We start from the raw sequence: 72,089 nt of genomic DNA, 5'->3' as shown, positions 1-72,089 counted from the left end.
CCGGATCCGGTTACTTAAAATGGCGTCCCGTCAACCCTCGCCCCTTTTCCAGTTAACTGCCACGTGGTGAGCTTGTGCACCATGGCGAAATAGGCTTTCGCCCGCTCCTTTCGTAGGAGTTATTTTATCAACAACGTGTTCCACACTTAGACCCTTTTCCGAATTTCCACATAATTCTTTAAGTTTAAGCAAGTTGCTAGTTTTCTCTTCAGGACCCTTCACGCTATTAGTTCTCAATTTAAGATCTGAAAGTGATCCCTCTTTGTTCAAACAGCATTTCGAATTCTGCTTTTTCACACCACATTCTTGAATAACAATAGTGTGTGGGGCACCTTTACATTCCAACTCAACCTGTAATTGATTCACAGGCAACCTGTTAACAAGCCATTGTCTCTGTAGCCTGGTTGCTGCTTCTGACATCAATCCAGACTAAATTTTCTTCATTCAATTTAGGAACTACACTTTTCCCTTTTCCTTCAATAATAATATTCACCTCACCACCTCTTATTTCCTCACTAACTTTTAACACACCTTTGAACACAAACAACTGGGAATTCTCACTTCCCACTATTACCAAGGTTAAACTTTTTTTCACTGAACCAAGTCCATCTGACCCACAAGGACTTTTCAACTGAATCAAATACCTCAGACTGTTTCTGAGCTCCATTACTAGGTTCAGTACCATGTGCATCCACATCTTGAACACACTCAAATGGGACATTTGCCTCTTCCAGGCTTTCAATACCCGTACCCTTCTCAAATTCTAAATTCCCCTGATCCTCCCAGCTACTCTCTGGGCAACTCCCTTCTGGAGTAAACTCGACCCCGCGGGCTGAAACAACCTCATCTGCCAACCCAGCAGACTTCTTCAAAGTAATGGCATCCTTTTCATCTAGGGCTGCCCTCATTTCATTATTGGGAACACCTTTAGAATTTTCAACTTCTTCAAACAGTTCTGCCAAACCAGACAGATCATCCATGTCCAACTCTGGACCTTTTAACAGCCTTATCTGTCTCTCATCTTTACTACATGCCTCTATAAATTTCCTCCTGGCTAAGGGCAGGACTACCTCCTCTCCCTTACTCTTGTTCACTTTCCTGTTCTCCGTTTTACCACCCTCTTGGTACAGAGTCGGTAAAAACATCTCGGCCAAATCGATACTGGCCTGATTTAAAGTGCTCTCGTTCTCATCTGCCTTTCTCGACATGCTGCGAGTGATCGCGCATGCGGGATAGATCTTGGAACCTAGGGGCAGGACCTCAACACTCACAGGCTGGCTCATCAGCTTCATTGCTGACCAAACCTTACCACCGGCTAAATCGTTACCAAGAAGGACGTCCATATCAGTTCTCGGGAATTCTGATCTCACCCTATTTCAACTGGTCCAGATACCAGATCACAATTTATAATGATCCTATGCGAGGGCACCGTTTCTGTCCCTTTTCCTATTCCTCTCAAAGCTACCATTCCCTTCTTGCGACCAAAATCCAGTACCTTACTGCTAATCAATGACAGTTCAGCTCCTGTGTCTCTCCAGATCCGCACTGGAACTGGCGTGTCTCCCTCTCTCACAGACACGGTTCCTTCTGAAATACATTTCTCAGACCCTTCTCCTACTCTGTCTACCTTGGGCTCTCTCATCGATTTACTGATTACCACAGCACATCCGATAGGGACTGCTGCTTTCCATTTTGCTGTCTCCTTCCTTGGAGCAAGGCACCTAGATGCAATATGTCCCCCCTTTCCACAATTAAAACAGGTCAAGCCAGGACCTTTCCTGCCGTCTTGTCTCTCTTCCTCAATCTTACCACTAGCTCCCGGCAGGACCTCTACCTCAGCCGGCGGGCTTTCTCGATCGTTCCCACGGTCTCTCTGGTAACTTTTATTCGAGGAAAACTTTGTCTTGTGGGTTAGGGCATATTCATCTGTGAACCTAGCAAATTCGGAGATGGACTTATTTGGCTTCTCATTCAAATACATCTGGATATCATCCAAAACACAACCTTTAAATTCCTCAATCAGAATTAACTCCCTGAGATGTCAAAAATCTTCTTCCACTATTTCTGCTGCACACCAATGTTCCAAGAGCACACCCTTCTCATAGGCAAGCTCAATATACATCTGATTCCACCCTTTCTTTAAATTTCTGATCTTTTGTCTATAGGCTTCAGGTACCAATTCATAGATCCAAAGAATGGCCTCCTTTACGTTCTCATAATTCTCCGACTCTTCCTCCTCCATGGACAACGCCGCATATACCCGTTGTGCCTTCCCTTTTAACACACTTTGTAACAATGCCACCCACTGATCTCTGGGCCACTTCTGATTCACTGCCACCTTTTCAAAATGCAAGAAATAACTATCAACATCCGTTTCCTCAAATAGAGGTACTAACCTCAACTCCCGACTAACATTAAACCGCTCCTCTCGGTCTGACCCTTGAACTCTTCGCTCTTGCCTTAACTTCTCCATATCCAAGTCATGTTGCCTCTGTTTCTCTTTCTCCTCATACTCTCTCTCCTTCTCGGCTCTCTCCTTCTCTTTCTCGGCCTTTTCTCTCTCCTTTTCAGCTGCTTCCAGCTGTTTTAACTGAATTTCATGCTCCCTTTGTTACTCAGCTCTTTCCTGCTCCCTCTTCACCTCTAACTCCTTTAGCTGGAGCGCATGCTCCCGTTGCTTTTCGGCTCTTTCTTTCTCTTTTTCAGCAGCTTCCAGCTGTTTTAATTTAATTTCATGTTCCAACCTTAATTTCTCCAACTCTAACTGAGCCATCCCACTGGCTGGTGCCTTTTCAGGAATATTTTCCAATATCTCGGCAGAAAACACATTCTTCACAATATAATACTGAGTTATGGCCCTTCGCACCTCCCGCTTTTTCATTGACAACCTCACCTCTGCGAGGTTTAGTTCTTTCGCAATATTTATCAAGTCCAACTTTGTGGCCGCCTCTAGCACCTCTAGAGTCGGGTTTTCTATAAATTCATCCATGTCCATCTTTGCTGGTTTCCTGTCTGGCTACCCGCACAACCAGATCCAAGTTTGGACTTACAAGCCCAATTCACTGGCCCTCCAATTTGATATCAAATCTCGAGACGAGATCCCCACATTGTTACGAACCCCATAACTGGGTCACTTACCAGCAAAGATAGAGAGGTCCGTTGAAGTCTGATGGTACTATTTTTAACAGTATTTATTAGTAAAAATACACAAAAATAATATCAATACAAACATACAGATAATATACGTCATCAATACTAAATCTAAAAGTGCGGGTATAATAATAATCAATAAGAAATAAGCTCTATCGTTGTCTAGGGGATAATGTATTGTCCGATGAAAATATAAAAGTCACTCAGTTCATTCAGGCTGCAGCCTTTGGTTGGAGAGAGACAGATTTTAGAAACTTGCCGGCTTTCCTTTATCCGATCTTGATCTTGATCCGTATTTGTCCTATAGCGAGGCCGTTCCGTGGAAGACTTGTCATCCGGGCAAGGATGGACACACACACAAGTCCCCACCGGTCTCATACATTTCTCCTGGTGTGTCTAAAGGGGTTGTTCCCCAAACCCTCTTTTATCCTCACTCACGGGGTCTCAGATGTCAATCAGGTTGGGATGATGCAATCCCTCAACCAGCCCACTCTGGTCATTCCCTGAGGACTTCAATGAACAGTACAGCACTCAATACACAATTCCGTCTCCAAGAGACAATAGCCGTTATCAAGGGTTCTGCCTCGCTGAGGCCAGGACACATTCCAAACCTGTGTATTCTGGATGTCTCTCTCTCATTTCCTGGGCCCCAGGCCCAAATTAATAGCGATCTTGCGATTCTCGAAAAGGAGGGAGCTACTTTGTACCCTTCGGCCTCTCAGAGTTGTGGCACATTCGTAACAAGTATCACTGGCCAAATCTGGATACTTTAAACTTTGTTTTGTACTCAAGTCATTAATATAGATAGTAAATAGTTGAGGTCAAAGAACTAATCCTCGGGACACTGCACTAGTTACATCCTTCCAGTTTGAAAAAAAAACACCTTTTATACTATAATTTAATTTAGAGGAAAATGGGCCAAACATAGGCAAATGGGACTAGCTCAGATGGGTACCTTGGTTAGTATAGACAAGCTCAGCTGTTACCTTACACTAAGAAGTTTGTGGATAGGCTTAGCATGGTAGAAAGACATAAATCCCAATTATCTACTTAGAACTACAAGAAGTTCCTTTCATAGGACAAAATAGCAAGTATTAAAACACTTATGTAGGTGTTGCAACACACTCTGCCTGTCTGTGGCACCTTCATGTTCAGGCTATCAGTGAAGCCCTGAGAAACTACTACCTGACCACTCTACTTTTATACCCTTTCCACTGATGAAATACTGCAGCAAGTGGACTAATACATTAGCACCAGCTGAAACCACTGAACCAGAATCAACTATTACCTGTCACCGCTCTTCACGGGTCCCACCCCTGTACTTACCTGACTTTCATGTTCCCAATGCTGTACCTTCACAGCACATTGCATTTTCATGGCCACTGTACTGTATTCCCACAATAGTAATCAAAGCTTCAGCAGCCGTGTTCTGTTATGTTCAAGGCCTAGGTGGCAATGAAGACATTTGACAAGCATGAAGATTAATGCTTCACAATACATGCCACCCCTTAAATGTCACAACATATTCCATTACATCAACCTTTAATACAATCCCTACGATGCCCCACCATATTACAAACAAATTGCAAAGCTACTAAGCATAAAAGCAAAATAGTAACACCACAGTACACAATGGTAGCCCTCCTTCCTGGTGCTCAAAAGGGCAAGCAACTCCCCCCCAGGGTATAATAGGGTCTTATCTACTGACCATTGGATATGGTCAGCCAAATCGGCTATACTTTCTGACTCATCAGGAATGTATGCACAACACTCCTGGCCTATTATGGCACAGGTGCCTCCTTCCTTTGCTAGGATAGAATCCAATGCCATTCTATTCTGTAGGGTCACTCTTGGTGACTACCATCTCAGCTGAAAGCCATGTCAGTTCCTGCTTGGTTTGTTCCAAAGCCAGCATGGTCTCGTTGGCTAATGCCTCCATGGCTGAGGCCGTCAGGATGACCTCCCTTGATAAACAGGCAGTACCGTACGGGGGGCGGGGGAGTGGGGGAGCTATCACGCAGAACAGATTAGCCTTTATGATACATCTTTTCAACTTGTGGGTCAGGTGATCAGCCAGATCATCAAGTTGATACACATACTTCACAACATACCTAGGTAGCAGCAGTCAGACCATGGGGAGCCAAGGGTAGGCCCAGGAGCTGCACACCCAGTACTTGCCTTTCAACATGGGAAACAAACCTGCCCCAAAAACAGTATATTCCCACTGCAGTAGTACCACACTTTTCTGTACCATTAAGGAGCACAAGCTATTCCCCATTGGAACCTGCCCGTCATTACAGCAATGACAATTTTTCCCAGATCATGGCATTGTACTTAACATTGGTACACTGATCTTAGTCTGCTCATGTGCATCCCTTAAGCTGACCCCGGTTTACAGTCTCATTAGCAGTAATGGTTATAGCTGACAAGTTTGTGACAGATTTATTCCATTCCCAGGACTCAGTATCATTCAGCGGGACAGGGGCGAGGAATCAGTGCTCCCATGCCTGATGAGTTGGAAACCGAAAGCACGCACAACACTTTGATATGTTCAGGTGATAAGCATATTTGTACTACTGTGGTGAACTACATATACCTGTCTGGACACCCCGCCTCTGCTGACTGCTCCTGTGGCTCCTCCCACAGACCCCCATATAAAGGCGATTGGGGCACTGCTCCTCCCTCAGTCTTCAACATGGTCATGCTCCATTTTCACTGTTAATAAAAGCCTATTGTTCACTTCCAGTCTCTTAGAGTTATTGATGGTGCATCAATTTTATTAACTGTGTTTTTAAAACATGGAGAGCATTTTACAGATTGGACAGTAATCTCGACCCTCAATCCCAGGAAGCCGGCAACGCTTTCGAACTCTGGCTGGCATGCTTTGAATCGTACCTGGAGGAGATTCATGTGATCGATCCCATGATGCACAGGGTTCTCCTCTCCAGGGTCAGTCCAAGGGTCTACTCCATGATCAGAGACCAAACCGACTACCAGGGTGCGATGGATGCCCTCAAAAGACAATACCAGTGGCCGGTGAACACCAGCTACACAAGACATCGCTTAGCGACATGGTGGCAGCGGGCCGGAGAGTTGAGTGCTAAGTTTGTCCGGGCCCTACAGACACTCATGCGGGCCTGTGACTGCAGGGGACTGACGGCGGAACAGCATGCAGAGCTGACAGTAAGAGACGCCTTCGTTACGGGGATCAGGTCAGTGTACGTGCGCCAGCGGCTGCTGGATCACGCTGATCTTACCTTACATTCAGCGATCAAGCTGGCTGACACGTTGGAGGCCGCTCTGCACGATGCTGATGCTTTCCAGGCACGCAATCTCCCGCTGGCCCCGTGGACGCTGCAGACCCCGCAACCCGCCGGCGGATCGACCTCGGCTGCTGCCAGTCGCGAGTCCGTGAAGTCCCCGGAACCCAGCGTTTCAACCTCGGCTGCTGCCAGTCGCAAGTCCATGTAGTGTTACTTCTGTGGACTCAAAAAGCACCCCTGAAAATGCTGCCCAGTCCGAGAAGCTACCTGCTCCAGCTGTGGAAAGAAGGGCCATTTCGCCAAGGTCTGTAAGTCCAAACCACGAGCGAGGTCGAGCAGCACCTTGTGCGAGGCATGGGGGCGGCCATCTTGGTCGCTGCCATCTTGCCTGCCCGCCGCGTGCAAAGCATAGGGGTGGCCATCTTTGTCAGCGCCACCTCGCCCCACCTCCGACCCATGGGTACTTACCAGGCACCAAGACGGCGATTCAACTCTGGCCTCTGTGACCCTCGACCAAAGCGCCCCACACCAGCTTGCAAGATCAATGATGGACATCCTGGTGGAGGGGCACAGGACTAGCTGCCTGTTTGACACGGGCAGCACTGAGAGTTTTATTCACCTGGACACGGTGCAACGCTGCGGACTCATGACACGGCTGATAAGCCAGAGGGTCACCATGGCTTCTGGATCGCATTCCACAGACATCCGGGTGGGTTGTGTAACGACATTGGTGGTGCAGGGCTGCAGGGCACAGAATATCGGGACTTTGCGCTACTGGTCATGCCTCAACTGTGTGCCCCTGTGCTACTGGGGCTTGACTTCCAGAGCCACCTGAAAAGTGTGACAATGGAGTATGATGGGCCCCTCCCACCAATCACTGTCAGGAATCCTCGGTTTGGTGGGACTTCGTCACATACCCCGCTACTGATCACACACACACACCGACCCACACATCCCACCCAGAACCAGGCCGACAGCTGCGCTACTGACACCACTTGCAGCCTCTCCACCCTCAAGATCCCTCCCCCACTGTTGTTCGCCAACCTGACCCCCGACTGTAAACCTGTGGCAACTAAAAGCGCGGGGGACAGGGCCTTCATTCAGTCAGAGGTGCAGCGGCTGGTCAGGGAGGGGATCATTGAGCCAAGCACAAGTCCTTGGAGGGCCCAGGTGGTCGTTGTTCGGACCGGGCAGAAAAATAGGATGGTCGTGGACTATAGCCAGACCATCAATAGGTTCACGCAGCTTGACCTGTACCCCCTACCCTACATCGTAGATATGGTCAATCAGATAGCTCAATACAAGGTGTACTTGCCCATAGACCTGAAATCTGCTTACCATCAGCTCCCCATCCGCCCAGAGGACCGCCCCTACACCGCCTTCGAGGAGGGTGGCAGGCTCTATCACTTCCTGCACGTCCCCTTCGGTGACACGAATGGTGTCTCTGTTTTCCAGAGGGAAATGGACCGGATGGTGGACCAGTGCCAACTGAAGGCCACGTTCCCATATCTGGATAACATCACCATCTGCGGTCACGACTGGCAGGATCACGTCACCAACCTCCAACGATTTTTCCAAGCAGCTAAAGCTCTTAACCTTACCTATAACAGGGACAAGTGTGTGTTTGGAACCACCCAACTTGCTATCCTTGGGTATGTCGTGGAGAATGGGGTCATTGGCCCTGACCCTGACCATATGGAACTCCCTCTTCCCATCACCCTCAGAGCCCTCAAACGGTGCCTGGGCTTCTTTTCCTATTACGCCCAAAGGGTTCCTCACTACGCAGACAAGGCCCGCCCCCTGGTCAAGTCTATCACATTTCCCCTCTCAGCCGAGGCCCGCGTGGCCTTCAGCTGCATTAAAGGGGACATTGCCAAAGCAACGATGCATGCGGTGGACGAGACCATTCCCTTCCAAGTAGAGAGTGACGCCTCCGACTTCGCGTTGGCTGCTACCCTCAACCAGGCAGGAAGGCCAGTAGCATTCTTCTCTCATACCCTTCAATGCCCTGAAATTCGGCACTCCGCAGTGGAGAAAGAAGCCCAGGCCATAGTGGAAGCTATTAGGCACTGGAGGCACTATCTCGCCGGTAAAAGGTTCACCTTGCTGACCGACCAGCGCTCAGTTGCGTTCATGTTCAGCAACCAACAGCGGGGCAAAATCAAAAATGATAAAATTTTGAGGTAGAGAATAGAACTCTCCACCTACAACTATGACATCCTGTACTGGCCTGGAAGGCTCAATGAGCCCCTGATGCCCTATCCCAGGGAGCGTGTGCCAGCGCACAGCTCGACCAGCTATACGCCCTCCATGCACAACTTTGCCATCCGGGGGTCACCCGATTTTACCATTTCGTGAAAGCCTGGAACCTGCCTTACTCCCTTGAGGAAATCAGGACGATGACCAGGGACTGCCAAGTCTGCACTGAGTGCAAACCGCACTTTTACCGTCCTGAAAAGGCATAACTTATCAAGGCCTTTGAGCGACTGAGTGTCAAGTTTAAGGGCCCCCTTCCCTCCACCGACTGCAATGTCTACTTTCTCAACATAATCGACGAGTACTCGCGGTTCCCCTTTGCCATCCTCTGCCCCGATACCACTGCCACGTCCGTCATAAAAGCCCTGCGCCAGCTCTTCACTCTGTTCGGATATCCCTGCTATATCCACAGTGATAAAGGGTCCTACTTTATGAGTGACGAGCTGCGCCGGTACCTGCTAGCTAGGGGCATTGCTACTAGTAGGACCATGAGCTATAATCCCTGAAGAAATGGACAGGTGGAGAGGGAGAATGTCACAGTGTGGAAGGCCACACTTTTAGCCCTTAAGTCAAAGGGATTGCTGGTCTCTCGCTGTCAGGAGGTCCTCCCCGAGGCACTCCACTCCATCTGCTCCCTGTTATGCACGTCCATCAATGCCGCCCCTCATGAGCGACTGTTTTCTTTTCCCAGAAAGTCTGTCACTGGGACCACCCTCCCAGTTTGGCTGACATCCCCAGCACCAGTACTGCTCCGGAAACATGTGAGGAGCAATAAATACTCCCCGATGGTCAAGAGGGTTCACTTACTTCATGCGAACCCCCAGTATGCCTACGTGGTCTTACCTGATGGGCGGGAGGACACGGTCTCCATCCGCGACCTGGCGCCTGCAGGAGCAGCAGACCACTACCCCGAACACCCCACGGTGACTATGAACCCCATACCCACCGATGTATATACCCACGAGACACCGCACACACCGAGCCCTACACAGACTCCTCACGACACTCCCATACCGGGCGCCTCGCACACACATGAGGGATTACTGACGCCTAACGGGCTGGCACCTCAAGTCAGGCCAGAGCCAGCACAACCACCGTCACCAGTGCAATCACCACTGAGGTTACATAGATCGCAGCGACAGACTCAACTGCCTGATCGACTTAACCTGTAAATATACTTGTAAGAAACTTCGCCCCATGGGGACTCTCTTTTAAAACAAAAGGGGGGTGAATGTGGTGAACTACATATACCTGTCTGGACACACCCCCCTGCTGACTGCTCCTGTGGCTCCTCCCACAGACCCCTGTATAAAGGCGATTGGAGGCACTGCTCCCCCCTCAGTCTCTGAGATGCTGTGCTCCATTTTGCTGCTAATAAAAGCCTATCATTCACCTCCCATCTCCGAGAGTTATTGATGGTACATCAATGACATTTGTGATGAGGGTCAGCAGCAATGTCATGGCCATTTCTGTAATGTTGGGATGCACACTATCACTCCCTATTAGTTAATCCATGGGTGTTCAGACATACCATTTCTGTTCTCCCAAAAGTACGACAAAAGCATATTGCCCAGTCCCCATGCCACAGTTTCCCCCCTCTCCATTAGCCTGGTTGGTTGTTGTACCTATACCTTTGCAAACTTCTCTTCCAATTTCCCCTCCTCTACTTTTGGGGGAAGGGTGAGACACTGTGAATAGTCAGGAGATCAGTGACCCCCCCCCCTGACTTGGAGATCTGTAATTCAAGTTGTCCACAGCCTCTTGGAGGACAGCCAATCACTCCTGCAGGGTGCTTGTCGCTGTTAACAATTTAATCTGCTGCTTCAGAGCCCATTCATCCACCCGATCATTCCTGCAGCCTGTGAATACCCGTTGTGTCCCGGATTCTGCAGCCCATTCTTGGACCTTGGTTTCCGTAAGTGTGGACTGTTATCCAACTGTTCTTCCCTGGGTTTTCCATACGTGAAGTGTTGCACTCCCTTAATTGTATACTCCTGATTAGTATGGCTGCAGGGTACTGGCACCAGTAACCTGGAGTAAGTATCTACCATAGTCAACACCTATCACTTCGTATCTGGCCTGCCCCCTGCACCCCCCACCAGTACCTCTCTGGATTTGCTGCTGCAGTTCTGGCTTTGTCACATGTCAACAGCACTCCTCAGGCCTCAGCTTGTTACATTATTCCTTCCACCCCTCGATGCCCACCCTTCTGATGTGCCTACATGACCAAATAACCCCAAACTTCCTCCCCTGGGATCTTTGTGGCTGTCATTATCTGAGCAGCTCTGTCAACAGCAGTGTTGAGTGCCACCTCCTCCATGTCCTGAGAAGTGTGGCCATCTACATGGTAGACAGAGATCTGTTCCCTCGTGTGTCACCCCATATATTTTCCGGAGGGGTTGTCCATGTATCTCCCAATTTTGCCCATGCCAGTGAGTCATCCACATGGCCATCCCAATCTCCACAGCCTGGGCGTCTGTGCATATCAGTACCAGCCCTCTGACCTTGCATACCAGCAGGGGCTATAGTCACCAGTTCTGCCATATGGATGGATCCTCCTTTCCCCTTGGCTATTCCCACTTCTCCTGCTGCAGTGGCCTCCCACCACTGTTCGCCACTCTGCCAATGGCTGGAATCAGCGGTATACCACACACCTCTGGGGTTAGGTCATCATATGGTTGGCTCCATCGTAAAGGAGAAGGATAGAAGATTGCTACCTCATCAGAGGTGCTATGATCACTGGCAGGTAGAGTCATAACCTGCTCCACCCATCAGGGCCTTTCTCCCCCCTGACCTGCTACGTACCATTTTCAATTGACCACAGAAGAGTGCTGAGCTTGGCCTCCTTTGTGCATCGCTTTATCGGATTTCACCCACTGCATAATAGGTAGGTGGGGTCTCAAGACTCTGCCTCTGAGCTCGTCTGATATTTGGTGGCTAAAAGGGCCCAGTTACAGGCTAAGAGCTGTCTCTCAAAAGGGGTGTGTCTGGTTGCAGCCTCAGGAAGGGTCTTAGTACAAAACCTAAAGGGGACTCAATGCCCTTTCATTGCTACAGAATCCGTTCAACTATTCGAGAGGTGGCAGAGACCTGAAGTTCAAAAGGTATCCCACGTTGTCTTGGGGCCATGAAGGGAGCATGTTTGGCAGTCTCAAAGATGGCTTGCTATTGGGATCCTACTGAAAGGGGTATATTTCTAAGATAACTGATGAAATGGTCTAGGTATCATCATTCGGTGATGAATGTTGTCATCAGTACCCTAGTAGCGAACAAAATGTGACTCTTCTCTTTCAAGGTGGGGTCCACAACTCCCAGTATTTTTTTGTTTTGGCTTTTCTGGTATTTCCTGACATCCAGAGTGCCACTGTACTCCCAGAAATAACACACTCTGGCTGAAGCCCTGGATCTTGTCAGGAATAATGAACCATCCTCTCTCTCTCAGGGGGGTTACCACCTTGTCTAGTGCCTCCCTCACTGTCTCCTCTGAGGGCCTGTGCAATAATGTATCATCTATGTAGTGGGACACTCAGATGGTTAGCTCGAGCAAGATCCCAGAATGTCTCGAGCTGTAATGCCATGGCATGTCAGGCTGTGCATTTATCCCCAGGAAAGATAACAATAGGTATACCATCTGCCTTCCATTGTAAAGGCAAAATGGTCTTGGGACTCGAGCCTCAGGGAAATGGAAAAGAAAGCATTGGTTAAATCCAGTACAGTATGTCATTGCTTCCCCTCTGTGAGGTTCTTATTCAATTGCTTAAAGCCTATCGTCATTTGCCATGTGCCATCCCACTTCTGCACTGGTTACATCGGGTTGTTATAGGGGGATGTTGCCGGCTGATTAGCCCCCTCTCTCAACAGTGCCACTGTTGATGTTCAGCACCTTGATTGGAGGTGGGATGATGAGGAGCTCACACTTGGAATCTCCCCATTACCGTTGCTCAAGCCAATCCAATAGTAAAATGGCCCCTTTGGTCAGCAGGGACTGACCTTTTGGCACATTCATGCCCTAAGTGCATTCATGGATGCCACAACCAGCACTGACATAGGTTCTGCTTGTCTGAGCTGATAGCTGCCCTTACTGTAATTGGCTGGGCCAGGATGTGACCCTCCCAATCCTTCTAACATCACCTGGTGACCTCTTCACCTGTTGGAGTCACCTGGGATAATAGTGTGCTTGACCATGGCATCAACTAGTGCCATCCATCTTTGTAAACTCCCCTTTCCCCAATGTACCGCAATGGGTACGTTAGGCCCCAGGTGCCCTGTTTGGAAAAGGTATTGCTGGGCAGTGCTGAGAGCCTTGCTACAGACCTATGGGAGCAGGGTAGGAGGGCACGAGCTGCTCATGCAGGTCTCAGAGAACTTTCTGCAATGCTTCAAGGGAGGGATATAAAGAGGGATCCTTTTCCCTGTTGGTAGGGGAATCAACAAAGACCCCGTTCTGCTTGTCTATGTTCCTTACCCAGCTACAAGCCCCACCTACATATTCCAACCTCACCAAGAGCCCAATAACCAATTCTACTGTCCTCCGTTTCACTGGCCCTAAAAGGGGCAGTGTTATTTCTTTCGGACAGGGGACTGCCATTTTTAGCAGGTGCCCTACCATGATCAAGGTGAACTCTCAATTTGCCAGCAGGTCATCCCAACCCTCAAAAATCCAGTGACCAGGGTCCACTAAGGAAGAGCTTATGTCTCCTCCTTCGCTTCTCAAGGTTGTAAATCCCAAACGAACAGGGAGGGGTGTTTAACTTTCACTGTCACCGTTATTCTCTCCTACAAAGAGCTTTCCTTCCTGACCTTTCCCTGCAGAGCATTATTCATCCCATGGCTTGATGACAAACTTTCCAGTGCGCCCAATTCCTGGTCAGATAAGATCGCTCTACCTTCTCCCACATCCCATAGCCTTAACAACCACCCCAATAATGGTTCCCCTGATTTCTGACTCTGCCAATCCCCCAGCTCCACCAATTCTTTGGAGTAGTCTTTAGTCACCACCAAGGTGGTCAACATTTGGGTCTCAACTCCTACTCTCCCTCTAGCTGGATGCCATGTTGTCCCAGGATGTGAAATTGGTAAGATCACATTTCTGTGGACATAGTAACCCTAGTTGGTTGTGCTTTCAAGGGCTGGGGCACAGGGAGGAGGGCAACTTTCCACTATGACCTCCCAATCCTCACATCAAACCAAATATCCCCATCCCAGTCAACTGATGTGTCAGGAGACCCTGCAAGTTGGTGCTTGGAGAGGGAGACTGGTCAGACCACATTTCTATGGATGTAGTAACCCTGGTTGGTTGTGCTTTCAAGGGCTGGGGTACATAGGGAGGAGGGCAGCTCTCCACCCTTTACTCCTGATCCTCATCATTAAACCAAATATTCCCATCCCAGGTATCTGGGTCCTCTCTAGCTTTCCTTCGGACCTCAGAACCCTATCCCCTTTGGTACGGACACAAGATGTCCCATCTTTATCCCTTGGGGGTCCAGCTTGTCTGCCCAATCCACTGGTGCACCATGGTCTGCTAGCAAATTGGCCTGGCTGCCAAACCCCAGAGTTATCAGTCTACCCTGGTCTTCACATGGGTGTGGGCAGGGGGTGCAGGTGGAATCTTTCTTCTTACTCATACTTCTAAATATTTTTGCTTTCTACTGCACCTGCCAGTAGCATTTTGGGGCTTCACCAATGGGCAGGTTGCAAACAGTGCCATGGACAGGCAGAGTGGGAGGTGGGCTGCAGTGACAGGGGCCCATGCACGCCTAGATAAGTGTTTTAGTGCTTGTCATAACAAACAAACATTTGTTGTTTTAAATAGATGATTGAGGCTTGTGTCTTTCTGCCTTACTGAGCTGGGTCCATTAAAATTTTGGTGTGGTTAGCAAGGGATCTGGTGGAGGTTTTCAGATTTGGAATTTCTGCCATAGCTTTCTGCAACTGCTTCCCTCCAAACTCTTGACTGTAGACCACTGAGTCCTGGAGACTGATCTATCTCTGGTCCAATGCCTTGCCCATGTGATAAGCTATTCCATGTTATTTAAAACTGGCTCATCTGTTAGGATATTTTCAGCATCATCCACAGTTAACACTGATTGGCTGAACTTTTCCGCCATTTCCATGTTTCTCATTATTAATTACCTAGCCTCACCCCCTAGGGATCTCACACTTACCCTCACCACCTTCTTCAATTTTATTGCACCACAGAAGTTGTTGTTTGTCTTGACATTAGTTTCCTCTCACAATCAATTTTCTTTTGAGTCCTGAAACAGCCCAGTCCTGTGGTCTACCACTAGCCCTTGCCAAACTATATACCCTACTTTTCAATTTACCTTTATCCTTGACTTCCATTGTTAACTCTTTCTCATAGAATGCAATTGAGGTAAATTTCTGCTGATCATTGTGGATTAACCACGTAAATATCTGTCACTGATCATCCACTATCCTTTGGCCTATTTGCCCATTCCAGACAACTCTATCTTAATAATGACTTGGATTGGTGTACTTGTTTCAAATTCTACCATGTTGTGGTCACTACTTCCTAACCTACAAGATCCATTAGTAATCCTTCACATGACCAGATCTACAATGCCCTGTTCCTGAGTAGATTCTGTAATGCGCTATTCTAAGAAACAATCAGCTGGATTCCACAAATTCTGCACCTTGTTACCTTACCAGTCTAATCAATAAACAGATTAGAACTGCAGTTTCTCTCTTACTTACCTTTGACATTCTCCCATTTATACTGTGTCCTATTCCTTAAGGTTGTTATAGCTGGGGGTGGTAATGGGAACAAGTTTCCATTACCTTTTAGATGCTTCCAATGCTTCAAATAGCCTCTGAAAACCAAGTCCAGCTCTTGGCCTTCATGTGCGGCTTAGATACTAATTCCAGTGGAACTACTTCTACTGACAGCAGAAGAGGCAAAGGCAGGTTACTGGCACCTTAAAACCAGTTGTGTTGGGTTTGTCCGAGGTGGTTGGCAGCTCATTTAGGAGAAGTAGAACTCTGATCTCAAACCTCTGCTACCTTCCGGCTATACTCATTCATGGAGAAGGCATTGGGAATAAACCCCGAGGGAAAAATCCAGAGCTGGAATCGCTAAGGCAATCCTACATTGAGTTCAATTCTGACTAGCAAATCCTGTGATGTTGCTAACCTAAGCTGTTATCAGTCTCTGCCGTTCCTTTAGGTTCATCGGATGCATGGAGAGTGGGAGCTTGCTACATGGGCAACAGCTTGCTCTCTATATTGTACTGACCAGGCTTGCATATCTAGACAGCCAGAACACAATATCCATGGTCAACTCTGACTGATGGAAGTCCTCACCTACCTCACATTCCTCCAAGAGGGCCACAACCATGCCACAGGGTTTAGAGGTTTGGGTGCCTCAATGACCTGGAGAGCTATGTTGGCTGGAGTCAGGGCTTCGTGTTTTGGCTCTTGGTAAGGTCACCCATGCCTGACTAAGAGTGGTCCACCAGTTTATCAGGATCAGGGGTTCAGCTTAGAGCTAACAACTCTGACTGGTAAATCAAAAAAGTTATGGAAACATCAATGAAGAATTTTTCTACATGTGAGTGCGACGGTATTCCTGAATCTCCACCCGGGAACTGCATGACTGACAGTAGTGAAAATTGAGCTACTGAGGTGATGAAGGAAGCCTTGAACATTGCCAGAAATAAAGAATCTTCATTGCTACCCTAAATGCCAACAGCATAATGGGAAGTAGAACTATGTCCTATTGGGAGATATCATCTCTCTCACCATAAACCGCTCCTACCTGTGATCCTTCCCATTATTCTCATTATTTCTCCTCGTTATTCTTCCAGTCAAGATGGCGCCAAACTGTGGTCTCCATCAAGGTTGTGGCTCAGTTGTTTGAAAGGTTTATAAGGATATTTTTGGGGACAGAGAGGGGAGTTAAAAACAAGATTCGGGTAAGAGATAAAATGCCAGCATCCAACATGCCACCCTTCACCCATCATTGCAGAATACATTCACCAAGTAGCAGCATTCCCCATTAGATGCTAGAAATATAAAAGGTGAACTCTCAACCACGTTCTTATGGTTAAAGAGAAGATCATAGTCACTGTCAGTTTCCATTGATTTATATTACGTGTCACAGTTTGACGTTTGTTGGTGCATGGTGAGCTCACCCAAGCTCTATATTTGAGGAAGCAGAATTTCAACTACGTTTCTATCTGTCCACAGGAAAAGCTCTGACTAGTCTGAGATCTTTGCTAGCAGGATTACCAAAGTGCAAGCACTTAGAGAATGGACCTAGGTAGTTACTCTTTATAGAGACTTTCCTAGCTTGGCTGTCACTCAGGAGACCCCCAGAGCATATTCTCAAAGAGAGCAGCTCTCTGACATGTAAGCCTGTTCATGCCGCTTCCTCAACACTTTCCCTTGCCTTTGCCAAGTCTAGAGTGGTGATTCCTTACTGAGTAATGCCCTTGTGAGGCTGGCTCCCTTAGATCATGGCTGTGAGGCTATGCTTGACAGTTGTGTGATCTTTCAACTCACCAATGCAAAGGTGCACAGTGACACTGACATAGCATTTAATTATACAAGGAAACGCACAGCAACAGTTTGCAAATGCTGCAGCCAAGACTGCAATGTTTTTGGCAATGATGAAAACAGTGTTAGCACAAGTTAAAAAGTAGGAAAGGGATTATTTTAGGCTGTTCCTTTGCTGCATGCAGTTAACAAATTGTGCTCTGTTTTTAAGATGGTAAACAGATTCTGTCTTATTTTTACACAGATCCTGTTCTATTTTCTTGCAGTAAAGAGATCATGTTGTCTCCAAACAAACTAAAGAGATTCTCTCCCTTCTCTGTAAACAGATAATGCTCTTTATCAACACACTGTGAACAGAGAAGTCTATTAGAAGAAAATGTCTGAACATTTTGAAAACAATATTGATTCTAGAAAGGAAGATTAGGTGCTGTTCCTCAAGTTACAGCAGAGCTATACTAAAAATGTACAGGTGTAAAAGTAAGAGGTTAGAGAAGAAGTGGAATGGACCATTAAAATGACTAACGCCTAGTAGCTTGAAGCCACGATTACACAATGAGTAAAGAGGTTCTACAGTTAGCCAATCTACATTTGCTTTCTCTATTGTAGAGGTGACCACAACAGAATTTAGCACAGTACCTTGGAAAAAGCTCATGTGAACCACTGCTTCAAAGGCAAAATACATCTGGATGCAGGAAGGGAAGACTTAAAATGCCAGATGTTATTTCTATGGGCAGGTGTTGGGTACTGGTAAAGATGAAAGAGTGAAAGACTTATCCATAAGCTAAGGATGCATAAAGATGGGGGTGATGTATTAGCATGGTTAGAGGATTGGTTAACTAATAGAAAGCAGAAAGTTGGGAGACATGGGTGTTTCTCTGGTTGGCAATCAGTGGTGTGTGGTGTGCCACAGGGGTCAATGCTGGGCCTGCAACTGTTCACGATATACATTAATGATCTGGAAGAGGGGTCTGAGTGTAGTGTACCTGAATTTGCTGATGATACTAAATGGAGTGAAAAAGCAAATTGTGCAGAGGATACAGATAGTCTGCATAGAGATATAGACAGGTTAAGTCAGTAGGCAAGGGTCTGGCAGATGGAATACAATGTTGGTAAATGCGAAGTCATCCACTTTGGAAGGGAAAATGAAAGAGCAGATTATTAATTAAATGGTAAAAAAAAAATTCAGGATGCTGCTGTGCAGAGGGTACTTGGGAGGGATTATGCATAAATCACAAAAGGTTGGTTCACAGGTGCAGCAGGCTATCAAGAAGGCAAATGGAATGTTGGTCTTCATTGCTAGAGGGATTGAATTTAAGAGCAGGAGGTTATGCTGCAACTGTACAGCGTACTGGTGAGGCCATATCTGGAGTACTGCATACTGTTCTGGTCTTCTGACTTGAGGAAGTGTATACTGGCTTTGGAGGTGGTACAGAGGAGGTTCACCAGGTTGATTCCAGAGATGAGGTTGTTAGATTATGAGGAGAGATTGAATCACCTGGGACTGTACTCACTGGAATTCAGAAAAATGAGAGAAGATCTTATAAAATTATGAAAGACATAGATAAGATAGAGGCAGGAAAGTTGTTTCCACTGGTAGATGAGACTAGACTAGAATTAGGGGACATAGCCTCAAGATTCAGTGGACCAGATTTAGGATGGAAATGAGGAGGAACTGCAGAATGGTGAATCTGTGGAATTCTCTGTCCAATGAAGCAGTGGAGGCTACCTCAGTAAATATATTGACAAGGTTGGATAGATTTTTGCAGAGTAGGGGAATTAAGGGTTATGGGGAAAAGGCAGGTAGGAAGGAGATGAGTCCATGGCCAGATCAGCCATGACCTTATTGAATGATGGAGCAGGCTTGACAAGCCAGATGGCCAACTCCTGTTTCTATTTCTTATGTTCTTAATAAAAACAGAGAATCCCAGAAGGAATGGTCACTTTAGAATAAAATAGGTGCAATTTAGCGTCCTATTCCTTCCAAATGCCCTATGTTTGCTTCCATATTCCTTCCATGTCTGCTTAGTTTTCCTTCTATATTTGTCTGTACCTCCCTCACAACTGTACACTTACATTACACAGAAACATAGAAAACCTACAGCACAATACAGGCCCTTTGGCCCACAAAGTCGTGCCGAACATGTCCCTACCTTAGAAATTACTAGGCTTACCTATAATTTTAAAAGATCTTCTCTCATTCTTTTGAATTCCAGTGAGTACAGTCCCAGGTGATTCAATCTCTCCTCATAGTCTAACCACCTCTGCTCTGGAATCAACCTGGTGAACCTATAACCCTATACCTATAGCCATCTATTTTTCTATTTTCCATGTACCTATCTAACAGTCTCTTAAAAGACCCTATTGTATCAGCCTCCACAACCGTTGCTGGCAGCCCATTCCACGCACTCATCACTCTCTGCATAAAAAACTTACTGCTGACATCTCCTCTGTATCTACTCCAAAGCACTTTAAACCTGTGTCCTCTTGTGGCAGCCATTTCAGCCCTGGGAAAAAGCCCCTGACTATCCACACGATCAACGTCTCTCATCATCTTATACACCTCTATCAGGTCACCTCTCATCCTCTGTCGCTCCAAGGAGAAAAGGCTGAGTTCACTCAACCTATTCTCATAAGGCAACACTCTTGTTCCTTATTTCCTTCTTAAGCTCCTTCCTGTTAGCCTCATAATCTTCTAGATCTCTACCATTACCTAGCTCTCTGAAGCTTTCATAAGCTTGTGACCCATTCCCTTGCCAAAGTAGTTTAAACCTTTTCTATATCACTAGCAAACCACCCAACGATAGTATTTGTCCTGCTTCAATTTAGGTGCAATCCTTTCAGCTGCCATATAGTCCTCAGAAATAATTCCAGTGCTCCAGAAACCTAAAGACCTCTCCCCTACACCATCCCTTCATCTAACCTCTCTGCCTATTCCTATATTCACTAACATGAGCATCAGATGTAATCCTGAGATTACAACCTTAAAGAACCAGCTCTGTCATCTTCATGTAGCTCCCATTACAGACTTCATTCCTTTTTATAACTTTGACATTAGTACCAAAGTGAATCATAACCTATGGTTATTTATCCTTCCCATTTAGAAAACCCAACAATGTTCTTCCATTAATGGAGAAGTGAAATGGAGATAATCTGGGAAACTACAGACTAGTGAGTCTCATGCCAGTGGTAGCAAAATTACCGGAGAGGATTCCTAGGGATAGGATTTATGAGTATTTATAAAGCCATGTCCATATTAGGGAGCGTTAACTTGTCTTGTGCAGAGCAAGTTGTCTTACTAAGTGGATTGAGCTTTATGAGGACATGATGAAAGTGATTGATGACGGTAGGTCTCTGGATGTTGTCTTCATGAATTTTATCTAGTGTTCGACAAGGTCCCTCATGAGTAGCTCATCCAGAAGATTAAGACGCATGTAATCTACTTTCAAGGAAAATGATGGATGAATGTAGTCCTCTGAATGTTGCCTTAATGAATTTTAGTCAGGTGTTTGACAAGGAAGCTCATCCAGAAGATTAAGCGGCATGCAATCCACTGAGAAATGGCTATTTGTATTAAGCAGTAGTCAATGGGATTTATTTTGGCTGAAGGTCTATGACTAGAGGTGTTCCACGGGATCCATGGTGTGTGTGTGTGTGTGAGTGTGTGTGTGTGTGTGTGTGTGTGTGTGTGTGTGTGTGTGTGTGTGTGTGTGTGTGTGTGTGTGTGTGTGTGTGTGTGTGTGTGTGTGTGTGTGTGTGTGTGTGTGTGTGTGTGTGTGTATATGTAAAACATAGCCAAACAATATAAAAAGTGGTGATGTTGTGGATAGTGTAAAAGACTGGCAAGGATACAGGGGGACATAGATCAGTTGCAGATATGGGTGGAAAAATGGCAGATGAAATTTAATCCGGCTAAATGTTAAGTGTTACAGTTTGGGAGATCAAACGCAAATGGATAATACATGGCTAATGGTAAAGTACCAAGAGATGCTGAATCCAAATCCATAGTGCCCTCCCTGAAAATGGCTACACAGGTTGATAGGGTAGTAAAGAGGCTTATGGCATGCTTGCCTATATTAGTTGAAGAACTGAGTTCAATAAATTATGTTGCAGCTTTATAATACTCAAATTAGGCTGCAACTGGTATATTCCATTCAATTCTGGTCACCCAATTATAGGAAGGATGTCAAAGCTCTGGAAAGAGTACACAAGAGGTTGGACAAAGGGTAAGGGGAGATCTGATGAGGCACAGATAAAGTTGACTGCCAGTGTCATTTTCCGAGGGTTGAAATATCTAATACCAGACAGCATGAGAGGTGGGAAGTTCAAAGATGAAGTGCAGGGCAAGTTTTATACTCCGAGAGGAGTGTGGCTGAAATGCGGTGCCAGGAGTAGTGGCAGAGACAAATATGGTCGAGGTGTTCAGGGTCTTAGATGAGTACAAGAAGGGCAGAATGAGTTAGTCTTGTTGGTGATTACTTATTTAATTAGATCAGCACAGCATCATGAGCTAAAAGGCCTGTTCCTGTGCTGTACTCTTCTATGTTCTAATTGTTCTGTGATTATACTTGACCCTAGTACCTGGGAGGCAATACACCATCCCAGATTTGCAAAGGATCATCTATTCCCCTTCCTAATGACTCTTATGCCATTATTGCCCTTGAACTCCCGCTCCTTCCCCTTGCCATCCATACTGCTGTGATATTTGTTTGAACTGGACTTCAAAGAGATAAATTTATCCCTACCATTTTCCAACCCAGAGAAATAGTTTTGGATTGAGGTACATAGCAAGATTTCCCTAACAAGCTGTCTTCCTATATTGTCCTCCCTGATGATCACCCAATTCCCTTTCTCAAACACAAGAGATTCTACAGGTGCTGAAAACCTTGAGCTACTCACACAAAATGCTGGAGGAACTCAGTAGGTCAGGCAACATCTATGGAGTGGAAAAATCAGCTGATGTTTTGGACTGAGACTCTTTATCAGGACTTTGTTATTCCTTTCCACGGAGCTTTCCCTTAAGCTGCAGTTTAACAATCACCAAAAATGTGCTGCCAACTTAACTCTCCGCATTGCAGATACACCATAGTGCCCAGCACCCAGTCTGGCCAAACTGGAAGCATCTCTCACATTTATGGTTTTTTAGAGCACAAAGACATCTCAGAATTCACACATCTGCATACCCTACAATGCATGGGTCTCAGCTCTCCTGCATTACATTTATTTATGAAGGGTCCCTTATATATGACTCAGTCTCAGTTCCTACTCTATAATTGGACTACGAAAGTGAAAATATTCTCCAACCACCTACCTGATTAGATGAACAACATAACATTGATACCCAAGGCCAGTGTTGAGAAAAAGCCATAAGCACTCCTTGCTGAAGCCCCTGCTCACAAAGCCTCATTCTGAGCACTGCAATGGAAAAACCCTGGAGTAAAATGTTGGTGCCTGTGTCTGTCATAATACTATTATCCATCAAGGAAATCTGACTTTTTCCTCTGTCTGGCACTTAATTGCCTTCCCAGTTCATACAAATAGGATGAACAATTTTCACTAACCTCTTACCAGTAGCAATTGCTCCTACAGATTTACTGTTTAAAAAAATAATGAACTAAATTCTCTGGATGCCATAATGGGATATAAATTTCGATTATATGTACTACTGAAATGTAGTCATAGCACAGTGCCTATAAAAACCTAAGCTACACAGGAATGACTTGAGAATTTGTGGTTGTACTTGAAAGGGGCCGTTCACTCACAATCCCCATGCAATCTGACAGAGCGTGAGCAGTTTTGTACAGAAGAATGGGGAAAAATTAAAGTGTCCAGATGTGGAAAGCTGGTGGAGACCAATCCACGCAGACTCAAGGCTGTAATTGCTGCCAAAGGTGCATCTACTAAATACTGACTTGAAGGGGCTCAATACTTATGCAATTAATTATTTTGTGTTTTATGTCTGTAATTAGTTTAGATCACTTTGTCAAGATCTGTTTTCATTTTGATACAAAAGTCTTTTTCTGTTGATTAGAGTCAAAAAAGCCAAATTAAATTCACTGTGATTCAATGTTGTAAAATATTAAAACATGAAAACTTCCAAGGGGGTGAATACTTTTTAGAGGTACTGTATATATCAGCGACATTTACTCTGCTCTGATCTGAACTGAGGTGGTGGCCTGCTCTGGCTGGAGTGTTTTCTGGTTTTGTGTCTGTAGACTTATTTTCATTCTGGGTGCTGTTTTCTTGCTTTTGTTGCTGTGCAATTTGTTTTTTTTTCTCTCTGCACATTGTGTGTTTGATTGTCTTTTTTCATGGGTTATTTTGGATTTCCTTGTTTCATGGCTGCCTGCCAGGAGATAAATCTCAAGGTTTTATAACGCATACGTATTTCGATAATCAATGTACTTTAAAGTTTGAAATTCTTAATAGTTTGTCTTTCAACTCCCTTTGACCCTTGTTCCTTTGCCTATCCCATGCTTTCCCTCAATCTATCTGATCCTTCTTCCTGTGTGTGTCTGATCCCCATGACAGTGTCTATCTGGCTCTTTATGATCCCTGTCAAATTGTCCATCTTATCCCAATTACTCTGTCCCTTTCACTGTGGCTATTCGAACCCTATCATTATCTTTGTTTTCAAATCCTTTTTCTGTCTACTGAATCACCATCACAATGAGTGTCAGATGCCCATCATAATATGTACAAGATTCCTATCTTGTTCTCTTGGAGTTCTTTCCCAGAGTCTGTTGATCTCTGATCCTTGTCACAATATTTGCCTGATCACTCTCATGGTACATTGCTGGAATGCAATGTTTTGGAGTGTGAAGGTTCCCTCTGTTGTCTAGCTCTGTTATGGGCACTGAATTAAGTGGCTCATATGATGACATTGATATTGATAACATTGTTGTTTCTGAAGGTTTCTGGCAGTGTTTAAATTAAACTTCCATGTTGAAATCATTCCAGCAAATTAGCCTATTTAAATGTAACTAGTAAATGTGCGGTCTTCATCATGATTCTGGAAAACCCAGCATCACCCTTAAGGGATTTTAATAATTCCTTAGTTTACCTGATTCTGACTGCCGTGAGATGTCCTATCCACATTGTATATCTCCTTTTCCATGTGTAGTTTTTGTTGCTGAATGTATTCTGTGATTCTGCAAACTATCAGGAGAATAAAAAGTTAGTGTAAGTGGGTGTTTGATATTTGGTGTGGAGTTTTTTTGTGCTGCCTCCTCTGTTGCAGTTCTTTCCTGTATGAGTGGCTTTCAATAGAACTGTGATTTGATTCCTGTTCTACTCATAAGTAGGCAGCAAATGGATCTCAGTGGGGTGTGTAGGAGCCATATAACTGCGTTCTGTCTGTATCATATTTTATACTGCATGTTTTTATTATGGGTTTTAGTAATTTGTCATAGAGGTTGGGGCGTGATAAAAGCAAATGAGTATAGTCACACATAGTACTCACAGAACACAGACAAAATGCTGGTGGAACACAGCAGGCCAGGCAGCATCTATAGGAAGAAGTACAGTCGACGTTTCGGACCGAGACTCTTCGTCAGGACTAACTGAAAGAAGAGATAGTAAGAGACTTGAAAGTGGGAGGGGGAAGGGGAGATCTGAAATGATAGGAGAAGACCGGAGGGGGAGAGATGAAGCTAAGAGCTGGAAAGTTGATTGGCAAAAGGTATACAGAGCTGGAGAAGGGAGAGGACCATGGGACGGGAGGCCTAGGGAGATAGAAAGGGGATTCACACTTTGTCCTTGTTCAGTCGGTTTGGTTTGGTTTGGTTTGTTTGAGAGGGAGTGAGCCAGGGTGATGATTTTTGTGGACTGCTTAGTTATGCTTATTTACATTCTTAGCTCATTTACACTATTTTGAAGCTTCATTTCTCTTATTTTGCTATATTGCTAATTTTAGTTTCATTAGTTTTTTGTTGCTAGAAGATCGTTCATCGTTGCTGGTTTCATAATAAAGGATCAAACATACTTTATTTGACTTGGAGCTCAGCTATTTTGAAGTGGGCCATACAGTGTTAACTCCTGTACCCTGTCTCTTAGCAGTTTTGGTTTGTTTCCAAGGAGGAATTGGTGAACAAGCAGGAAACTACAATTATCATTGTACAAGCCCAACGAAAAACTTGAAGCAGCATCATTGGTGCACAGATTCAGAACACAAATTACACATACATTATACAAAATGGTAAAATAAATACTGAAAACATGACATCAGTACAGATAAAACACCAGCCATGGTAGTTCAGGAGTTGATCTGCAGCATTCCTTGCTGAAGTAGAGTTCGGGTTATGCAGGTAGTCATTCAATTCATGGTCATGAGTGTTGCAGTTATTTAAATCATTGAGGAAAAGACATTGTCAAGTTGAAGAGGGCACAAAAGAAACTTAAATGGCTGTTGCCTGGACTAGAGGTTCTGGATTATATAAAGAACTTGGACACACTGGATCTTTATTCCCTAGAGCACAGGAGAATGAGGGGTGACTTCATAGAAGTTTATAAGATCTTATGGGCCAAAGGTAAGGTGGACAGTCATAGTCTTTTTCCCCAACATTGGGGAGTCCAAATCTGAAGGACAAAGGTACAAGAGGGGAGAGATTTAAGAGACCCGAGAGGTAACTTCTTTTCACAAAGGCTGGTAAAAAAACTTGGAATGAGCTGCCAGAGGAAGTGGTTGAGGCAGATACAACTGCAACATTTAGGAGGGATTTTGATAGATACATGGAGGTGAGGGACTTAGTTTATAGGATGAATGTAAGCAATGGGACTAGCAGGGTGGATATTGTGGTTGGTATGGACCTGTTGAGTTGAAGGGCCAGTTTCTGTGCCCTACTCTATGTCTTTATAATTGGATGAGAAAGGATGCTGTGAGATGGAGTCATGGGCTGTCACATCAAGGCCAATATCTTCAGCACAGAGGTTCTAGTTATATACAGTGGGCTCCACCGGGCAGGACCATGTGGTTTGCATGCTAACCACCAGACTCCTGAAGCAGATTCGCTTTACCAAGCTACATCACAGGAATAAATTACTGGGTGGACAGAGAATAAGGTAATAAAGCCTCAAGACCTCTTAGTGAAAATGTTTTGTCCCTTAGCTCCCACTACAGCTCAAAGTGAAGCAGGGTACCCAGGTGACATCCAAGCCAATGCAAAGGGAACACACAGATGCACCGAATAAACAGCAGAAGGTTTGCACCACCCTACAAACTATCGACATATCCACCCTGGCAGACACTTCCTGTGCCATGTGTGCAAATGTCTGTGGGTCCCATAATGGCCCCCATAGTCACCTCAGAATCCACAAAACTGGAAGGAAGGCAAGTCTTTCTCAATATCAACAGACTACCCAAGGAGGCAGCCTGGGAAACTGGGATCCTAACACTACAGGGATCTGGAAGGAGCAGGACTGAAGCAGCTGAGCAGGCAGGGCAGGACTTCCAATTAATGCAGAACCTCCTCCTTACAATTGATCATCCAAAAATGGCTCTTTCTCTGTCTGTCTGTCTGTCTGTCTGTCTCTCTCTCACACTATAATCTCAAAAGGTGTTTAAATAAACATAAATTCAGCTGAAAAGTCTGTAGCTATTTAACTAAAGATCACTGAAGAATGGAATTTGCATAGGTGAAGTTTAAAAAAAACTTAACTTTGAGATTATTTGTATCCATAAACTGGTATAGGTTCAAACACAAGGAAATCTGCAGATGCTGGAAATTCAAGCAACACACACAAAATGCCGGTGGAACACAGCAGACCAGGCAGCATCTATAGGGAGAAGCACTGTCGACATTTCAGGCCGAGACCCTTCGGCAGGACTAAGGGTCTCGGCCCAAAACGTCGACAGCACTTCTCCCTACAGATGCTGCCTGGCCTGCTGTGTTCCACCAGCATTTTGTGTGAACTGGTATAGGTTTTATGTCAGGTTTAATATGGTGCTGGTGAAACATAGAAAACCTACAGCACAAGACAGGCTCTTTGGCCCACAAAGCTGTGCTGAACATGTCCTTACCTTAGAACTTCCTAGGTTTACCCATAACCCTCTATTTTTCTAAACTCCATCTACCTCTCTAGGAGTCTCTTTAAAGACCCCATCGTTTCAGCCTCCACCAATGCTGCCGGCAGCCCATTCCACGCGCTCACCACTCTCTGTGTAAAAAACTTACCCCTGATATCTCCTCTGTACTTGCTTCCAAGCACTTTAAAAGTATGCCCACTCGTGCTAGCCATTTCAGCCCTGGGGAAAAGCCTCTGACTATCCACATGATCAATGCCTCTCATTATCTTGTACAACTCTATCAGGTCACCTCTTATCCTCCATTGCTCCAAGGAGAAAAGGCCGAGTTCACTCAACCCATTCTCATAAGGCATGCTCTCCAATCCAGGCAACATCCTTGTAAATCTCCTCCGCACCCTTTCTATAGTTTCCACGTCCTTCCTGTAGGGAGGCGATCAGAATGAGCACAGTACTCCAAGTGGGGTCTGACCAGGGTCCCATATAGCTGCAACATTACCTCTTGGCTCCTAAACTCAGTCTCACGATTAATGAAGGCCAATGCACCGTATGCCTTCTTAACCACAGAGCTAACCTGCGCAACTGCTTTGAGTGTCCTATGGGACCCCAAGATCCCTCTGATCCTCCACACTGCCAAGAGTCTTGCCATTAATGCTATATTCTGCTATCATAATTGACCTATCAAAATGAACCACATCACACTTATCTGGGTTGGATTCCATCTGCCACTTCTCAGCCCAGTTTTTCATCCTAACATTGTCCCATCATAACCTCTGACAGCCCTCCACACTATCCACAACACCCCGACCCTTTGTGTCATCAGCAAATTTACTAACCCATCCCTACACTTCCTCATCCAGGTCATTTATAAAAATCACAATGAGTAGGGGTCCACGAACAGATCCCTGAGGCACACCACTGGTCAATGGCCTCCATGCAGAATATGACCCATCTACAACCACTCTTTCCCTTCTGTGTGCAAGCCAGTTCTGGATCCACAAAGCAAGGTCCCCTTGGATCCCATGCCTCCCTACTTTCTCAATAAGCCTTACATGGGGTACCTTATCAGATACCTTCATTAATGTGTTCAGTCACATTCTCAAAAAATTCAATCAGGCTCGTAAGACACGAACTGCCTTTGACAAAGTCATGCTGACTATTCCTAATCATATTATGCCTCTCCAAATGTTCATAAATCCTGCCTCTCAGGATCTTCTCCATCAACTGACCAACCACTGAAGTAAAACTCACTGGTCTATAATTTCCTGGGTTATCCTTACTCCCTTTCATGACTAAGAGAACAACATTCATGACTCTCCAATCCTCCGGAACCTCTCCCATCCTCATTTATGAATCAACGATTATCACCAGAGGCTCTGTAACCTCTTCCTTCACTTCCCACAGTAGCCTGAGGTACATCCTGTTCGGTCCTGGTGACTCATCCAACTTGATGCTTTCCAAAAATTCCAGCACATCCTCTTCTTTAATATCTACATGCTCAGTCCACTGCAGGTCATCCCTACAATTGCCAAGATCCTTTTCCGTAGAGAATACTGAAGCAAGGTATTCATTAAGTACCTCTGCCATCTCCTCTGGTTCCATACACACTTTCCACTGTCACACTTGATTGGTCCTATTCGCTCACGTCTTATCCTCTTGTTCTTCACATACTTGTAGAATGCCTTGGGGTTTTCCTTAATCCTGTCTGCCAAGGCCTTCTCATGGCCCCTTCTGGCTCTCCTAATTTCCCTCTTCTTCCTGTTAGGCTTATAATCTTCTAGATCTCTATCATTACCTAGTTTTTTGAACCTTTTGTAAGCTCTTCTTTTCTTCTTGACTAGATTTACAACAGCCTTTGTACACCACGGTTCCTGTACCCTAACATCCTTTCCATGTCTCATTGGAACATATCTACACAGAAATCCATGCAAATATCCCCTGAACATTTGCTACATTTCTTCTGTACATTTCCCTGAGAACATCTATTTCCAATTCATGCTTCCAAGTTCCTGCCTGATAGCCTCATATTTCCCCTTACTCCAATCAAACATTTCCCTAACTTGTCTGTTCCTATCCCGCTCCAATGCTATGGTAAAGGAGATAGAATTGTGATCACTATCTCCAAAATGCCCTCCCAGTGAGAGACCTGACACCTGACCAGGTTCATTTCCCAATACCAGATCAAGTACAGCCTCTCCTCTTGTAGGCTTATCTACATATTGTGTCAAGAAACCTTCCTGAACACACCTAACAAAGTCCACCCCTTCAAAATCCGTCACTTTAGGGAAATGCCAATCAATATTTGGGAAATTAAAATCTCCCACCACAACAACCCTGTTATTATTACTCCTTTCCAGAATCTGTCTCCCTCCTCATTGCCTCTGTAACTATTGGGTGGTCTATAAAAAGCACCCAGTAGAGTTATTGACCCCTTCTTATTCCTAACTTCTACCCACAGAGACTCCACAAACGACCCCTCCATGACTTCCTCCTTTTCTGCAGCGGTGACACTATCTCTGATCAACAGTGTCACGTCCCCACCTCTTTTGCCTCCCCCCCTGTCCTTTCTGAAACATCTAAAGCCTGGCATTTAAAGTGGCCATTCCTGCCCCTGCTCTGTGACTACTTGCTGCTGGCAAATAAAACAAAGAAAGCAACTAAATACTTCATTAATCACACTTTTTCTGGTATACGATCACCGCAAACAAAAGGCTGTAACTTCCCTGTCGTAGTTCAGCTTTTGAACTGCCTGTGCGACCTGGTGTTTTAGCTGTGTAAGTTGAAGGCTTGAAGATGCAGGATAGTTGTGGTGTGGCGTGGTCTGTGCCAGAGTGGGGAATGAGCTAATGTATGGCCATTGCTGATGCAGACCTGGAGCAATTCGATGTGGCAGAACTGAGGTAAGGCAGAGTCAAAGTGGAGCCCGGGCCTGAGAGTAAGGTAAGACCATAGGTTTAATTGACTTGACTGAACTGGAAGGGTCTGGACAGACTGATTCAGCTTGCTGCTCTGTGAGGCTTACCTGTCACTGCACTGAACTGAGGCAGTGGCCTATAGGTACCACAATGTGGATTCGCTTTCATGAACTTCAGTTCTGAATGCTATTTGCACGATTTATTTGTTTCTTTCTGCACAATGGGTGTTCGGCAGTTTTCTTTTGTTTTAATGGGCTCTATTGGGCTTCTTTGTTTTGTGGCTGCCTGTAAGGAGATGAATCTCAAGGTTATATCAAGTTTACACACTTTGATAATAAATGTACTTTGAACATTATAGTGTACTAACTTTTTTATGTCAGACATGCATTACTTTGAAATGCCTTGTTCTCTCTTTACAAAACTCAACACCTTTGGAGTCACTGGAATCAAAATTCAAAAGCAGAGTACTGCCAACACAATGAAGAAATATGTCCTTTTATTGCTGTGTTTTTATCTCAATGTGAAAAGTGGATACACTTCTGTCTTATTTATAAAGGAAGCTAGCAGCTAAGCTTGAGCGGGAAATGGTTCAGCATGTAATGGATTAGGAAATGAGAGGTTTGCACTCAATATTTAACACCCTATAAATAAATCAGGATTATTGTGTTGAGTGGAACTTCTTTCTGGTGTGTCTAGCCCGATTTATCTGTGAAATACATGTCCAATGTTCTGCACAACTGTGAACATCTAATGGGGAATAATTCTTCACCAAAGATTGAGGAAAACACTACTAGGGTGCTTGGGGGAAAAAAAAAATTGCAGATGCTGAAAATCCAAGATTTAAAAAAATGAAGCTGGAAATACTGAGCAGGTCAGGCCATATCAGTAGGAAGACAGAGAGTAAGTGACAGGTTGATAACACTTCATCAGAATTGGGAAGAATGAAAGGTGTTTAAGCTGCAGGAAGTGTGGGAAAGGGGTAATATCTTTGTTTCCATTCAGATCCATGGACCAGATAAACTTGTTTACTGTTTATCCTGATGGTCACCAACAACCACTGCCTCTACTCACTACAGTTAAACAAGCTTCTGAAGCATTAGCATTGTTTCTCTTCCCACAAATGTGGCCTAACCTGCTGAGCATTTCCATTGTTGTCTGTTGTTATATGAGAATCCATAGTCTGAAGCAAGTTTCAGCCTTTGCAACCAAACCTTGTGCTTTAAAACCACTTGTACATTGTTTGGTCTTCACTTCCCACCCACTCCTCCATTTTGGTTTGTTGGTGCACTTATCATTTAGAGTCTCCCTTGATGACCAGAGAACTGAGTAGAGCAGGGGTGGGCAAACTTTTTGACTTGAGGGCCACAAAGGTTTCTAAAATTTGACAGGGGGGCCGGACCAGGAGCAGATGGACGGAGTGTTTTGGTAATACACCTCATAAGAGAAAATAAAATATCATGGGATATGTAGTAAACATGTGCTTTAATTTCAATTGAAAATGAACAAATGCATTACAACAAAATATCTGTCTTTGAAGTCCCATGGTATTTAGCTATTTATTGAAATGACTTTTAAAACACTGAAAATTAAATGAATAAAATACAGCTTTTTTAAAAATAGTAACAGTTATTATTTTAAAGCACTGAAAATTCTGTTATCCTTCAAGATATTATCATCATCACTCTCCTCCTGACTGTCTTTATTTCAAAAACGGTAGGAGATGCAGGTCTACTTGTCCTGCTCCTTCTTATTCAATTGTCCCCTGTGCCAAAACTCAACAACGACCCGCACAATGACAGAACAGTGAGAGCGCGCGAGTATGCGGAGCCCGTTATTTGATCTGGAGCGCATTTTTTATTTTGAGAACGTATGTGCACCTGCGCACTACTCATGTCCATCACTTAACAGAAATGACATGTAACATGTAAGGCTTATTGAAAAAAATATTTTCAAATGCATTTTTTACATAACACAACGAAGAAACTTATTTTTAATTTCAGTGGGAACAGTGTTGTTGGTCTCCCTTTTTAGCCAGTGCATCAAAGTCTGGATTTAGTTTTGTTGTGGCGATTCTCAGGATGGATCTGAGGTGTTGGTCAGTTAACTTGGATCTGTGGCTGGCTTTATTGATGTTCATGACGCTGAACGCCTGTTCACACAAATAGGTCGAGCCGAACAAAGAGTAAAACGCAAATGTGGAGTAATACGCTGCACCTCAACAAAGGTCAACGTGTAGCGGTGTGCTACATGCAGCGCTAAAATTACGACACGGAGTCGGTAACTGCAGTCGAAGAAAAAAACTTTATTCGAAATCCCCAGCCTCACTTTTAAGCCTCCCTCAACCTGCCCCCTGCGCAGAGGCTCCAAAGCTCTGCGCTCGCAAATCCCCGCAGGCTATCTCCCTTAGCCGGAACGCTGGCTAATTGTGAGCCGGTTCGGATGTGCCAGGAAATGGGTCGCCACAAATGTATATAGAGTGCGTCATCTATTGGGAAAACGCCAGAATTGCTGGGAAAAAACGTTAACAAGGTTTATTAATATAATTTCATCAAGTTCTGCGGGCCGGATTAAAAAGCTTAACGGGCCGCATATGGCCCGCGGGCCGTAGTTTGCCCATGCCTGGAGTAGAGGGAGCTAAGGAGATAACCTCATAAAGCCGGATACAAGCCTTGAAATCGTTCCCTGGATACCTGAAAGATGGACCATAACATTTCACCCTTTCCCTATTTACTCCTCTTTGTCTTCCCATCTATAATTCACAGAGACTTACCACATGCCCTTTGATTTCATCTGAAGTGGAATTTTAAAGTGGGAAGTCTATGCTGGAAAGGGGTTTATGGATATTTTTACCCTCCAGAGTGAACGTAGGATGTTGAGAAGTTTGAGGACACTGAGGGTGGTGCAGAGAGGGCAGGGAATAGGTAAGGAAGATGCCTGCATTTATCCTCAGATTTTACTCTCTGGTTAATACTGAGTCCAATTGTTCCAGTCTACACATTTCTCCTTTAATTTTCCTTTCCTCTGTTGTTTTTAACCTCTTCCCACTTGCATTGGTAACAAGGCCAGAGTTTAGGAACTTCAGCCATCTGTACCCTCTCCTATTACCAGCCATTCTATGCCTTGATGATTCAAATGAGAATCATATTTTGCATTTTGAATGTTGTGAGAACATTGGCGAGGCCTAACTTGGAAGTATTGTGTGCAGTTTTGGTGACCTATCTACAGGAAAGATGTAAATAAGGTTGAAAGAATGCAGAGAAAATTTATAAGGATGTTGTTGGGTCTGAGGACCTGAGTTATAAGGAACCACTGAACAGGAGAGGAGTGTAGAAGATTGAGGGGAGATTTGATAGAGGCATACAAAATTATGAGGGGTATAGATAGGGTAAATGCAAGCAGGCTTTCTCCACTGAGGTTGGGAGGGTTTATAACTAGAATGACCTGCCAGTGTAAGCAGTGCATTTAAGCTCAATTTCAATGTTTAAGAGAAGTTTGGATAGGTACATGGGTGGTAGTGGTATGGAGAGCTTTGATCTCTATGTAGATCGCTGGGACTAGGCAGGTTAAATGGGTTGGCACAGGCTAGATGGGCCAAAAGGCCTGTTTCAGTGTTGTATTTCTCTGTAATAGTAAGACTCTGATACTTCCCTTGCTGTATTCTCAAGCAATGCATTCCAAAATGCAACTACCTTTGAGGTGAATAAAGATCGCTTTAGAGCTTGTCTGATCTTGTTGCTCCTCACCAGTCATCTGTATCCTCTGCTTTCATTTAGTTATGTATGTATGTGTTGCCAGTGGTTCCCAGTCTTTGTGTGTAGTTTTTCATTGATTCTACTGTACTTCTTTGTTCTGTGAATGCCTGTAAGAAAATGAGCTGTATATATACTTTGATAATAAATTCACTTTGAACTAGTCTCTCTCTATTGAGGGGAGAGGTTTCTCACTATACAACCATCTAGAGCCCTCATTATTCCATATAACATTATGATACCCCCTCAGTTTCCTCCACTGTAATCATGTCCTTTTTAATAGTATGGCCTAAGCAAAGTTTTATAAAGTTGTACCATGATACCCATATCTATATCATGACTAATAAAGATCAGTACTCCATATACCATATACCTTCTTCATCATCCCATCCACCTGTACTGCCATCTTTAGATATCCTTGGGCTTGTAAACCCAGGTCCTTCCATGCCTTCACACTCCCAAGCACTCTAAAATTCATGGTGTTTGTCCTACACTTACTAACCTTCCCAAAGTATACCCCTAATATTGTGTCATTCAATTCCATAATTGCTCTGTTCAATTTACTAGATGATCAATAATGCTCTGTAACCCCAGAATATTCACCTCACTGTCAACACCACTCACTTCTGAGTCATCTGCAAACACACTAATCAGACCTTCTATAATCATATGCATATTTGTTAAAATATATGACAAACAGTAAGAGTACGATCTAAAATTTTCTCCCACTCTAATCCTTTCACACTAATACCAGGAAAGCAGAAATCCCTACTAGTATTCCTCTTTCTACTGATGTCATTAGTACCAATGTGGACCACAACCTCTGAATGTTTAGTGTCTCTTCTAGAATAACCGTGACATCACTGATTCTGCCATTAGAGAAGCAACATACTATTCCAGAATTTTGCATGTGGCCACATAAGTCATCTACTCCCTTTCCGGCTGAATTTCCTGTCACCAGAACTCTCCATCCTGTGCAGCAATGCAGACTGTTGCCTTTGTTGAGTACCTCTACGCCATCCGCCATGAGCGGGACTTGCTGGTGGCCAAACCTTTTAATTCCCATTCCTGTTCCGAACTGTTGATTCATGGCCTCCTCTTGTGCCAAGATGATGCCCCCCTCAGGGTGGCGGAGCAACACCCAACACCTTATATTCTGTCTGGGTATCCTCCAACCTGATGGCATGAATATCGATTTCTCCTTCCGGTAAGCAAATTCCACACCTCCCACCTCTATTTCCCACTCTGACCTTTTCCTCCTTCTCCCTTGCCTATGACATCCCTCTAGGTCCCCCCCCCCACCAGCTTTCCCTTTGTCCTATGGTCCACTCTCCTCTCTTAAGAAGGGTCTCAGCCCGAAACGTTGACTATCTATTCATTTCCATAGTTGCTGCCTGACTTGCTGAGCTTCTCCAGCATTTTGTGTGTGTTATCTCTTTCTCCTGGGAGGCCATCACCATCCCCAAGGTGAGCGCTTTGACGCTCAGAGTTGACCATGGATATGACATCCTGGCTGTCTAGATACGCGAGCCTGGGCAGTACGATATGGAAAGCGAGCTGTTGCCCATGTAGCAAGCTTCCCCTCTCCACAGATCTGTTGAACTCAAAGGAACAGGAGAGACCTATACAATTTGGCACCAGCAGTGTCACAAGAGTTGCCAGTCAGCATTGAACTCAACGTCGGACTGCCTTAAAGACTGCAGCTCCAGATTTTTCCCTTCGGGGTTTACTCCATGAGTGGGGCAGCAGAGGTTTGAGATCAGAGTTTTCCTTCTCCCAGATGAGCAGCTGAACAGGGCAGACAAACCTCATCTGCCTGAAACAACTGGTTTTAAGGCACCAGTAACTTGTCTTTGACCCTTCTCCTATCAGTAGAAATGGTTCCTTCTGCCAGGCTTAGTAGCAAAGCCACATGTGGAGGCCAAGAACTGGACTTGGTTGTCAGAGGCTATTTGAGATGCACGCCATTGGGAGCACTTAATAAGTAGTGGGAGCTTGTCCTCGTTACCACCCCCAACTATAACAACCTTAAGAAACCACCCCCACACCCTACAAAAATATCCAATAAGCCTCTGCTGCACATAAAATTCTCATTATGGTGGCCACTTTCTTGGCCTCTTACATTTGCTATGACACACGACAGAAAAGACTTCCAGACCTTCGTCCCTGCCACACAGTGTGGCAGTGTATTGGTTAGCACCACGCTTTAGAGTACCAGTGACTCAGGTTCAATTCCCAATGCTGTCTGTAAGGAGTTCTCCCCGTGACCACCTGGGTTTCCTCAAAGAAGTTGGTAGGTTAACGTGAGAAAATCTGCAGGTGCTGTAAATCCAAGCAACATGCACAAAATGCTGGAGGAAATCAGCAGCCCAGGCAGCATCTATTGAAAATAATAAACAAAGAACGTTTTGGGTCTAGACCCTGGGAAAAAAAAAGATGAGAAGTTAGTGCAAGAAGGTGAGGTGGGGAAGAAGTACAAGGTAGGTGAAACCAGAGAGGGAGAGGGGTGAAGAGCTGTGAAGTTGATAAAGGGTTGAAGGGGGAAATCTGATAGGAGAGGGAAGATGACCATAGAAGGAAGGGAAGGGGGAAAAGCACCAAAAGGAGGTAAAGGAGGTGCAGGTAAAGAGCTGAGGTGCAAGAGGGAAATGGGAATGGTAAAGGGGAAGGGGTTGATTACCAGAAGTTCAAGAAATCAATATCAGTTATTAGGTTAATTGGTCATTGTAAATTTTCCTGTGATAAGGCTGGGCTTAAAAAGGTGAATTGCTGAATAGTGCAGCTTGAAGGGCTGGAAAGGCCGACTCTGCCTTGTAACTCAATCAATCAATAAATAAACTGCATACATTTGAGAAGAATTAACTGAGATGATTGACTCCTGAACACCTGTCTACACTTACTGATCCACCTGGTGGTCACCCATTACCTTTTCTCTTGCCTGTGCAGGCAATAATTGTGGGGCAATTGCGTCACTAAGTGTAATTTACCAGTAATTTTCACCACTCTTCTTCCTAGCCCAGATGAAACTGATCTTACAATGAACAACTTCTCTTTCATCGTCACTGCCACATATGTCACTATGAAACCTATGCATTGCCTGGCTCTTTGTCCATGTTTCAGGCCCACTCCCTCATTTTTGTTTCCAGTTCATTTTGTTCTAACTGCGGGATTTTGAAGCAATTTGTTACAGGCATTCCTTATGAATCTCTTAATATTCCCCTCTCTATGACTTTAAACAGGCTTTTTTTTTCATTTTCCCCGTTCTGATGAATTCTTTGCTCGAGAGGCCGGTTCATGTTCTCTCTCCAACGATCTGCTGAGAATTTCCAGCATGTTTTTTTCTATATTTCTTGGGTTAAAATATAGTGGATAAGGACATTACTGTGTCGAGAGACATTGAAGTGAAAACGTAACTGAGGCGGAAGTAAAGTGTCCGTGGGACAAGGGAAACTCGTTTAAAACAAGAAGCTTCAACTCAGTTCCTCAGAAGTTGGACTACAAATCCCAGCGTGCATTGTACGGCATGGCGCCTGCGCACAAAGATCACGTGAGGTAGGGAAGATGGAGGAGGTCGGGTTCGAATCGCTACGGCTGTTATTGAAGGTAATGTACGAAGGGTTTGCGCCCTTTACTATCGGTGCAGGTATGGCAGGAGGGAGAACTGCTATTGACTGTGTTTATGCCGGAGCAAACTCAAAATTGTGTACGGCTCCCCGGTGGGGAGGGAACCAGAGTGGTCCAAGAGCCTCCAACAGGACCAGCTGACGAAGTGAGGGTGGAGTGAAGAGAGGGGATATCGATGAGGAGGTGGATGAAGACCAACGTTGTCATGGTAATAATTTGCATGAGGGGGAGAGAAAAAGAGGGATAAATAACATCATCTGTCTAAAATTAATTATTGAGAAATGCAATGTGCCTAGATGGAACTTGAGATGCTGTTCTTTAAACTTGGATCAAGCATAGAACAGAACAACTCAGGATTAGGCTCTTTAACCCATTGTTATACCACGTTAATTAATGTAGTAATCAAAAGCCTAATTAAACTAATTCTTTCTGTCTACACAATGTCCCAATCTCCATTTCCTGCACATTCAAGAGCCTCTGGAACACCTCAGTCATACTTGGCTCCACCACCACCTTTGGCAGTGTGCCCACCATTCTCTGCGTAAAACAAAAACTTGCCCTGGATGTCATCTTTGAACTTTTACCTTAAACACATGCCCTCTGGTATTAGGCATTTCAACCTATCAACTATGCCTTGCATGATCTTGTAAGCCTCAGTCAGATATCCATGTTGCTTCAGAGAAAACAATCCAAGTTTGCCCAACCTCTCCTTGTAACAAATGCCCTTATTGTAACATCAAGGTAAATTATTTCTGCAATCTCTCCAAAGCCTTGGCATCAATTTTCTAATGCAGCGTCTGAACTTAATGCAATGTTCCAGGTGTGGCTGAAAAGAGTTTTGTAAAGCTGCAAGATATCCTCCCAATCTTTGAACTCATTGTCTTCTCTAATTGAGGCAAGTATGCCACATCCCTTCATTACCACCTTATCAACCTGTGTAGCCATTTTCCAAAAGTGATGAACTGGGATCCCAAGATCCCTCTGTATATCAACACTTCACATTTGATCGGATTAAACCCCATTTGCCATTTCTCATTTCTGCAACTGATCTGCATCTTAAATTATCCTTTGGTCTTCCATAAAGCACCAATCTATGTATGGTCTCCAAACTTATCCATCCATATTTTCATTCAGGTCATGTATATGAGCCAGAATAACTCCTATTCAGCACTATCCTCCATCTTCCATCTGGGCAAGCTAATTCTGCATCAAAATGGCTAATTTGCTGAGGATCCCACACACCTAAATCTGGATGTTTCCCGAGAGGAATTTAGTCAAACACCTTAATAAAATCCAACTAGATGATATCCACAGCTCTACCCTTGCCACCTACTCAATATCAAATCAAATTAGTATGGTACAATGTCTAATTAGGCCATGGTTTTCCAAATTCTGATGTATCCTATCCCTAAGAATCTTCTCCAGTAGCTTTCTTACCTCTGATTTGAGACTCGTGGTCTATAATTTCCAGAATAATTGCTATTTCCCCTCTTGAATAGCGAGTCAGCAGGAGACGCTCATGGAGTGAGTACTGTTTTGGATTTGCTCCATAACCTTTACTTTTTTTTAACCTTTCATCACCCTTATTCAGCTTATTTTTACCTATACCGAAAGTTTCTTTGTTAATTTTTTTTGAACTTACTGCCAAGAGTTTGTTGTGAACTTTTGAAGATATGCAAACAGAAATGTCTCTCAGGTCTAAGGGACGTGATCCTGGATGCATTCAGAACGGTAACGGAAAGAAGCAGGCTCTGCCACAACAAACTCAATTAACTTATGAATTGTTTATGGAGGTTTTGGATAAAAAATTTGATGAACTACAACAATTTTTTAAAGAAGATATAAAGGCTTTTCAAGAGTACATGGTTAAGACGGATTCAGTAATTAAACAGCAACAAGCTCTTATTGCATCTCTGCAAGAAGATGCTCGGAAGTGAGATTTGACTATTGAAAAACTGCAACAGGATTTAATTTCGACCATTAAGCTGATGGAAGCCCTTAAAGCCAAGAGTGGCGATTTTGAGAATCGGTCCAGAAGACAGAACTTACGTATACTTGGTCTTCCAGACGGCATAGAAAAAGATGACCCTTCGAAATATTTTGCTCAACTTTTAAAAGAAGCGTTTTTGACGATTTTCCTGAATAACCCTCCTTTATTGGATCGGGCACATAGAATTCGGCGTCGATCACCGAGTGCTACAGACAAACCTTCGGTGGTAATTGTCCGGTTCCATTATGTACATGACAAAGAGCAACTTATATGGGCAGCTCGTCGGGCAGGAATGATTAAATTCAAAGAATATTGCTTCTGCCTGGTCGAAGACTTTAGCCCTGACCTTTTAAAAAGAAGGCTTCTTTTTAAACCGTTGATGGCTGAATGTTATGAGAAAAATCAGAAACCTGCGCTCCTATACCCTGCGAAGCTTCGAATATCTTCGTCGAATGCTCCACGACAGGATTTCCTTTCAACTTCAGAAGTGAGAAAATATCTGGAGGAGAACTTCCCTACTGCTACAGACACCAGTCTCTAATAAATGAACGATGCTGATCGTGTAAGATGGTTCTCGATCTCTTAAACCAGAATTAAAATCTGGTTATTGGTGTAGGTTCATCATATACTTTATACTTAAGTTAAAGCGTGTTTTCGTCATATTAATTGTTCTGCCTTATACACTTTAACCAGTATACTACATTCTTGTCCATTAACTTTGTTCCTTCAAAGGTATATTTTTAGTTCTTTGAAGGTGAATTTTTCTTTGATTAAGATGGTGGTTTTTTGAAAAAGATTTTTGGTTTTGCTTAAGATGGCGTTATTTTTTTCTTTCTTTCGTCTTCTTCCTGCAATGCATCACTTACCATAGCTTAAATATTTTTTGTTTTGTCTGGACTAGAGCCCGATTTATAATTTTTTTTTTAGTGACTATATTCTTATTTTTTTTACAACTAACTATACTTAGAAATATGGTTTTTATAATTTTTATAATTTTTTTTAGTGACTATATTCTTATTTTTTTTATAACTAACTATACTTAGAAATATGGTTTTTATTATAGCGATTTTAATTTTTAAAGTTGGGGTGATTCTTTTATATATATCCTTTATATATGGAGTGTTCTTCAGCTGACATGGGTGTAGAATTAGTCTTTTTCCTTTTTAAGTCATATTTTGGCTTTTTCTATTTTTCTTGGGGGGTGGGGGGATGGTCTGTTTTCTAATTCTATTTTTTTTGCATCAGTTTGTGTTAGTTTTTTTATTTGGGTTGTTTTTGAACTTCAAATATGTCTGTGTTGTTGTCACTTCCGGGTCTTCTCTTTACTTTTGTTCCTCTTCCGGGTGCATGAGTTTATAAGTTGGTTAACCCTTTCTATACCAAAGGGTTGATTTTAGAATTATGGCTCAGACCATTAATTTTGTGTCTTGGAATACTAATGGTTTAAATCATCCAATTAAACGAAAGAAGATTTTCAAAGTATTCCAAAGACTTAATGCTCGTATCATTTTTGTACAAGAAACTCATGTGAGGAAGGAGGACAAATTTCGTTGTTTTAGATTTTGGCGGGGTCAACAGTATCACGCAAATTCGAATGCTAAAGGTTTACTAAGTGGTCACCATTATCTTTATCCCTAATAGGTAGGATTAATGCTATTAAGATGGTTATTTTACCTAAGTTTTTATATATTTTTCAAGCGATACCAATTTTTATTCCGAAATCTTTTTTTTACTAATGTTGACTCTAAAATTTCTTCATATATATGGCAGAATAAAAATCCCAGGTTAGGTAAAATATATTTACAGAAGACAAAAAAGGAAGGCAGGTTAGCATTACCTAATTTTAGATTTTACTATTGGGCAGTTAATATTAGATACTTGTTATGTTGGTTGAAAGATGGGGGTGGATCTTTTGGCCTTCGTTGGGTGAGTTTAGAAACTAAATCTGTATCAGCTTATGCTCTGGGTTCTATTTTAGGGACTTTTCTCCCTTTTGCTGTTTCTAAATTGCCAAAACGAATTGACAACCCGATAGTTAAACATACTTTGCGTATATGGTTTCAATTTCGGAGATTTTTTGGGTTGACTCAATTCGTTTTAAATAGTCCTATTGTATCTAATTGTTTTTTCCACCCTTCTATTATAGATCAAGCCTATTCCGCTTGGAAAAAGGGATTACTAAGATTTTCTGATTTATTTTTGGACAATTGTTTCATGTCTTTTGAGCAATTATCCAACAAATATAACTTGCCTAGATTTCATTTTTTTATATATTTACAGATTAGATATTTTTTAAGTTCTGTACTCCCTACGTTTCCAAATTTTGTGCCTTCAGATATTTTGGAGAGATTTGAATTAGACCCTTTTCAAAAAGGGCTTATTTCAAAACTTTATAATATAATTATGAAGATACGTTCAGAGCCTCTTTATAAGACTAAAAAGGATTGGGAAAGAGAGCTTAGCCTTATTATTTCTAGTGAGAATTGGGATAGAATTCTTCAATTAGTTAATACATCATCGTTATGTGCCAAACATTCATTAATATAATTTAAGGTCGTACATAGGGCCCATATGTCCAAGGATAAATTAGCTCATTTTTACTGTCATATCAGTCCTATTTGTGATAGATGTCAATCTGAAATTGTGTCTTTAACTCATATGTTTTGGTCTTGTTCATTTTTGGAGAAATATTGGAAAGATATTTTTGATATTATTTCTGCAGTTTTGAATATCGATTTACAACCTCATCCTATTACTGCAATTTTTGGTTTACCAATTTTAGACTCACTGCATTTATCTTCTTCTGCCCGTCGAATGATTGCATTTCTAACTCTGATGGCTAGAAGATCTATATTGTTGAATTGAAAGGAAATTAAACCTCTCACTGTATTTAATTGGTTCTCTCAAACTGTTTAAATTTAGAAAAAATTAGAAGTGGTGCTTTTGAGACTTCTATTAAATTTGAAAAGTTATGGAGACCATTTATTCAACATTTTCATATGATGTAATATGACCCTGTGCCAAGTTCATTTGATTTCCCAGCTTTTAGCTTATGTATGTTGAGAGGACCGGAAGTGACGGCATTGATGAATATTTATTTTTGTGAGATATTATAAACAGCCCCCTTTTTTTTCTCTCTCTTTTTTTTGCTGCTTTTTTTTCTATATTAGTTATTAGTTACTAGATTAGCTAGTTTTGCATTATATATATATTTTTTTCTTTCTTTGTTTTTTATATCATATATTATGAAATATTTAGACTTACCATGTTCATTCATATATTTTATGGCTTATGTCTTGGTAAACTCATTTAGATTGTAACTATTATGTATGTTTTTTTTCTTATGTAATGGAATTTGTATGTTGGTAATTTCTTTATCAATATATCATTTGTATTCTGTCCATATTACTAATAATAATAAAAAGATTTAGAAAGAAAAGAATAATGGAATAACATCAGCTGCTACTTGCCAGTCCTCCTGGCAAGTATCTCTGGTTGGAGAACACACAAAGATATTGGTCAAGGGTGCAGCCATCTCATCTGAGGTTGTTAGTGGAATCATGGAATAAGGGAAAAAGGCAGGAAAATGGTGTTGAGGTAGAAGACCAGCCATGATATTGTTTGATGGGGTAGGCTTGCGGCTCTGATTGACCCACTCCTGATCTTACTTGTGTTCCAAGCTAAGAAATTGCTAGGGAATAATTATTACTATCAGTACTTGTGAGTCACCAAAGTTGAAACACTGTAACTTCTTAGGCAAATAATAAAAAGTCTACATTTGGTCTGTGGCACATCAATGTATATATTGGTTTGTATTTCTTTTTTCTTTTTCAATATTTTTATTGATTTACAAAAAAGAATACAGGGTACAGGAGGATGTGTATCATATATCAATTACAATATATGTGAATCACACTTATAGTTTCATTACCCCATATTCGTGTAAATTAAATCGAATCATAATATTAAAAAGTAATAATTTTATTATTATTCAAAAAAATCTAAACTCACTACTGAGAAAAGCTATTGGTAAAGAAAGAAAAAGAAAAAAAATCCTTATTATATAGCAAAAACATTATTAGCCAACATCTGTACTTGATAACAAATCAAAGATGTTGAAAGTAATTCAAAAAAGATCCCCACAATGTTAGAAAGTCTTGTCTTGATTCAGAAATTGAACAACGAATCTTCTCTAAATTTAAGCATGACATAACATCGCTTAGCCATTGAGCATGAGTAGGCGGAGCAACACCCTTCCACCTAAGCAACAATGGCCTCCTAGCTATAAGAGAAGTAAAAGCCAAAATGTGCAAAGATAATATATTTTCCTCTGACAATACTTAATAAGGCAGTCAAACGGTTTGGTTTAAAATTTACTTTAAAAAGCACAGAAAAAGTTTGAAATACTTCCTTCCAGTATTTTTCAAGACTCGGACATGTCCAGAACATATGTATTAATGAAGCCTCTCCATTGTTATATTTGTCACAATAGGGAGATATATCTGAATAAAAATGAGACAGCTCATCTTTAGTCATGTGCCCTATGGACCACTTTAAATTGTAGGAGGGAGTGATTGGCACACGACGATGAGGTATTAATCAATTAAACAATTTTATTCCAAGTTTCCTCAGAAATTGCAGTCTATAAATCTTGTTCCCAGAGATTTTTAATTTTGTCTAAAGGAATGTTTCTCAGTCCCAACAACATACTGTAAACATTAGATATTGATCCATTATGAAAAGGTTTCAAAATAAAAATTACATCTAATAAATTCTTATCAGGACTTTTAGGAAATGTATGTACTTGAGACCACAAAAAGTCTAGTTTGTAAATATCGAAAAAGTGGATTCTTGGTAAGCTATATTTAGTTGACAACTGCTCAAACGAAAAAAGTTTTCCTCCAACAAATAAATCCTGGAAGCTTTTAATACCCAGTCTATCCCAATCTTTAAAAATTACAACAGTCATAGAAGGTTTAAAAAAAAAGTTAGAAAAAATAGGACTTGAAAGAGAGAATCTCAATAAACCAAAATATTTTCTAAATTGTACCCAAATCCTCTATGTATGTTTAACTACAAAACTATCAGTTTACTTAAAAATAAAGGAATTGAGGATCCGAGAAGAGAGATGATAGAAAATTCATTAACAGCTTTGTTACGTACCCCATAACTGGGTGTCAGGCCAGCAGAGAGAGAAGTATCCATTGGAGTCTAGTGGTACTATATTCAAAAGTGTTCATTAGTAAAATAAGCAAAACAATGCCAATAATGCAAATATACATATAACACAGGTTAGCAATAATAAACCTAAAAGTGTAGGAATAATAATAATAATAAACAAGCTCTATCGATGTCTAGGGGTAAATGAATTGTCATAGAAAATTATAAAGTTCAGTTCAGTTCATGCGTGCTGAGGTAAGTGTAGTTGTTGTGTGGTAATCATTTGGAGAGAGAGAGAGCGAGAGATTGAGCCACTGCAGTCAGCAGACCTTCCTGTTGCCTTTTGATTCCGTTGCACCGTTGTGGTCATTCGGCTGTGACCCCTCCGTCCTTCAGCTAGACCTTCCTTCTGTGGTGGACTCGTCACTCTGGCATGAGTGGACACACACATAAGTCCTCACTGGTCCTGCCGTTACACTGAGAGTTTTACTGACCGATCTCCTGGTTCGGTCTCCGAAGCCCCCACCTTCCTTGTGGGTTCACAACCCTCAGTCAGGGTCCACTGGTGCGTCTGAAGGGTGTCTCTCCAGACCTGTCTTATATCCCTACTAACAGGGTCTCAGCTATCCATCAACTCTGAATGATTGTGTCCATCAAATCAGGCCACTCCTGAGGAATGTTAACGAGCAAAATAACATCCTTGTAGCAAAAAGGTAAATAATCCAGGAAGAGTCACAATAAATCAACAGTCTCTCTCTCTTATCTGTAGCAAATGTTCGTGCCTGTGTTTCGTCTCTCTCTCTCTCATGAGCAGCGTAGCAACAGTAATAGTTCGTGGTTCTCGTGGGGGAGGGGGATGGTTAACTCTGCACCCCGTTGTCCATCAGGTCTGTTCATCACTCATAACAGCTTCTAAAGAAATCCAAACTGGACAGTCCACTGGTTAATATAATATAACCAAAATGTAAGATTCTGTATATTGACTGCCCAGTAATAAAACCTAAAATTTGGCAAAGCTAAACCTCCATTTTTTTTTAGGTTTTTGAAGATAAACTTTATTTAGTCGAGAATGTTTATTCTGTATATATGAAGATATGATAGACTCGAGAATCAAAAAAGGATTTAGGAATAAAAACAGGTAAGGCCTAAAAATGGTATAAAAATTTAGGCAAAATATTAATTTTAATAGAATGAATTTGGCCAATCAACGATGATGAAAAGGGCGACCATTTTGATAGTGCCCTTTTTACATAATTCAGCAAGGTAAAAACATTTCTTTAAGTATTTATAATTAGTAATTGTTACATCTAAATAAGTAAATTGATTTCTTACACTTTTAAAAGGAAGGTAATATTAATTCATACCAAATTATTCAAAGGAAAAAGTTAACTTTATGAAAATTTAGTTTATATCCTGTAAACTGACTAAAACAAGAGAGTAAAGAAAGTACGAAAGGTAATGAAGTCTCAACATTAGAAATAGAAAGGAAAAGGTCATCAGCATAAAGCGAAACTTTGTGAGTTGTACCTCTCCTTAAAATACCAGTGATATCATCAGATTCCTGGAAAGCAATAGCTAAGGGTTCTAAAGCCAGATGAAAAAGCAAAGGGCTCAAAGGGACAGCCTTGTCTAGCTCCACGTTGAAGTTTGGAATTCTGAGAGTTAGTAAGAACCCAAGCAGAAGGAGATAAATTAATTTAATCCTTTGAATAAAATCAGGCCCAAAATTAAATTTTTCTAAGGTTTTAAATAAGTAATTCCATTCAGCCCGATCGAAGGCTTTTTCAGCGTCTAAGGATATTGCACAATCTTTACATTACAATATCTACCAGTTGGTGGGTGTTATAAGCACTTATGTATCATGATAATGGGAAAGGTGCATAAATTCAAGTTCTTTTCCTCCTTGTCATTCCTTTAATAATTCCAGGATTTTTGTCTCCGTGGCTTTATATTGAAAGGTGGCCCAGTGTTTTATGCTAATTTAAAGACTTTAAACTTATACTGTTGAGAACTCTCTTACTTTGCCTAATTTATGCTTTGAAATCAACAATTCACATTAAAGGATTTATGGAAACACAAAAATCTTTTCAAAGGCATAGCCCCCAACAAACATTAGTAATCCTGAATGCAATGGTACCTAGTGAAATAAAAGATGCTGTCTCTCTGGACGTGTTCATTCCTTGAGAGATCTCTGATTTGAGAAAACATAGAAAACCTACAGCACAATACAGGCCCTTCGGCCCACAAAGTTGTGCCGAACATGTCCCTACCTTAGAAATTATTTTGTGCGCCACTTTGTTGGCTCTTGACAATTGCATTTAAGTCACATACATTCCACTTTCAAGGAACTTCTGCTGTTACATGTTCTTTAACCATGAACTCAAATAATTTGATCTTTTGCTTCTCAGTAAACATCTAGGAGCCTTGTTTGCTAAATAAAAGGGGAAAAAAGCTATTATTTCAGGTTTGGTTTACTCTTTATTGTTTTCTTTTGGAATGTATTAAGTGGAGTTCCTAGAGCATGATGGGACATTTTTTTTCAGTGAGAAGTTGTGTAGCATCTCATATATAGTGGATCCATTTGGATGTTTGTTCTCCCTCGAGCAATCTTCACTCTCCAGCCACAAACTTGCATCTAACTTTTTGTGCAAAATTACAGCTCCACTCTTGCTTAAGGTTGCTTAAGTTTATTATTGCTGGTGGTGGTAATGGGAACAAAGCTCCCACTATCTATTAAATGGTCCCAGTGGTGTGCGCCTCAAATAGCCTCTAACAGCCAAATCCAGCTTCACGTGTGGCTTAGCTACTAAGCCCAGCGAAACAGTTTCTACCGACAGGAGAAGAGCAAAGACAGGTTACTGGCACCTTAAAACTAGTCACTTTGGGCAGATGGGGCCATGGTTGGCAGCTCATCTAGGAGAAGGAAAACTCTGATCTCAAACCTCTGCTGCCTTGTGGCTAACCCACTCATGGAGAAGGCTTCAGGGGTAAACCCCGAGGGAAAAATCTGGCGCTGGGGTCCCTGAGGCAGTTTACATTGAGTTCAATGCAGAGTTGCATCTCCTACAATGCTGCTAGTACCAAACTGTATCCTTCTATACTGTTCCTTTTGGTTTATCGGATGCATGGAGAGGGGAAGCTTTCTACATGGGCAACAGCTCGCTCTCCATAACGTACTGCCCAGGCTTTCATATCTAAAAAGCCAGAATGCGATATCCATGGTCAACTCGGACTGACAGAGGCGTCACTCACTCTTGCCACATCCTTGCATCCTGCTTTCTGCCTTGATAATCTGTGCCTTCACCTTAAATCAGCTTGCTCAGATGTAAACTCAATCGAAACCTGTTTGACCTGGAGTTGGGTTCTGAACTGTATGATGTGACTAAAGTTTTTTTTCCATTTGGAGCATTTTGCAATTTCCCACTCCTGCTGAAGCAAATATATTGTTAATTTACCTAGATTCAGGTTTCTAGTGGTTTCTGATCACAGCTTGCCCATTAGTTTAGCAAATTTCTTTTTCCCTTTGACTGCAGTCTGTAAGAGTGTAAAATCTGTGTTTAACCATGAAAATTGTCCAATATTACCCCTGAACCCTGTGTTCATGGCATTTGATATAAATGAAGATTCTTGGTGACTGAGTTGCTGTTTTTCAGGCTCCCTCAAAGGATGTGGTGAGACATTTATGTCAGGAAAGTTTTTCCTCGGCGGCCACTAATTCATCCAGGTTGGTTGACAACACCGTCAGTAGTTTATCAGTGACTCCTGAGGAGGCCCAGCAGGTAAGAGAAAACTTGGTTGAACACAGTATGTTTTACTTGTATGTTTAATATACCTACATCATCGTCTGTATTTAAAAATGTAAGTCTTAGAGAGTAATGTAAATTGAGAATGTAATCACAGTGAGCCAGTGTTTGGAGCTCAACAGGATTATAGATCAGTGAGTTTCCCAACAGAGAGAGTGGTGTAATAATTTTAAACAAAGTTCACAAGTTGGGGGAATGAGGGAGTGCTGGAGCCAAGAGTTGTTAGTTGTTGGTCACTGGAATTGGGGGAAGGTAACATGAGGTGGTTCTGATGACGAATAATTAGTGTAGATGAGCAAAAAAGACAGCACAGCATGGATGTGGTGAGCAGAAGGACCCATTTTATGGCTGTACCACTCTGAGATGATGGAGTATTGGAGTATTTTTTTTGTATCCTCAAAAAAAAGGTTGAGGATACAGGAAATGGAGGACTGTCAGAAATTATAATTTGGTTGGGGGGTAAGCAGATGGAATGTTGGTCTCTGTGGAGTTCAAGCTTTCTTCACCCCCCCCCCCCCCCGCCCCATTTATAGTGTAAATTGAGGATGATATTAGTATAGCAAAGATATGTCAAAGAAGTTATTTGGTCATAGAAAAAAGGTGATTTTTGTGCTCTAGAATAATTCCAAAGTTGTGCCCAGTTTTAGCAGAGGTGAATGAACATACTTGAATATGTCCTGCTATCAATTAGGAAAGTATTGGCATGTTAAATTATAAAAGGGGTTGAGTGCACAAGCAGAGTTATCTTGCTTTTTCATAAATGCCCATGGTGAGATTATCTTTTAATAGTATGTACTAATCTGATCTCTCTACCCAAGAAAGGAAATATTCTCACAACCAAGATTAATTACATTGATTCTTAGTGGGCTATCCATTCCTTTTGGTATCCTACTATCAGTAACTTAATAGATTTACCACATTTGCTACTGCTGCTGTATTTCTAATAATCTAGGAAGTGATCCAAGTCTACACCTGCTCTTGGAGCAATGGCATGTACAAGGACACAGTTCCACTCAATGTCAGTGCTTTCGTTTTTAAAAAAAATTCCACAATATGAGTAATCTTTTTTCACATGTACTTCCATTTACACCTTCACTTGCCCTGTATTTATTCTCCTGAAGCTTCTCTACATTCTCTTCCCAGTTCACATTGGCATCCTACTCCATATCCACAACAAACCTGCATCGATTATTCCATATGACTTTTACAGTGAGCAGCTCAGACTCCAGGTCCAATAATTTGTCATAGCCATCTGTCCTAAAATATATCTATTTATTCCTACTCTCTGTCCTGTCCTTGACCAGTTCTTGACCACTCAATATATTAGTTATTTATGAGCCAGCCCCTCAAAAAGGCAGCATCTATCATGAAGAACCCTCACCATCTGTGATATGTTCTCTCATTACTACCATCAGGGAGGAGGTACAGGTGCCTGAAGATGATTCAGCAACAGCTTCTGCCCCTCTGCCATCAGTATTGGACCTCTGTTTAATATCTGACCCTCAGGTTCTGCCAGGAGTCACAAGATCACAAGACAAAGGAGCAGAAGTAGGCCATTCAGCCTATTGACATCAAGTCAAGAATAGCGAGCTGTCTTCTTAATGATTGTTTATTTTAAAGTATAAACACACAAATACTAAGTAAAGGAAATAAAGGAAATAAAGAAATGAAGCTGAGGTGAATGAAAAACTAAGATGGTGAAGATAAGGTTCCACACGGTAGACTTATTCAGAAAGACAGAAGACTTGGGATCCGGGGAAGTTTGGCCAGGTGGATTCAGAATTGGCTTGCCTGGAGAAAGCAGAGGGTCGTGGTGGAGGGAGTACATTTGGATTGGAGGGTTGTGACTGGTGATGTCCCAGAAGGATCGGTTCTGGGACCCCTACTTTTCGTGATTTTTATTAACGACATGGATATGAAGGTAGAAGGGTGGGTTGGCAAGTTTGCAGAAGAGACAAAGGTTGGTGGTGGTATGGATAGTGTTGAGGTTTGTTGAAGATTGCAGAGAGACATTGATAGGATGCAGAAGTGGACTGAGAAGTGGCAGATGGAGTTCAACCCAGAGAAGTGTTGAAGGACAAACTCCAAGGCAGAGTACAAAGTAACTGGCAGGATACTTAGTGGTGTGGAGGAGCAGAGGGATCTGGGGGTACATGTCCACAGATCCCTGAAAGTTGTGTCACAGGTAGATAGGGTAGTTAAGAAAGCTTATGGTGTGTTAGCTTTCACAAGTTGAGAGATAGCGTTTAAGAGTCGCAAGGTAATGATGCAGCTCTGTAAAACTCTGGTTAGGCCACACTTGGAGTACTGTGTCCAGTTCTGGTCACCTCACTATAGGAAGGATGTGGAAGCATTGGAAAGGGTACAGAGGAGATCTACCAGGATGCTGCCTGGTTTAGAGAGTATGCATTATGATCAGAGATTAAGGGAGCTAGGGCTTTACTCTCTGGAGAGAAGGAGGATGAGAGGAGACATAATAGAAGTGTACAAGATATTAAGAGGAATAGATAGTGCCTCTTCCCAGGGCACCACTGCTCAATACAAGAGGACATGTGTTTAAGGTAAGGGGAGGGAAGTTCAAGGGGGATATTACAGGAAGGTTTTTCACTCAGAAAGTGGTTGGTGCGTGGAATGCACTGCCTGAGTCTGTGGTGGAGGCAGATACACTAGTGAAGTTTAAGAGTCTACTAGACAGGTATATGTTCTTTAAGATTAAATCAACTTTCAATTTAATTTAATTTCACTAAACTTTTTTTAAACTTTCAACTCAAATATTCTATGTAGTGCTCCTGTATTTTCAGGATTTGTTTTTGAATGTCCTCTATGGAAACTGACACAGCACTTGTTGCTGCCATTTCCTAATATAATTTTTCTTGCCTGTCTCAGTCTGTTAGGGAGCCACAGTAATGTTACCTTTTTTTGAATGTCTACAGCTGCTTTAACAATGTTTTTATTTCTCACTAGATTAATTTCCTATTCTACGTTACCTTTACAATCCCTTTGTCTGCCCTTGAATTCTGAAATTTTGACAACCGTAAGGCTTGCTACCTTAACAACATCATTTGCCTTTACATTTGGGGTTAATCCCTTTATTAGTCACGGCTGGATCACGCTTCCTGCTTTTTGCCTGAAGATAATACATATTTGTTGTAAATTGAGCTAAGTCACTTTTCAATATTTTTTTCTATTGAGTTATCTTATGGACTGTGTACTCTAAAGGCAACTTAACTCTGAGATTATTAATTAATTATTTCTCATTACAAAATCTAAACGAGCCTGTCACCTCACTGGCTTTATAATCTTGAAACTATCTTTGATACACTTGTGAATTTGTTCTCCACACTCTTCCTGCTGAATTGGTTTTTCAAGTCTGTTTGTAGTTTTAAACTTTCTGTGACTATTGTATCTGCTCTAGTTTGTTGATTTGTACTTTTCACTACATTACCACCATTGTCTACAGGTTACCAAACAACTACTGCACTCGAATTTTATTCTATTCTACTAGATTTCCTGAATTGAGATCCTTTCTCACTATGCTTCCTTTTTCTTGTACTTCATTATCAGGGCTATCCTTTTTTCCCCTATTTTATCTCTATTCTAACCTTAAGTAACCAGGATATTTAATTCCTCGTCTTGGTTACTTTGCTATATCTCAGTAATGCCCACTTATTTCTATTTGTACAACTAATCTATCTATCTTGTGGAAGTTGATGTTACCTATTTTTTTTTCAGAAGGCAGTTGCTAGAGTCGCACAGGAGGCTGGTCAGCTAAATTAACATCATGAAATTAAGGGTTTGGTAGCAACACAAAGTGTCCTAAAGTTAGAAAAATTGATGTTTTTTCAGACTGGAAGGTGTTCCCTGTGGATTGGTGTTGAGATCACTACTTTCATTGGGCACTAATAACTTAAACATTAGTGTGCAAAGCAAAGTTTTACAATCTGTGGATGATGCAGAACTTTGAAGTGTTGCAGACAGAAAGGAGGATAACATTACTGGGAAATAGGATGGCTGACTGGGCAGACAAGTGGCACTTGAAAATTAATATTAAGATTAAAATTAATATTAATATTACTTTGTCAGAAAGAATGAGACAAATACAAGCTAAATGGCATGCTTCTCAAGGGTCTACAGGGGCAGAGGGATGGCGCATGTGTTTTTAAAAAAAATCATTCAGAGTGATGTCATGTTGAGAGAATGGTTAGTAGATCATATGGGATCTTTGGATTCATTTGTAGAGGAAAAGAGTACAAAAATTGGAGAGTTTGCTGAACCTCTTATAACATACAACATTGGGATATTGTGCCTGATCCTAGTCACTGAACTTTAAGTACGATTATGATGGTCCTAGAGAGGATGCAGAAAAGATTGGGATGGCCCCTGAGTAAGGGATTCCAGCTATAATTTTAGATTGAAGAAGCTGGGGGTGTTCCTCATGGGGAAAAAATTTAGAGGAGACTTCATGATATTGTGCAACCTCATTGATGGTTCAGGTAGAAGGAAGCTGTTCCCATTTGTAGATAGCTCACTGACCAAGGGGCACATTTCCAAGTTGGGATAAAAACTACAAAGAAGTTCTAGGGATGAACCTTTATGCAGTAAGTAATTGCGAACTACAGCTGACTGTCTACTGAAGTGGTAGAAGCATTTGGAAGGGCTTTCGACAGGGGGTTTTGTCCCTTTTTCCAGTGTTTGGACTATATCCTTCGTATATCCTTCATAATCCAGAGTCAGATTTTTTATCACCAGCATATGTTGTAAAATTTGTTAACTTAGCAGCAGCAGTACAATGTAATACATAATATAGAAAAAGAAGAAATAATAATAAAAAAATAAGTAAATCAATTACAGTATGCATATTTTTGAATAGATTAAAAATCATTCAAAAACAGAAATGTATATTTTTTAAAAGTGAGGTAGTGTTCATGAGTTCAATGTCCATTTAGGAATCGGATGGCAGAGGGGAAGAATCTGTTCATGAATCGCTGAGTGTGTGCTTTCAGGCATCTGTACCTTCTACTTGATGGTAACAGTGAGAAAAGGGCATGTCCGGGTGCTGGGGTCCTTAATAATGGACGCTGTCTTTCTGAGACACCGCTCCTTGAAGATGTCCTGAGTACTTTGTAAGCTAGTACCCAAGATGAGCTGACTAAATTTACAACCTTCTGCAGCTTCTTTTGGTCCTGAGCAGCACCCCCCCCCACCCCATATCGGACAGTGATGCAGCCTGTCAGAATGTTCTCTGTGGTACATCTGTAGAAGTTTTTGAGTGTTTTTTGTCAATGTACCAAATCTCTTCAAGCTCCTAATGGAGTATAGACACTGTCTTGCCTTCTTTATATCTGCATTGGTGTGTTGGGACCAGGCTAACTCCTCAGAGATCCTGACACCCAGGAACTTGAAACTGCTCACTCTCTCCACTTCTGATCCCTCTGTGAGGATTGGTATGTGTTCCTTCATCTTACCCTTCCTGAAGTCCACAAACAGCTCTTTTGTCTTACTGACATTGATTGACAGGTTGTTGCTGCGATGCCACTCCACGAGTTGGCATATCTCACTCCTGTACGCCCTCTCGTCACCATCTGAGATTCTACCAACAATGGTTGTATCATCAGCAAATTTATAGATGGTATTTGAGCTATGCCCAGCCACACAGTCAAGTGTATACAGAGAGTAGAGCAGTGGGCTAAGCACACACCCCTGAGGCGTGTCAGCTTGGTTGATTGTCAGCTTGGGGGGTATGTTAACACCAATCCTCACAGATTCTGATCTTCTGGCTAGGAAGTCGAGGATCCAATTGCAGAGGGAGGTACAGAGGCCCGGCTCTGCAACTTCTCAATCAGGGTTGTGGGAATGATGGTGTTAAATGCTGAGCTGTAGTCGAGGAACAACACCCTGACATAATTGTTTGTGTTGTCTAGGTGGTCTAAGGCAGTATGAAGAGCCATTGAGATTGTGTCTGCTGTTGACCTATTGTGATGATAGGCAAATCGCAGTGGATCCAGGTGAAGCAGGAGTTCAGTCTAGTCATGACCAACCTCTCAAAGCATTTCATAACTGTTGTGGAATCTGGTGATTTTCTGATTCACAGGTTCTTTTAGAAGTCTGCAAATGAGTGAAAACTTGTTGATGGTTGTTTATTTTAAAGTCTAAAAGGAACAGATACAGAGTATATGAAACTAAGAAGAAACCTAAGACAAGAAGATTTTTGCAGAGACTGACACTTTTATACTGAGAGAAGGCAAATTCCTGAGATAAGCAAAAGGCCAATTAAAAGATACAGTCACAGCATGTTTGTCATGTGCTCACACTTAGCCAGTGAAAAGGAGATAAACCATGTAACCATATAACAAATACAGCACGGAAATAGGCCATCTCAGCCCTTCTAGTCTGTGCCGAACGCTTACTCTCACCTAGTCCCAACTACCTGCACTCAGCCCATAACCCTCCATTCCTTTCCTGTCCATATACCTAGCCAATGTTTTTTAAATGACAAAATTGAACCTGCGTCTACCACTTCTACTGGAAGCTCATTCCACACAGCTACTACTCTCTGAGTAAAGAAGTTCCCCCTCATGTTACGCCTAAACTTTTGCCCCCTAACTCTCCACTCGTGTCCTCTTGTTCGAATCTCCCCTACTCTCAATGAAAAAAGCCTATCCACGTCAACTCTATCTATCCCCCTCATAATTTTAAATACCTCTATCAAGTCCCCCCTCAACCTTCTACGCTCCAACTTGTTCAACCTTTCTCTGTAACTTAGGTGCTGAAATCCAGGTAACATTCTAGTAAATCTCCTCTCTACTTTCTCTAATTTGTTGACATCTTTCCTATAATTCAGTGACCAGAACTGTACACAATACTCCAAATTCGGCCTTACCAATGCCTTGTACAATTTTAACATTACATCCCACCTCCTGTACTCAATGCTCTGATTTATAAAGGCCAGCATACCAAAAGCTTTCTTCACCACCCTATCCACATGAGATTCCACCTTCAGGGAACTATACACCATTATTCCTAGCTCACTCTGTTCTACTGCATTCCTCAATGCCCTACCATTTACCATGTATGTCCTATTTTGATTAATCCTACCAAAATGTAGCACCTCATACTTACCAGTATTAAACTCCATCTGCCATCTTTCAGCCCACTCTTCTAACTGGCCTAAATCTCTGCAAGCTTTGAAAACCTACTTCATTATCCACAACGTCACCTATCTTAGTATCATCTGCATACTTGCTAGTCCAATTTACCACCCCATCATCCAGATCATTAATGTATATGACAAACAACATTGGACCCAGTACAGATCCACGAGGCACACCACTAGTCACCGGCCTCCAACCTGACAAATAGTTATCTACCGCTACTCTCTGGCATCTCCCATCCAGCCACTGTTGAATCCATTTCACTACTTAAATATTAATACCTAACGATTGAACCTTTCTTACTAACCTTTCATGTGGAACCTTGTCAAAGGCCTTAATGAAGTCCATATAGACAACATCCACTGGTTTACCCTCAACTTTCCTAGTAACCTCTTCAAAAAATTCAGTAAGATTTGTCAAACATGACCTTCCACGCACAAATCCATGTTGACTGCTCCTAATCAGACCCTGTCTATCCAGATAATTATATATACCATCTCTAAGAATCTTCCATTAATTTACCCACCACTGATGTCAAACTTACATCATTGCTAGGTTTACTCCTAGAACCTTTTTTAAACAATGGAACCATATGAGCAATACACCAATCCTCCAGCACCATCCCTGTAGCTAATGACATTTGAAATATTTCTGTCAGAGCCCCTGTTATTTCTACACTAACTTCTCTCAAGGTCCTAGGGAATATTCTATCACAACCCAGAGACTTATCCACTTTTATATTCTTTAAAAGCCCTAGTTCTTTCTCTTCTTTAATCATCATAATTTTCATAACTTCCCTACTTGTTTCATTTACCATACACAATTCAATATCCTTCTCCTTAGTGAATACCGATGAAAAGAAATTATTCAAAATCTCCCCCATCTCTTTTGGCTCCACACATAGCTGTCCACTCTGATTCTCTAAGGGACCAATTTTATTACTCACTATCCTTTTGCTGTTAATATAACTGTAGAAACCCTTTGGATTTATTTTCACCTTACTTGCCAAAGCAACCATCTTCTTTTAGCTTTTTTAATTTCTTTCTTAAGATCCTTTTTACATTCTTTATATTCCTTGAGCAACTCATTTACTCCATGCTGCCTATATTTATTGTAGATCTCTCTCTTTTTTTCAAAACAAGTTTCCAATATCCCTTGAAAACCATGGCTTTCTCAAACTTTTAACCTTTCAACCTAACAGGAACATAAAGATTCTGTACCCTCAAAATTTCACCTTTAAATGACCTCCATTTCTGTATTACATCCTTCCCATAAAACAAATTGTCCCAATCCACTCCTTCTAAATCCTTTTGCATTTCCTCAAAGTTAGCCTTTCTCCAATCAAAAATCTCAACCCTGGGTCCAGTCCTATCCTTCTCTGTAATTATATTGAAACTAATGCTATTGTGATCACTGGACCCAAAGTGCTCCCCAACACATACCTCCGTCACCTGACCTATCTCATTCCCTAATAGGAGATCCAACACTGCCCCTTCTCTAGTTGGTGCCTCTATGTATTGCTGCAAAAAACTATCCTGCACACATTTTACAAACTCCAAACCATCTAGCCCTTTTACAGTATGGGCTTCCCAGTCAATGTGTGGAAAATTAAAATCTCCCACAATCACAACCTTGTGCTTACTACAAATATCTGCTATCTCCTTACAAATTTGCTCCTCCAATTCTCGCTCCCCATTAGGTGGTCTATAATACACCCCTATAAGTGTTACTACACCTTTCCCATTCCTCAATTCCACCCAAATAGTCTCCCTAGACGAGCCCTCTAATCTATCCTGCCAAAGCACTGCTGTGATATTTTCTCTGAAAAGCAATGCAACACCTCCCCCTCTTGCCCCTCCGATTCTGTCACACCTGAAGCAACAAAATCCAGGAATATTTAGTTGCCAATCACACCCCTCCTGCAATCATGTTTCACTAATAGCTACAACATCATATTTCCAGGTATCAATCCATGCTCTAAGCTCATCCACCTTTCTTACAATGCTCCTAGCATTAAAATAGATGCATTTAAGAAACTCTCCACCTCTTCCTCTCTGTTTATCCCTAACAGTACAAACAACTTTATTATCTTTTTCTTCCTTCTCCCCTACATCTTTGGTCTGAGCGCTCCCCTTCTCTATCACCTGCCTATCCTCCCTCACACACTGTCTACTAGCTTTCTCTATTTGTGAACTAACCTCCTCTCCCCTAGTCCAGGGGTCGGCAACGTTTACCACTGAAAGAGCCAATATGGACCCATTTCCCACAGAAAAGAAAACACTGGGAGCCACAAAACCCGTTTGACATTTAAAATGAAATAACACTGCATACAACGGTTTTTTTGCCTTTATGCTATGTATAAACAAACTATAATGTGTTGCATTTATGAAATTGATGAACTCCTGCAGAGAAAACGAAATTACATTTCTGCATGCAACAAAAACATTTTGAACTCCGAAAAAAAGATGTTGGGTTGAAGGTTACTCCATAGTTAGCCTACCTTGGATCGAAGAATTAAAAGAAAGCGCGCACTGGCGGGTGTCAGGCATTGGCAGTGGTGATGTATATTAATAGCGATAAAAAACACGTTGTAGCGGTGTGCTACATGCAGCGCTAAAATAAAGACACTGCAGTCAAAGGTAACTTTATTCGAACTAAACAGCCTTGCTTTAAAGCCTCCCTCAACCCGTCCCCGTGGGCGCGGATGCTCCAAAAGACACGTACTCACAAATCCCCGTAGGCTATCTCCCTTAGCCAGAACGGTGGCTAATTGTGAGCCGGTTCGGATGTGCCAGGAAATGGGGTCTCCACAATGTTTTTAGATTGTACAAGATCACCATAATCTTCAAATTTCGAATTACATTTCAAAAACTAACAAACCATGGGGAGCCGCAGCACAGAGATGAAAGAGCCGCATGTGGCTCTGGAGCCGCGGGTTGCCGACCCCTGCCCTAGTCTCTTCAATTTGATTCCCACCCCCCCCAATCATTCTAGTTTAAAGTCTCCCCAGTAGCCTTAGCAAATTTCCCCACCGGGATATTGGTCCCCATAGGATTCAAGTGTAACCCGTCATTTTTGTACAGGTTACAAAGAGGTCCCAATGAGATCCCAATGATCCAGAAACTTGAATCCCTGCCCCCTGCTCCAATCCTTCAGCCACACATTTATCCTCCACCTCATTCGATTCCTACTCTCACTGCCGCGTGGGACAGGCAGTAATCCTGAGATTACTACCTTTGTGGTCCTTCTTCTCAACTTACTTCCTAATTCCCTATATTCTCCTTTCAGGACCTCTTCCCTTTTCCTACCTATGACATTGGTACCTATATGTACCACGACCTCTGGCTCCTCACCCTCCCACTTCAGAATATCTTGGACACGATCAGAAACATCCCAGACCCTGGCACCAAGGAGGCAAACTACCATTCAGGTCTCCTGACTGCATCCACAGAATTGCCTATCTGACCCCCTAACTATTGAGTCCCCTATCACTACTGCCTTCCTCTTCCTTTCCCTACCCTTCTGAGCTACAGGGCCAGACTTTGTGCTGGAGGCACGGCCACTGTTGCTTCCCCCAGGTAGGCTCCACCCCACCCCCGCAACAGTACTCAAACAGGAGTACATTGTTGAGGGGTCCAGCCACTGGGGTACTCTCTAGTACCTGACTCTTCCCCTTCCCCCTCCCATTTGTGACCCACCTGTCTCCCTCCCGTGGCCCCATTGTGACCACCTGCCTGTAACTCCTCTCTATCAACTCCTCACTCTCCCTGACCAGACGAAGGTCATCGAGCTGCAGCTCCAGCTCCCTAACTGAGTCCCTCAGGAGCTGCAGTTCGGCGCACCTGGTGCAGATGTGGACGTCCGGGAGGCTAGGAGACTCCAGGACCTCCCACATCCGACACCGAGAACAACAAGCTGCCCTCACACTCATACTTCCCCTTTCTTCAAGTAACAGGGAAAACTGAAACCTGAACCTACCTTGCATCACCCACTTCTGCCTAAGCCAGTTGAGCCAAAGCCCTTAAGCCTTCTTTCTGCTCCCGGCTCACTTCGCTGCCTGCAAAACAATGCTGCTCGCTGTTTAAGGCTGTGTTCTTATTAAATCTTCCCCGCTTCACTGCCTGATGTCACACGCCTGCGCAGTCCTGCCTCTCTCAACTCCAGTGAGAAGAAGAAAAAATCAAAATGGCTCCTGCCGCACTTCTATTCTGATCCTCCGACTTCCTTCTCCAAATTCAACTGTTATGTAAAGCTATATTGCTTTGTCACCAGTAGGTGGAGACAAGCACTACATATTGTGAACATGTACAAGTTAAAATGTTATTAACTACAATTTTAGTCTTGCTAAAAATGTTAACCTTATTAATTCAACTAATTAAAAACACAAAAAAGCAACTGATTCTAATAGTGTCCAGACATTTTTCAAATTCGTTATTGGACCTGCTGCAACTGGATCCTCTGGTAGCTGATTCCACCTAGCCCTGTAGTTCTACAAGGTAGTACTAGGGAAATGAAACACTTGAGATTGCTTGTCTAGGATGTGCCTCTTCTAGGTGTCCAGACACAGTAGCAAATAATTGTGTCCTTTTAAGGTGGCAGCATATCAGCCAGTCCAGTTTACCCAGTTATGAGGGTAGAAAGGAAAATGATTTGGAAAGAAAGGAAAATGATTATTTTTAGGAAAAGGGTAACTGGGTAAGTGTTTGTATTCTGAAGGACTTGAATGTCCTTTTCTATGTCTTTAAAAAAATAATAATTATGGACATTAAAGTGGACCACCCATTTTTGAGTGATTAGAAAAGCAAGAAGTTAATTGTGGAGGCATTGGAGTGTAAGTGCTGAAGGAGTTTTATGTGCTTAGAGGGTCTTTGTGAGACCACACTAAGAGTTCTATGTCCAGTTATCGTCTTCACTAAACTGACTTCTGATGTGAAGGGATTTTCATGTGATTTACCTGGAGTACAGACAAATGAAAGATGATCATATACTAGATTCTTTAATCACCACATTTATGAATGATTGCTGGGAGGATGTTTTCCCTGACTGAAGTCTCACTCTCAGTAGGTCGGCCATTTAGGACTAAAATTAAAACTTCCATTTTCTGAAAAAGATTGTGCATCTTTGAAGTTTACTCTCCCCTCTGTCAAACTGAGAGATGTGAATGCTCAGTAATTAAGTATATTCAGCAGTGATAGACTTGTGATTACTCATGTGAATTGAGAGATGATGATCAGGAGAGAAGGCAAAGTTGGAATCCTGCTGGAAGGTGGAGTAGGTTTCTATTTCTGTGTATTGCATTGCATGCCCGGTCTGTTTGCGAGATCCATAGCCAAGTATAGCCCCTTCACAAGATCGATCACCATCTGATGGCAAGATTGGGTGGTCTGTAGAATAGAAAAATCTGGTAGGAAGAAAGGTTGTTAGTTTTGTTCAAGTGAAATACAAATAACTTTGCTCCTATCTGATGTGAAGAATATCTGGCTTATGTTTTCTGTAGAGTGAAGAAAAAGAATCAAAGCAGAAAACCACTGCTTTTATTTATCCTTTCTCTCCATAGCTGATCTCTTCAATTCACCATTTCACACGGCAAGTTGTGTTCCAAGGACTAACTTCAGCAGAAGAGATTTTCCCACTCTTCCCAGATAATTTCCATCAGAACCTGAAAAATCTGTTAACTAAAATAATTCTTGAAAATGTGTAAGTCCTTTATTCTCTTTGCTTAGGGGAGGGCATTGCTGTTGGTTTTGCTGCGATTGGGAACAGTCGGAACACTTAAGTTAAAAGATGTATATTTATTGAAACTGATAATTCAAATTCTGCATTAGCTTCCATGAGTTTTGTGTTTTTTCTCAAATCAATATATTTATCTTGTAGAAGGAACTTGGAAGTAGCTGTGTGTGCAGTGTGTTTTTTTTAGGTTAAAATATTTAAAAAGCTTAATGAACATGTTCTGAATTAAAACAAACTAAAACTAATGTCTTGAAGGCTCAAATTCTTCCTTGTATTGTCTGAACAGAATGTCAGATCCCTTGTGAAAGTCTGAAATTTGTGATTCAGCTTGAATAATGAGCTGTTAAATTAACGCGATTGGTTAGCAAATGAAGACTGAAGAAGTCATTAATCTATTTAAGTAAGGATTGTTTAGGGATGTTGGGACTTCAAACTGGCAAGTGAGTTTCTACTTAATAATCCAGCTGGTATAAATGCAATTTTCTCTTGTTATAACATATCTTACAATTAACTCTATTTATTGCTTCTTGATTTGGCTTTTCCTGCACTCCTTTAACTCTCCCATTCTGCCTCCTGAAAACTTGAGTTTGTATTCCAACCTAACACAGTAAGTGCTTTCTAGATTTTAAAATTCTCATCCTGAGTTCAGATCCTTTCTGAACCTTGCAGTACTGGTTCTCTGAGACCTTCAATTTCTGTAGTGAGATTATTGGACACCTCTGACATCTTGGTCATCTCTTAATTACTCTGTGGGTGAACCCTCGCCTTTGCTGTCGACTATTGTAGTTTTGCCGTCATAATGTTGTCTAGCACAGAAAAAGGCCTTTTGGCCCATCACATGCTGACCTTTTTGCTCATGCACACTATTCACACTTAGTGACTTCAAGCTGTAGAACTCTCTGTGCTTTGCTGTCTGCCTAAGACTGTCTTTGAAACATTCTTTTGGTGTTTAAGTGGCTTTTAGTTAATCAGAAATATGGAGGGAATAGTGGAATGTGAATGATGTGCGGGCAGAAGTGATTTAGTTTAATTTGACCTTGTTTTCAGCTCAAGCATCATAGGACAATAAGCATATTCCTGTGCTGTACTAGTCTGTGTTCTTTAGTCACCTAATATCACTTGTAGCACCAAACAAAACAACTGCCGCTAGCCTGCAACCCTACGGATTTGTTATACTTTTGTGACACACCTTCAGCTCAATGATTAGTCCAAAAATCAAGTCCTTTATTAGCAATTAGCAGACATACAATCTTGAAGTGATGTAACTTAAGCATACCCAAGTGTAAGCTTAGCACTATTCAGCGATATTAAGCATTATCTCAGGTCAGCAAAAGATACAACCTCCGACAGTCCCAAGCTACAAGCTGCCATGAAATGAGCAAAAATATGTAACTTAATCCCCTTTGCCTCACCTCCCACTCATGAGACTAGTTACCATAAGAAACATAATAAATGGGCAACACAGAATGCAAGGGAAAACATGCATAGTTCCAAATTTGGTCTCAAATTTTGTTTAACAGGACTGCAAAAGCTTTTTGATATTTTACTAAGTTAAATTGAGCACCTCCCATTGTGGGCATTAGTAAGAGTTGATTCAATATTGATGTGCGCAGGATCACAAGGTTTGGTCTCCCTGTCACACTGCCCAGCTGAAAGAAATTGAGCCATAAAGGATTATGCACTGCCGTGACTGTTTTCTCGTGTGCCAGAATGACTTGAAATGCTGCTCACGGGTAATGTACTAGCATAAGGGACTTATTCACTGAAAATTATTTCTTGATATCTATTTCAGAACCAGCTGGAGGAATGAGGCACTTGCAAATCAAAGTAAGGGAAACTGTTTGCTTTAATCCATATTGACATTGTATGAGGTGGATCCACTGCATGCAGTCAGATTCTTAAGACATTAATTCATAATGCTGGCTCCTCATTGTGTGGTAGTACACTTTGTTCTTTCTCTGTCCTAGTTTCCTTGCCTCGCCTCATCAACATGGATTGGAGAGTGGATATCAAAACCTCCTCTGATAGCATCAACAGAATGGCAGTGCCTACGTGCCTACTCCAAATGAAGGTATTACTGAATAATAGCATTTTGCAAATGTGGAGTTATTTGCATCTTCTATTGAATATTTTTGGAATATAACTTTCAAGTCACAGTTGAGCCAAATGGCCAACGGCTTCCCTATGGGAAATGGCTTAAATGTTATTTCTGTTTAGGATCGTCAGCACAATAGACTTTAACCTGCAATCTTTGTATTATAATCTGTATTTCATACCAAATTTGCTCACCTCTATCATATTGTTTGGGGCCCTATTTGTACAAAAATAAACTGTGATCTTTTCGGGACTGGAAATTACAGCCTTTCTCCCCGGAGTATCACTGGACCATTATACCTGGGTGCTGCAGGACTGCAACTCGAACATAAAACTGTAAAGCACAGTGCAGGCCCTTTAGTTTACCATGTGCCAGAGCAAACCTTTCTGCAGAACAGCACTGTTTGCCCACCTCCAGACAGAATATGTTCGATCTGCAACCACTCTCTGCCTTCTGTGGGCAAGCCAATTCCAAAACCACACAGCCAAGTTTCCCTGGATCCCATGCCTCCTGGTTTTCTGAAAGAGCCTACAATGGGGAATCTTATCTGATTGTTGAATACAGTTGGACACCTGAGACGTGGCCTGCCCCTCACAAAGTCACGCTGACCATCCCTAATCACACTATGCTTCTCCAAATGATTTGTAAACCCTGTCTCTAAGAATCCTCTCTAATAATTTGCCCACCACTGACACAAGGCTCACTGGTCTATAGGTCCCAGGGTTATCCCTATTGCCTTTCTTGAACAAAGGAATAATATTTTCCACCCTGAACCTTCTGGTATACTACTCCTGCATCCAGTGAGGACACAAAGATCATTGCTAAAGGTGCAGCACTCTCTTCCCTCACTTCCCATAGTAAGTAACCTGAAGTACATACTACCCGGCCCCGGAAACTTATCTGAACTAACCTTCTTCAAAAGTTCCATCACATCCTCTTTCTTAAGGTCGGTGTATACTCAAGAAAAGTATTCATTCAGGATCTTCCCCTACTCCCTTATCTGAAATGTTTATGGCCAGAAGCATTTTGGATTTCAGATTTTTTGGGTTTTTGGAATATAGCTTGGGATATATATCATAGCTTGGGATCGCCATTATTTCTGACTCTGAATTTACGAGCTGCCAGTAAGCATCTTTGTTTTAGACTTGTTCATCGTGCATGTGTACTGATGCAGCAGTTCAGTGTTAGATTTTCATCAGCGACAGTCGCGGCAAACTCAATGAATCTCCCTGCTTTATCACCACAAATCTTTAAAAATTTATGCCGTGCCTTTTCTTAAATTTCTGCAACTAGCCAGCTGAGTATTCACAATTTCCTTCTGTTTGGGATAGATCTTTGTTTCATGATCAGTATACTGTTAAGTGGCATACTGTATGTTCACTCTGATGGATCTATTCTTGCAATACATGATCACAATCTTTACTTTTTGCTTTATGCAGTGTTTTTCTATTTTTCGTTAACTTCTGTTCATTACATATGGGAGGTCACTTCTCAGATCTGCCTGTGGTGTGCAGAGACCTGTACATCACCTGGGGAAACTTCAGTGTCTGGCGGAATTTTCCATTTGTGATGTCATGTCAGCACTTAAAAAATATTTAGGATTTCAGAGTTTGGATTTTGGAAGTTCGGATAAGGGGTACTCAACCTGTAATAGGTTTAATACCTGGTCTGAACAGAGTTTCTAGAAAATTGCTTATCTTATTTTGGGCCAGGGAAATACACATTAGTCATAAATTCTCTCCTTGGTATCCCGAGAAGCTCAGAGTTTTGGCATTATGCTGCAAAAGGTCTGGGTCTGCATTTCCCACGGCCCACTATCCTTGTTACTCTCGAAGACCCAATGGATTGAATATTTGATAAAGAGAACAGGGAGAAATATAAAAGAGCTGGCCTTGAACTGTTAGTGACATAAATTCTTAGGAGAAGGCAGGAGTGTTGACATTTATGAAAATATGTAATACATAATGAAAATATTCCTGGTTTTGACCTGTTTGATGTGATTAACAGATTCTGAGGAGAAAATATACCTTGTAATGAAAAGAGTTAGAATGTTCAAGGTCAGTGAACGTTTTAAAATAGGAGTGAGTAGGCAATTCAGTTGTTGGTGTGTGTACTTTTTATTTTGGCTGTTTTAGAAAGGACTCTTTATTGTTGCATTATTCAGAATAAAGTACTTTGAGCCAACTACTGTCAACCTATTGAATAGTAATTGTTTACTGGGAAATCTTGTACCCAGCATGTTTTCCAAGTTTCTACATGAGGCATACAAAATGTTTCTAGGTATAATGAAATTCAGTACTCGTACTAGACAGCTTAAACCGCCAGTTAATGTAACCTCTGGATTAAAGTTATAAAATGGTTATAGAATGAGCTTCCCAATACTATGTTTTTAAGGATGCAGTATATGACAGGAATATCTGCCTGTCGCTGAGTCAGTTATAGTAAGTGCTGAATCCCAATGAAATAAATTATTTCCAATATCTTTCCAGTGAGCTGAACTTGATACAACTCCCAATTTCTAATGGTTTAAATTGCAATTTAAATATAATTTCCTCCATGTGCTTATTTGTTACAAGTTGGTTAATATAACTGATTTTGGGTGTAAATTAAGTCAGTGTGTTCAAAGTGATCAGTTGATCTGTGTGTAGTCTCTTGAAACTTGAGTTACAGATTCAGCTGTACTGCAGAAAGGTCCCTCAATTCTAATTAATCTCTACTCATTCTGCACTATGTGTGGATAAAATGGAGCTGAAAATAACATTTAATTGCTTATGATTTTATAGAATTTGCATTAGCAAAGAGCTGTATTTGCATATTTATAATGATGTTCATTTTCTCTCAGATTCAGGATGATGCCACTGTTTGTCAACGTAAGTCCACTATTTCCACGGTCTCTCTTGAACTAAGTAAAGAAAAATTGGACACAATGTTGGATGGACTTGGTCGGATACGGGATCAGCTTTCAGCTGTGGCAAATAAATAGTTTAGCAGTTGACTCAATGCACAAGTATAAGACACTTCTGAGATATCATATTTGGATCAGGAGGAATGTTTTCCTACATGCCTTTGAGGCATGAACCTTCCATTTTGTGTTATCTTATTTCAATCATCAAAGATGTGATTGCTGTAAATTTCTCCATTTTTTTTCTCTTTTGGAATTAAATGTCTTATTTTTCCTTTGCATCTTGATACTTGTCTCTTCTGTGTACAGTGAGCCTTACATTAGCCAAAATATTTTTGATTAGTTTTTGCAAGGATGTGGATGTTGGAAACTGAGTACTGTAGTTTGGAGGACAGGTGAATCAAGAGCCTGTCCTTGCTGTAACCCTTTTTTAAATGAATCCAAACTCAGGTTGGAGGAACAACACTTTATATACCAGCTGGGTAGCCTCCAACCTGATTGCATGAACATTGACTTCTCTAACTTCCGTTAATGCCCCTCCTCCCCTTCTTACCCCATCCCTGACCTATTTAGTTGTTTGCCTGTTCTCCATCTCCCTCTGGCGCTTCCCCCCCCCCCTTTCTTTCTCCTGAGGCCTCCCATCCCATGATCCTTTCCCTTCTCCAGCTCTGTATCAGTTTCACCAATCACCTTTCCAGCTCTTAGCTTCATCCCACCGCCTCCGGTCTTCTCCTATCATTTCGCATTTCCTCTTCCCCCACTACTTTCAAATCTCTTACTATCTTTCTTTTCAGTTAGTCCTGACGAAGGGTCTCGGCCCGAAACTTTGACAGTGCTTCTCCCTATAGATGCTGCCTGGCCTGCTGCGTTCCACCAGCATTTTGTGTGTGTTGTTGTTTGAATTTCCAGCATCTGCAGAGTTCCTCGTGTTTACCCTTTTTTAAACTTTGTTTTCAACAGCTGATTTCCTTCCCTGAAAAATACTAATGACCAGTCTGATTAGTTTCATGATTGTATTTTTTGATAAAAGCATTTTTAAATATTTAATTACTTGAATCTGTAATACCCAGCTATATAAAGGGGATTTAAATTTGTCTCTAATTCTGTAGTCCAGCAGCTGCATATTATATAGAATATTTTATATTGAAGCCTTTGAGCAAACAGGAAAATACATGATGAACAAGCATTGTGCTGATGGAGAGTCTCTGATCTGAAACATGAACTCTCTTTTTCTTTCCACAATGGCAAGGTGGATAGAAGAATAAGACATTCTCAAAGCCTGTGCTGGGCAGCACAGTGGCACAGCTAGTGTTGATTCACAGTATGAAAGATATGAGTTCAATCATGACTTCTGGTGCTATCTTTGTGGTGTTCGCAATCTCTCCTTATGACAGCATTGGTTTCCTCTGTATATTCTGGTTTTCTACCACAACACAAAGACGTGATTCAGTAGTTCAATTAGCCAGTGTAAATTACCTCATGTACAAACCCCATTTCCAGAAAATTTGGGATATTTTCCAAAATGCAATAAAAACAAAAATCTCTGTTAATTCATGTGAACCTTTATTTAACTGACAAAAGTACAAAGAAAAGATTTTCAATAGTTTTACTGACCAACTTAATTGTGTTTTGTAAATATACACAAATTTAGAATTTGATGGCTGCAACACAACAAAAGTTGGGATAGAGGCATGTTTATCATTGTGTTACATCACCTTTTAATAAATTTTTAATCGTTTTGGAACTGAGGATACTAATTGTAGTAGATTTGGAATTGGAAATTTTGTCCATTCTTGCTTAATATAAGACTTTAGCTGCTTAACAGTCTGTGGTCTCTGTTGTCTGATTCTCCTCTTCATGATGCGCCATACATTTTCAATAGGAGATAGATCTGGACTGGCAGCAGGCCAGTCAAGCACACGCACTCTGTGCCTACAAAGCCACGCTGTTGTAGCCCATGTAGAATGTGGTCTGGCATTGTCCTGCTGAAATAAGCATGGACGTCCCGGGAAGAGACGTCACCCTGATGGTATCATATGTCTCTCTAAAATCCTAATATATGCCTCAGAGTCAATGGTTTATCTTCACATACATGCAACTCACCCATGCCGTGGGCACTGATGCACCCCCATACCATCACAGATGCTGGCTTTTGCACCTTTCGCTGATAACAATCAGGATGGTCGTTTTCATCTTTGGCATGGAGAACTCAATGCCTGTTTTTTCCAAAAACTAGCTGAAATGTGGACTCATCTGACCACAGCACACAGTTCCACAGTCTTTCGGACCGTCTGAGATGAGCTCAGGCCCAGAGAACTCGCTGGCGTTTCTGCATAGAGTTGATGTATGGCTTCCTCCTTGTGTAATACAGTTTCAAGTTGCATTTCTGGATGCAGCGACGGACTGTGTTAAGTGACAATGGTTTTCCGAAGTACTCCCGAGCCCAGGTGGCTATAATTGTCACAGTAACATGACGGTTTCCTAGGCAGTGCCACCTGAGGGCTCAAAGATTACGCACGTTCAACAGTGGTTTCTGACCTTGCCCTTTACGCACTGATGTCTCTGAATTCTCTGAATCTTTTCACAATTTTATGTACTGTAGATGTTGAAAGACCTAAATTCTCTGCAATCTTGCATTGGGAAATGTTCCTTTTGAACTGACTAACAATTCTCACACGAATTTTGGCACAAAGGGGTGAGCCACGACCCACCCTTGCTTGCAAAGACTGAGCCTTTGATGGACGCTACTTTTATACCCAGCCATGATACCTCACCTGCTACCAATTAACCTGCTTAATGTGGAGTCTTCCAAACCGGTGTTACTTGAATATTCTGTGCACTTCTCAATCTTATTTTAACTCTGTTCCAACTTTTGTTGAGTGTGTTGCAGCCATCAAATTCTAAATTTGTGTATATTTACAAAATACAATTAAGTTGGTCAGTAAAACTATTGAAAATCTTTTCGTACTTTTGTCAGTTAAATAAGGGTTCACATGAATTAACATATCTCAGATTTTTGTTTTTATTGCATTTTGGAAAATATCCCAACTTTTCTGGAAATGGGGTTTGTAAATGAGTGATAGAATCCGGGGAGAACTGATCATAGAAAATGATGATGTGATAAAGGTTGTAAAAATAAGTGGTTGGTTTGGTACATGCTTGGTGGGTTAAAGAACCTGTTCTGTGCTGTTCCCTCTCTGATTGCTGCTCCACAAAGATGACACTAGTGATATACACTGACATTTTGTGGGCAGCTCATAAACATGCTAGATATTTTATTGGATATACTTCCGAACAGCAATTGATGCAATCTGTGGACTGTAATTTCCCTTTTAAAAATGTGTACATTTGAACCATCTAAACGAACTAGCTATTTTTATGACCTGAAGGATTTGGTGGACATAACTCTCGGGAATGTAGGTTTAGCACCTTGAAACAAATGGAAGTCCCTCATTGCTGGAAGAGAGGGCACCAGAGCAGATTTCAAGCCAGATTAAAGCATGGGCCCAAGAGCAGAAAACAAGGCGGTGTGCAGCTCCATCAGTGTGCCTACCAAGTTCCTGTCCTGTTTGCCTACATTTGACCTGTCTTCCTCTATTCTCACTACTAACATCTGTCAGGAGGTGAAAGAGTCTTGTGCCCATGCCACCAGGTTCAGGAATAGTTGTTGCCCGCAACCATTGGGCTCCTTGACTTGTGTGGATAGTTCCATTCATTTCAGCCCTGAACTGACCCCACAGCCTCTAGACTCAATTTCAGGGACTCTGCCTTTGTTACGTATGGCCTTTCATAGATTCTAGTGTATTTATCTTCCCATGGGTGCCTGCAATGAAATGAATCTCAAGTTTGCATATTGTATACATTTATAATAAATGTACTTTGAGTATCTCCATATGTTCATTTCGTCTTTCAGATTTCAACAACTTCAGCATTGTGATTTTTACAGGCAACACACAAAATGATGGTAGAACGCAGCAGGACAAGCAGCCTCTATAGGAAGAAATACAGTCGACGTTTCAGGCTGAGACCCTTTGTCAGGACTAACTGACGAAGGGTCTGAGCCCTAAACGTCGACTGTGCTTCCTATAGATGCTGCCTGGCCTTCTGCATTCCACCAGCATTTTGTGTGTGTTGCTTGAATCTCCAGCATCTGCAGATTTCCTCGTGTTTGCATTTTGATTTTACAATTGTTTGTACATTATTGGTAATAATTTCAGCCACAGTCGGTATGGAAGTACAGATCTTTCCCTCCTTCACATGTTCCCATTCTATGTACATATTTTAACTTCATAAATGTTTCAGATGCAATTGTTGTACTAGTTATTCCACAAAATTCAAGAAGTTAGTTCTTGTACTAAATTCAGCTTGTGACTTCATTATCTATTTACTAAATTTCATTTTGTGTAAAATACCTGTTTAGCTACCTCTTTTTCAGAACTGATTCATTTTTCTGTGTCCTGTGTACACGTTAGCAAAATTTGCTTCATCATACTCTTGTCCCCAAGCTTTTTGTGCATTTATTTATACTTCTCTGACAAACATGATCTATGGTCACAGGTTGAAGAGGAGTCACAGAGACTGGTTCTATTTTTTAATGAATAAATGGAGGAAGAGTCGTCCATGAACCAGTCCTCATCAAGGGATCAGAGGTGGAGAGTATCATCAATTTTAAACTCCTCAGTGTTATTATTTCAGAGGATCTGTACTGGGTCTAGCATTTAAGTGCCATTAAAAAGAGGGCTAGGCAGGCCTCTGCTTTCTGAGAAATTGCAAAGATTTGGCATGTCATCCATAACTTTGACCAGCTTCTTCAGATATGTGTTGGAGAGTAACCTGACTGGTTGCGTAATGGCTTAGTATGAAAACACCAATGCTCTCAAATAGAAAAGCCTACAAAAGTCAGTGGATACAGCCCATTCTGGTAAATCGCTCCCCACCATTGAGCACATCTACAAGAGGTGTTGTCGCAGAAAAGCCTCATTCATCATCAAGGACTCCCACCATCCAGGCTATGCTCTGTTCTCACTGCTGCCATCTAGAAGAGGGTATAGGACCTAAACGACCAGGTTCAGGAACAGTTATTACCCCTGAACCAGCAGAGATAAATTCACTCATCCCAACACTGGACTGTTCCTACAACCTGTGGACTTGCTTTCAAGGACTCTTCCTCTCATCATTGATATTTATTGCTGATTTAATTATTGTTCTGTTTGTTCTTTCTTTTCGTATTTCCAGCTTGTGGTCTCTTGCACATTGGTTGCTTGTGGTTTTTCATTGATTCTAATGTGCTTCTTTGTATTCGCTGTGAATGCTTACAAGTAAATGACTCTCAGGGTAACCTGTAGTTATAATTTGCTTTGAATTTTGGATATTGAAGAAATACCTTGGTCTTTACTGTGATATCCTCTCACTTGAAGTTGGTGTAGTGGACTGGGTGGTTTTTAAGAAGTGTGGATGAGGAATGTATATTAAAACTGAACTGGTATTTGTCAGTCAGAAAATCGCCATTCTAACTGTTCACAGGTACCTCTACATTCCAGCATCAGCCAAGTTAAATGTAGCTTAGAATTGCTGACGAAACTGACCTTGGTTAACTGGGTGCATAATTGCAGCTGGTAGTGAGACTGTCAGGAAGGACAGACAGATAACAGAGCAAAATTGCAGTCAGTGGGATGAGTTGCAGTGTAACATGGGGACAAAACTATTAAGGGTGATGAATATGGAACTGAAGGTGTTAAATTTGAATGCACACAGTATATGGAATAAGGT

General features: G+C 42.0%; 1 protein-coding gene across 1 annotated transcript; it reads left to right on the top strand.

The window, feature by feature from the left end:
• Positions 1-37,377: 37,377 nt before the first annotated feature.
• On the top strand, positions 37,378-66,599 carry commd9 (COMM domain containing 9). Its single transcript, XM_059975443.1, has 6 exons — positions 37,378-37,468; positions 48,293-48,418; positions 61,151-61,290; positions 63,116-63,150; positions 63,291-63,394; positions 66,261-66,599. The coding sequence occupies exons 1-6, from the start codon at positions 37,427-37,429 to the stop codon at positions 66,399-66,401; spliced, it is 588 nt and encodes a 195-aa protein (XP_059831426.1). The 5' UTR covers positions 37,378-37,426; the 3' UTR covers positions 66,402-66,599.
• Positions 66,600-72,089: the final 5,490 nt, after the last annotated feature.

The sequence above is a fragment of the Hypanus sabinus genome, chromosome 7 (genome assembly GCF_030144855.1).
Source record: "Hypanus sabinus isolate sHypSab1 chromosome 7, sHypSab1.hap1, whole genome shotgun sequence".
Classification (NCBI taxonomy): domain Eukaryota; kingdom Metazoa; phylum Chordata; class Chondrichthyes; order Myliobatiformes; family Dasyatidae; genus Hypanus; species Hypanus sabinus.
The sequence above is the reverse complement of the archived record's forward strand: the minus strand, read 5'-3'. Positions and strand labels throughout refer to the sequence as shown.

Coding starts and splice junctions, on each gene's coding strand:
- commd9 (XM_059975443.1), top strand. CDS start 37,427: ATGGAGGAGGTCGGGTTCGAATCGCTACGGCTGTTATTGAAG. Junction 48,419..61,150: donor CTCCTGAGGAGGCCCAGCAG/GTAAGAGAAAAC, acceptor TTCTCTCCATAG/CTGATCTCTTCAATTCACCA. Junction 61,291..63,115: donor AAAATAATTCTTGAAAATGT/GTAAGTCCTTTA, acceptor TATCTATTTCAG/AACCAGCTGGAGGAATGAGG.